Genomic DNA, 72089 nt, shown 5'->3' with positions numbered 1-72089 from the left:
GGTAGACCCCCTATTCTTACCTGGTACTGATGTTTTGTGAATTTCTAATTGTAGTAAAGTTTAGTGTTAAAAACATAAAGTAAAAACAACAGGATGGCCGCTATCGTAAACCGCTTGCAGTTTGTCATAGACTCCTGTGGGATATAGACCAGTTGGGGAATCACTGATCTAGACACTAATGTGGTAACTTAATAAATGAACTTAGAATTAGGCTTGTTATAAATATAATAATTGTGCTTAAATATCTGTAAGATCTAGTTGTTACTATACTCCAATTTATTATTCGATAAAAAAATAAAACGCCGTCATTATGGCGGCTAAATTCTGTCACAGTTACATCCCGCCAAAACTTTACTGTATTTTTACTTTAATTACCTATCTCCTGATAGTTCTATTAAAACAAAATCGTGATAAAACTAATATAAATAAATATATACATAGTATAAAACAGTCGTCGTTGCTGTCTGTTCGCATATTTCTTTTAAATACGCGACGCATTTTAATGCAGTGCTCAGCAATAGATAGATTGATTCAAGAGGAAGGTTTATATGTATAATACATGTACACCCGTGCGATGCCGAGGCGATTAGGTAATTTATTATAAACTAGCTGTTCTCGCGACTTCGTTCGATTTAACTTTATATTTCTGAATTGTTTTCTCTAAAATAAAAGTAGCCTAAGTTACTTCTTATTACAGCAGCTACCTGCCAAAAAAAGTCCCATCAAAATAGGTCCAGTCATTTCATAGATTAGTTGGAACAAACAGACAGACAGGCAGACAGATAAAAATTATAAAAAATGTTATTTTGTTGTATGTACCGTATTTATATTCATATGCATGTAGTAAAAAACGGTTATTTCAATATTACAAAGAGACTTCAATTTTATTTATATGTGTAATAAATATTAAAATTCACAAAATGAACGTTGTGTTAATTTTCACAATTTGTGAATTGTTGTTATGTAATTAAAGTGTGACAGGATTTAGCATCATAATAAGAAATGTTACAATTAGAAGTACATATACTCGTATATACTAGGTGTTACCTGTTGTGGTTTCCAAGAGCGACCGCGTAGAGGTCGACCTAATGTTTCATGTCATTTACAGCGATGGGGATATATTACTCATTACTAAATCCCTCCCCTCGTATGAAGCGGTAGACACGTGTTTGAATTAGTTTTGTAGTGAATTGTAATAGCTATACTATTGTACTACAAACCAATTATTCCTGTAGATAGGATATAAAATAAGATTGTGAATTTACACTGACGGGGAACCAGTGGAAGATGATAAGATGAACGTGAGGTTAGGTCCGTTAGCCCACAATTCGTCAGGAATTTATCATGGGGAACCGCGTGGAGGTCTGACGGCGGGGCACCAGTGGAGGGTGATAAGATGAACATGAGGTCAGTCCGTTAGCCCGTGACAATTCACCAGGAATTTATCGTGGGGAACCGCGTGGAGGTCTGACGGCGGGGACCAGTGGAGGGTGATAAGATGAACATGAGGTCAATTGCTAGGCTATGAGGTCTAGTATATGTTAGGTCGACCTCCTTTAAAAAAAAAAAAAAAATGAGGTTAGGGGGGGGAAAGGTTCCAGACTCATAACCCATTATGTCAGGTGATACCACCATGATAAATTCCTAATTTGTCACGAATTTGCCACCATTATAGGGCTATGTTAGGTCGACCTCCACGCGGTTCCACTCATACCACCCTGACCTCATGCTCGTCTTATCATCCTCCACTGGTGCTACCAGCGTAAACCGTTAGCGCAGGCGGGTGCACCATTCCATTGGTTAGGTTATTCTCGTGACAAAAAAAATAAAATGAGTCGCATATGAGACGAGTCATATTGGAGTCCATTGCTTTTTTTTTCGCCTATGAAATACTTGCAAAGTGTAGCTAATCTTTTTGAACAAAATATAGTTGGTAATCTTAGTTATATTGATGTGAATCCGCTTGAGATGAGTTGCGTATGAGATGAGTCATATTGGAGTGTTGGACAATAGTATAGGTATGAACAAAAATTGATGTTTATAGATATTATACTAGCATATAGCGCGTATATCACTGTAGGCCTGGGAGACGCTCCCGAACATATTATCTCATACATATCAGTAATTGTATTATTATAATGTATGTCAATTGAATGTTGTTCTCAATAAAGTTTTATGGAAAATAATGATGTTTTAATTTATTAGCGCTAATACGGCTGGCAACGGCAGTGATAAAGAATTACAAACAGAAATAACCCGACTCTGGCACTTACAAAAAGTAACAATAGTCCCAATCGTCCTCTCAACTACAGGTGTCATACCGAAACAGATACATCAGTCAATAAATACCCTCAACTTGCCCCCTAATATATACCGCCAACTACAGAAAGCTGTAGTTCTAAACACATGCCGCATTGTCAGAAAATTTCTACAAACAGATTAGGCCAACATTTATATTATAGCACAGATAACATAATATTACATATATAGAATATTCACCTAAAATTAGAACATTGTTGTGTACTTGGCTTAGGCCCGTACATACCAAGATTACCGGCGAAAGTCGAGAAAAAATAATAAAAATAATAATAATAATAAGAGGTGCTGTTAGATTCTGCCCGCATTGTACGCCGGTTTCTCTCCCTGGGGCCCTGAACCCCGGCCGACTGTGCTTCTGCCGGGGGTACGTTGCCATCTCCTCTCCTTAAGAGGGGAGATGAGAATTTTCTTTTAAGTTTAAGAAATAATAATAATAATAATTCTTTATTGGAGGGGGGAATGGGGATTGTTAGTAATATGGACTGATCATCTTATTGCTAGCAATGTACCATGTCAGGTTGACCTCCACGTGGTTCCCCCTGGAAACCATCGTGATAAATTCTTGGTGAATTTGTCACGATGGGCTAACTGCTCTGACTTCACGCTCACCTTATCATCCTCCATTCCATTATCATCCATAAAAAAAAAATTCTTTCTTGGAATTAAAATATATAATATTTTACAAAGTAGGGTAGTGTAACGATAACATACACATTAGTAGACAATACTCAGTCGTGGCCGTCAACGATGTTAGAGTTCCAGTAGTATAACTATAAATTTATATAATAAAAAGCAAAGGCATGCAAAATTACGAGTAAAATAAATAAAATAACTTACCAAACTTGTAGTAATGTTAGTGGCAACGTATATGACACAATAACGACCTCGGTGGTCTACTAGCACACCGCTTTACGTCCGATGGTCGCGGGTTCGATTCCTCGCACGGCACAAACATTTGTATTCATGAGTATGATTGTTTGTATCGGTCTTGGTGTTTTCTATGTATAATATGTATGTATTTACGAAAAAAAAATCTATGTATTTGTATCAGTTGTCTAGTACCCATAACACAAGCTTTAGCTAGCTTAACTTGGATCTAGATGGCGCTGTGTGAATTGTCCTGAGATTATTATTATTATTAATAATAGAAAAACAATATAATAAAAAATATATACAAAAAATTGAAAATGAAAATATATGGTTTAAAAATAGAAACAGCTTTAAAAGAGTTCTGTCACCAACATGCGCGTTGTAGCATATGATAAAACCGTTATCCTATCCGTAGGTTGAAAATGCTGAACCGGTTTAGATAAATAGGTACAAGCATATCCGGCTGCTGGATTATAAATAGGTAGCATATCCGGCTTCTGAAATGAGTATAAAACTTGGTCATTGGGGGCCGTCCGTTAAACACGTGATCTTTTGTTAGCATTTCTTAACCCACTTGTGTCCTCACGTCCACGACCTCACGTTTCACCAAGGGGGAGGCCCTTGGTGAGACGTGAGGTTTAGGAATCCCGCCCATCCCCCAAGATCACGTGTATTTTTAGTGCTCGCAAAGAATCTTATTATTTTTTGACGGCCTCTGTGGTCTAGCGGTTTAGCACACCGCCTTACTTCCGATGGTCGCGGGTTCGATTCCTCGCACGACACAAACATTTGTATTCATGAGTACAATTGTTTGTATCGGTCTGGGTATTTTCTATGTATAATATGTATGTATTTACGAAAAAAAAACATATCTATGTATTTGTATCAGTTGTTTAGTATCCATAACACAAGCTTTAGGTAGTTTAATTTGGGTCTAGATTGCGCTGTGTGAATTGTCCTGAGATTATTTATTTATTTATTTTTTAATATTATCTTTATAATTGTATTTTATTATGAAGTTAAGGATCATGACAGAAAAGTCTAGACTAGGTTGCAGGTTGTTGATTGCCATAATAGGAAAAATATATACACGTGATATCTTACTACACCGCCCCTCCCCATTGTGATATTTTCGTGATTTTTGTCAAACTCCACCCCTTTCAAGTGTCACGTGATTAATGGACAATCCCATATCAGGATTTTGATAGAATTTATCCTCGACAAACATAACATCTCTAGAAGTTAAGATATTTCTAGGATATAGAGGGTCCACAAGTCGATTGCCTTTGCTTTCGGTAGCGTAAACTTTTTTTTTTTTTTTCGAGGGGAAATGTTCAAAACAGTACCGTCCGTCTTTATGAGAGGGTACGGACGGATACTGTGGGACTTGACCCACCAAAAACCCCCCGGTGTTCCTTCGCACCACGAAAATCCGCCGGACGCACGGGAGCATAATATTCGTCCGCACGCCGGCCGCGTTCTCCATGACAGAGCTGCCTCCGAGTGTGGGTTACGGGGACCACTCCGTACCCACCCTCCACGGACCACTCCTCGCCAATGAGCTTTGGATGCCCCCACATCCGCCGCTCTGAGGGTCCAGAAAAGAGTGTTGGGTCCTAGGGCGTAAACCTCGGTAGCGTATCCTACACAAGCTTTGAGTAATAAGATTCTCGAAGAATTGTGGGTAGGTACAAAAATGTGTAGGTCTAATATGAACGAAAGCTACTGTCTGTCTGTCGCGCTTGCACCCTAAAACTACTAAATAGACTTAAATGAAATTTGGTATACAAATATAAATGCGAAAGTTACTCTGTCTGTCTGTCTACCTGTCTATCGTGCTTTCACGCTAAAACTACTGAATCGATTTAAATGAAATTTGGAACAGAGTCTAAGCCAGAGGTTCCCAAACTTTTTTGTGTCGTAGACCTCTTAATATTTTTCGGTTTTGGGTAGACCCCCCATTCTTACCTGGTATTGATTTCTTGTAAATTTCTAACTGTAATAAAGTTTAGTGTTAAAACATAAAATAAAAACAACAATATGGCCGCTGTCGTAGACAACTTGCAGTTTGTCATAGACCCCTGGGAGTCGTGTGTGTATATAGACCCCTGGGAGTCGTGTGTGTATATAGACCCCTGGGAGTCGTGTGTGTATATAGACCCCTGGGAGTCGTGTGTGTATATAGACCCCTGGGAGTGGTGTGTGTATATAGACCCCTGGGAGTGGTGTGTGTATATAGACCCCTGGGAGTAGTGTGTGTATATAGACCCCTGGGAGTCGTGTGTGTATATAGACCCCTGGGAGTCGTGTGTGTATATAGACCCCTGGGAGTCGTGTGTGTATATAGACCCCTGGGAGTCGTATGTGTATATAGACCCCTGGGAGTCGTGTGTGTATATAGACCCCTGGGAGTTGTGTGTGTATATAGACCCCTGGGAGTCGTGTGTGTATATAGACCCCTGGGAGTAGTGTGTGTATATAGACCCCTGGGCGTCGTGTGTGTATATAGAACCCTGGGAGTCGTGTGTGTATATAGACCCCTGGAAGTCGTGTGTGTATATAGACCCCTGGGAGTCGTATGTGTATATAGACCCCTGGGAGTAGTGTGTGTATATAGACCCCTGGGAGTAGTGTGTGTATATAGACCCCTGGGAGTCGTGTGTGTATATAGACCCCTGGGAGTGGTGTGTGTATATAGACCACTTTAGTCTAGACCCTGAGAAAGAATGAGCTACTTTTTAATGCTAAAAAGGGTTGTAAGTTTTTGAAATGGGCGACGAAACGTTGTATGCAAATATTATTGGAGAATATTATTATTAAACAAAACAACACGTATTGGTAGACATTAGTAAAATTGTAATACAAGAAGTAGAGTGACGATCGACGTCAAAATATTATAAACCATTGAGTTTCCATGCTACAACACGGCCCCTTAATCACAATGGTACAATTTTCAAGTTCTAATCGTCACACATATACACTTTATGTACACAAAAACACAACGTTTGTAAGAAACAAATAATAATTGTGCAATTGTTATCAATCAACGCATTAAAACAAAGCATTTTTAAAACTTCTGCGCCAAAATTAATTAAATTTTGGAAACAAACAAATATTGTCATTATTAAAAGTCGTAGCTTGTGTGGACGGACTATCTGCCCCGTTAGAGGCGAAACAAGTGTTGCAATATAGGTATAACCCAATAACGGTCGGAATTGCTCCGACCCATACTCTGTGAATGCTGGTGTTCCACAAGGCTGTGTGCTGTCTGCGACTCTGTTCCTTCTGCATATCAATGACATGTTACAAATCAACAACATTCATTGCTCTGCGGATGACAGTACCGGAGATGCCTTGTACAGCGGCCATGCTAATATGTCGCAGGCAAACGTTATAGAGTACCGGAACAAACTTGTGTCCGAAATCGAAACTTCACTCCATCAAGTTTAGGAAAAGAAAATATTAATAGAAAAGCTGAATAGAAAAAATATTATAATATTTATTGCAAAAATTTCTAAATATCTAATTGACACAAAAAAATACATTCTCACTTTTTAAAATATTGACATAAAAAAGAATTGTACATAAAACCTCAACAGCTTGAAAAATATTTTTTTAGCCGTTGATTAAATATAAATAAATATGACATTGAAAGTTTGTAAAAAATTTGCACCAGAAGGATGATACTTTTTTCTTTGGCTTTTAATATAAAGGCATAAGGAATACCAAGAACGTGACGTCCATCTTACTGCATATATAGGTATATAACTGTTCACCAATTATATGAAACAATAAAACATTTTTTTTCAATATTGACAATTTATTTTCATTCACAAATATAATATGAAAGTGTCAAAACATTTTTTTTAATATTACAACTTTAACAAGCACCAAATGGTGATACTATACGCAACTCAGGTACAGTCGAATGCTGAAGGGTCCTCGAGGTCCCAACGAGACGACTCGCAAGGACACTGGAATTTTAAGTATGGGTCTTAGAGTGTTAGAGGCCTACAATGAGAATCGCTGGCCGTTTTTATCTATATTTAAAACATAGAGTTATTTTTATACCTACAATTGTTTTATTACACTTCTGTCACTGCGCTCTGCTTAAACGTCTACAAAGTTGGGAAACAGTTACCTAGATACATCAAAATAATAATTGCATTTAATAATGTCTAGTAAGACAAATCCAATATTGTGTACTAAGCACTGCCGTCTCTCGGTACTGTGGTCGGATTTCACCAAAGAAACTGATCGCGTTTAGTTCGAACTGAACGCCATTAAAACGTTTAAACGTGTTCAAAGCTTCATTTTGCATTTCACCACTACAAATTTCGCTAAACATGTTTATAAATTCTGAACGTCTGATTTCCTACAGTTAACTCTTTAAACGTATTTACAGCAGCTGTCAGTTGTCAAACAGTCATCAATCAAATTTTTGACAATACAATATCGGGAATAAAAAGAAAATTGCCAGTAGTGTAAAAAAATCCTCAATAAAATATTTTTTACTAGTTTATAGGTATAGGTTGTTTTATATATATTCTAGTCGACGGTACTTATTAAATTTAAAATTTAAAAACTTATCCTAATTATCACATGATTGAATTACAAATATTTCTTAGAATTATTTTATTTAAACTACCTATTGCATCAAATATTATTTTATGAGCGTGTAACACTGTGAACGAATGAAAATATAAACTTCATTTTGGTAAACGCGGTCTATATAACGCTGGTGAATTCCATTTAAAGAAAACGAGATCAACGTCGTGCTTTTTTTGAGTTCACGCTGAACTCCGTTTCCTTGAACGTGTTTACACTACGATTGGTGAAATCCGACCTCCTTAGATTTTCCTATTGTCATTTAGTATATAAGATCAATATTTCTATGTATATATTGTCAGTCTATTATCATCTGTAATATACATCGTCTCAACCAACAACATCGTATTGAAATACCCGCAACACATAATATATCTATGGCCATACCATAAATAAAGTATGACAGGTAACTGTCAAAATAGCGAGCGAAAGAAAAGTCATTTTCAGAAAGTGATACACCGTGCAGATTCATATATCTATAATTAATATTGTTAGTTGATTAAGATTCTATAAATAAACATTCAAATAATACACTGCGCCAATCTGCTACAATAATAACAATATAATAATAATCTCAGGACAATTCACACAGCGCCATCTAGACCCAAGTTAAGCTAGCTAAAGCTTGTGTTATGGGTACTGGGTAACTGACCCATAGATATTTTTTTTTGTAAATACATACATATTATACATAGAAAACACCCAGACCGTAAACAATCATACTCAGAATACAAATGTTTGTGCCGTGCGAGGATTCGAACCCGCGACCATCGGTCGTAAAGCGGTGTGCTAGACCGCTAGACCACCGAGGTCGTCATAATAAACATTTATACAAGCGTCTCGCTTATGTTCATTTATTTTTACTTAGAGTAACCTGTTCACATCCCTATGGGGTTAGTGAATCTACATGGGGTATTTTCTCAAACTAAAAAAAATGTACAGTTCAACATATTACTATGTTTGTAACATTCTCACTATCACTGTGATTCGTTTAAAGATTTTACATATAGGATTTGTGGCCGACTGTACTTGAATTTATATATTTTATAACATAATATTATATACAATAAAAAGTACCATTTTTTTGTTTAAAAAATTATTTATTTAACACATTTAGTTTCATTTGTTCATTTAATTATCTAAATTAAACGTAATCATTGAGATAAAATTTATATATCTTGTTATAGGAATGAGTAACAATTTTAAAACAATATAAAAATAATTAAGAAAATAATTTTATATAACAAAAATAACATGCAAGATAAGAGAGAATACAAATTATTGTAAAACATCCAAATTAAGTTTTTGGCACCCCTCAAATATTTTCGGGTGATTTTTCTGCATCTAACATCATTATATAGTATAAAACAAAGTCGCTGTCGCTGTCTGTCCCTATGTATGCTTAAATCTTTAAAACTACGCAACGGATTTTGAAGCGGTTTTTAATATATAGAGTGATTCTAAGGTCTCTCTATTAAAAAAAACAACTACATAATCTAGTTGTAGTTTTAAAGATTTAAGCATACATAGGGACAGACAGCGACTTTGTTTTATACTATATAATGATGATTTATTAAATTTGTATAAAATTATTAACTGTACAAGAAAACACTATAAATGCATTATGCTATGCCTTTACCCACTAGCTACTCGCCCCGGCTTCGCACGGGTGTACATGTATTATACATATAAACCTTCCTCTTGAATCACTCTATTGCAACAAACTGCATTAAAATCTGTTGCGTAGTTTAAAAGATCTAAGCGAACAGATAGCGGAAACGACTTTATTTTATACTATATATGTAGATTTTTAGAATATTACATCATTCTAATATTTCTATAAATGATGTAATATTATTTAATTCATATCCAATAAAAACAGTTCCATAGAATTTCCAATGTTTTTATAGCCTACAACAAACGAGCATGCGGCTCACATGATGGTAAGTGATTACCGCCGCCCATGAGCACCCGCAACACCAGGGGAATTGCAAGTACGTTGTCGGCCTTTTAAAAAGGAATAAGCTCTTTTCTTGAAGGTTTCAATATCGTATCGGAAATACCATTGCTGGAAGGTGACTCCACAATGTTTTGCGTGGAAAAGTTTCTAGAAAAACGCACTGTGGAGGATCGCCATTCATCCAGATGATTATGATGATTAAAAATATAGCTGCAACATGATTTTATTTTAATAATTTTACTCTCTAATAATCTTATGGATGAAACAATGTCTGAATTCTTCTTTTTAATATTTATATATAGCTGCGCCTGCGACTTCGTCCGCGTAATATGACGATACTTCCATTCTTCTCAATTCTTCTCATTCTTGCAACCCTTTTTTTGCATTAAAATGTAGCTTATATCCTTTGTCAGGGTCTAGACTATCTGTGTATCAAATTTCATTTAAATCGGTTCAGTGGTTTCGGCGTGAAAGCGAGACAGACAGACAGACAGAGTTACTTTCGCATTTATAATATTAAGTAAGGATAAGAAATACGCATTATTCAAATTGTTAAACGGATCAGTTAAATGACACGTAACCTACACGAATAATTTAATAGGAAACTAACTGTACTATAGTAATTTTAAGTAGCTGTGACGTGGTCGAGTGGAATGAGTAGTCATGCTCACTAAAATGTCCAGACATGTGGCGGCGTGGTGAGCCGGGTCATTGGGCTCCCTAAAATACGGTCGAGCGCAGTGATGGCTGGCTCATCCGTTATATTCGTAAACGAGTGCTGCTTGTAGGGACTGGTCTGCTCTTATCACTACGACTGATTTAATCTTATTGCATATTTATATTTGACCCAAAAAAATTAGTGATGGTTGGTAGTTTGTATTCACACGTTTCGACTTGTAAATGTAAACTTACAAGGATTATTTAAAAGAGCAACACACAAGTTTCTTGCTCGTTCTTCTTGTGATGAGACAGCTTTCCGAACGAACGGTAGACAAAAGTAAATTCAAAAGTGCTTAAATTGAGTTTATTTGAATAAATGATTTTCTATTCTATTTCATCCATCCCGCACTAATTCTGTTCCTTACATCGAGATCTGTGGTCCATACATATTCATAAAATATTGCTTTTTATTTATAACTAGCTTTTGCCCGCGGCTTCGCTCGCGTTAATTTATCCTCTTAAGGGTGGAATTCATCAAAATCCTTTCTTAGGAGATGCCTACGTCTTTAGCTTTAGGCATGTAAAGTCTCAGCCCGATGGGTTTGAAATTGACAAAGTTTCATAAAAACTTTCATCCCCGATTTTATACCCTTGGGGTTAGAATTAATCAAAATTCTTTCTTAGCGGATGCCTACGTTATATCATCTACCTGCATGCCAAATTTCAGCCCGATCCGTCCAGTGGTTTGGGCTGTGCGTTGATAGATCACTGTCAGTCACCTTTGAGTTATGTATATTTAGATATTAGTAAGATAAAGGTTTACCTCTCTTGACTTACCTAGTCGAAAGGTAAATACATTTATTTACCACAAAAAATCGTGTTAAGACCCCGTTACCAATTTAAATATTCCTCTATCACTTCAGTAAGTACCAACACAAATTGCCTAATATATTCAAGATTCACTATATAATTAAATTCATAGCAACTATGTTACTATCACAAATCTATATACATATATATAAAATTGGAGTGTCTGTTTGTAATATTGAAATAACCGTTTCTTACTACATGCATATGAATATAAATATAGTGCATACACCAAAATAACATTTTTTACTATTTTCCTATCCACTCGTGTCACAATGTTAGTTATCATACTTCTCCCAAACGGCTTGATAGATTCTAATGAAATTTTATATGCATATTCAGTAGGTCTGAGAATCGGCTACTCTCTATTTTACATACCCCTAAGTGGTAAGGGATATGCACCCCTAAAACCCCTTTTAGTCATTTACGAACATTAGCTTTCTGTATTAATATTTTTTCAAACAAGTGTTCTAGTTTTGTATATGCGAAGACAATATAAATATGCATATTTATTTAAATTGTTAGTTATTCTCGATATTTTACTGTATTGTTTCCCTAATAAAAAAATAATAAAAAGGTACACCTCGATCTTGTACTCACAAAGATGTTTGGAATTTTTGAGTAAACGAGTAAAATCGCTTTCGCTTTACAGATTTTAACAAACTTTTACGAATTGCTATTATGATAATAAGGAATCTGGTATACAGAGAATAAGTTTTAATTTTTCGACATAACATTTTATTATTATTTAGTATTGAAAAATACATACAACCCTAAATTTTCACCCTTCTAGCATCAACCCCAATTTTTTAATAGCGATTTTAATTTATATGACAAAACAATATTTGCGGGGTCAGCTAGTATACTGTTATATATATATATTTCTCTACACACATATAGTAAAATATGTACTACGTTTTCTCTACATTTTTCATAATGCCCTCAATTGTTTATGCCTTGTTGTGATTATTTCATATATGTAATTATTAAATATACAATATACGGTTGTCTATAAGAGATTGCTTTCAGCAATAAGGCCGCCTTTTGATAGGCACATTCTTAAAGTTTTTTTTTTTTATTTTCTAATTAAAATAATATTTCTCCTATAGTAACTATAATTATTATTATACATATAGAAACATATACAATTCACACAGCGCCATCTAGTCCTTAAGTAAATAGAACTTAGACTTAAATACATTGTAAACATACAAAAGCATCCAAACCAATACAATCATGAATATATATACATATATAATATGATTGTATTGCGTGGGAATGAACTCGTGACCATTAGAAGATGAGGCAGTTTATTAAACCACTAGCTACTCGCCCCGTGTACATATATTATACATATAAAACTTCCTCTTGAATCACTCTATCTACTAAAAAAACCGCTTCAAAATTCGTTGCGTAGTTTTAAAAATTTAAGCATACATAGGAACGGACAGACGGCGACAGCGACTTTGTCTTATACTATATAATGATTTACGTATTTTGTAAGCTCTTTTGCACCTTAAAAATTCTTTACATATACTAAATTAACAAGCGTAAAATTAAGTTAAAACAATTTATTTATATAATTTCAAATCATTATTAACAATTTTAAGTATCTAATTGCAGTCTATGCATTAAAACTTACCCCCGAATTAATAGGGGATGACCTTTGAGGCCAAGGGAGGGAGAAGGTCAGCAGAATGTCATACTACCTGATCTTACAGGTACGTCCTTTTTGCGCGGGAAAAACAGCGCGCGCAATCCTGAGTGATTTCATTTAAATATTTTTTTATGAAATAGAAATAGGGGCTGTTCAAGTATTACGTAAGCAAATTTATTACAATTATTTAATTTTTATAATTTAATAATTTAAAAATGAATCTGTATTATTGTAAACATGTACAACATTTATTTGAAAAGAATACGAGCTGAGTTTCTTGTCAGTTCTTCTCATCTCGAAATCATTCCGAACTGACGGTAGATTTGACATATCATAAGAGTCTGTAATAGACCTACATGAATAAAGATATTTTGAATTTGAATTTTTATTATAATTTTATTATAAATTAAAATTTATTTATTTTATTATAATATTAATATGAATCTTATATATGACTCATATATAAGATTATATGAGTATGAGTTGTTTGTATATAAGATTGTGATTATGAGTCATACAAATATCTATATGTATGACACATATGATTACACTTTCTTTTTAAATTATATTTTTTATTTTATAAATATTATTTTTCCAAAGACACGTATAGGTTTTATAAATTATCAATAACTATAATTATATCTTTGCTTCGTAGTCAGATGTCCGCCATTTTGCAATGATAATTAATAATTACAAAATGGCGCTAAAGCACGCACGATTGTTGTACGCAGGACTGCGCTCACTGTTTGCGCGCGCGGTGTTTCTCGTTCTATTTGTGTATATTTACATAAACAGTCTAATGATCTGCTGTCCTTCTCTCTCTAGCTACTTTCTTGATTAGAATGAAAGTGACAAAACACAAGCCACAATGACTTTTTTATGTATACATCAGTTAAGAGTACCTTAGCTATGAATATTTGTATGAGATAGGCTCTGCTATCCTTTTCTCTCTAGCTACTTTCTTGGTTAGAATGAAAGTGACAAAACACAAGTCACAATGTTTTTTTATGAATCAGTCATATATGTACCTTAGCTTTGGATATTTATATGAGATAGGCTCTGCTATCCTCCTCTCTCTAGCTACTTTCTTGATTAGAATGAAAGTGACAAAATAGAAGTCACAATAACTTTTTTATGTATACATCAGTTATGATGATATTTATATGAGATAGGCTGGCTCGCATTTGCAGTCGTTATCGGCATTGCTCTGAAATAATTAAAATTAATTCATATATTACTCATATTTCTATATTTTAATTTTTTTTTTACTAGCTTTATCTCATGGAGTTGAATCATTCTATCTATTGCTTAAAACTGCATTAAAATCTGTTGCGTAATTTAAAAGATAGCGTTTGAATTGAATGGGGGATCGATCTGTGGTGCGACCAGAGGCGCCGGTGTAGAGTGCCTGGTTGATTGCGCTGTACGGTTGAGGACATTGTCTTCGTGCGCGAGGACGGTGTCGTGTTTGTGTAACTTAGTAAGGACCGAAGGAGAAGGATGATATACTCACCATCAGAGCGATCGGTTAATTGCGCTGTACGGTGTAGTTGAGGTCGTCGTCTTTGCGCGCGAGGACGGTGTCGTGTTTGTGTTACTTGGTAAGGGCAGAAGGAGGAGGTCAATATACTCACCATGAGGAAGTGGTGCATGGTGAGCTCCTCCGCGCGCGGCCTGTGGTCGGGGTCGTGTGTGAGGCACGACATGCAGAAGTTCTGTCCCTCGGCCGACAGAGACTCCGGCACCGCGGGCCGCCCGCCCATGCCCACCACGAACATTATCTGATAGTTGCTGTCGCTCTCCGAAAACGGACGCTGTACATTGAATGAATGAATGAATGAATCAATTCTATTAATGATGTAACTATATAACGAAAGAAGAAAGACCGAAAGAAAAAATGTTTATACAGTGCTTTCCAACAACGCTACAATATATAAATACCAAACAAAACAAAAGATTAAATAAAATATATATATAATTAAACTTTATTTATAAACATAAAATAAATTTATATACATATAGCGGGTAGATGGATTTGAAGCCATAATGCGAAAAGAGCTGCATCACTGATGTCTAGAATTCTGGGGAGCTCAAACAGGATCCTAAAAACTGTTGCGAATATATCTGATTGTCTGCTCTAGAGGCATTGGATAACGTTGCATTGTGGACCCAGTGCTTCTGGACGTGGACACATATATATGAATTAAATATATCTACGTATCTGTATATTATATGTTACTAACATAGTTTTATAAGTTTTTTACTAAGACAATATGGATGTAATCCGAATTAAAATTAAAATAAATAAAATATATCAGGTTTATTGTATGTATTTATGTGTATTTTGTTATTATAATTGTATTAAATATTTTTAAGCCGCATTCAAGTATCTCTACACATCCCAAAGGTTGATTAAAAGAGAATTGTAACTGGTAACCGCTACAAACAATCATACTCATGAATACAAATATTTGTGCCGTGTGAGGAATCGAACCAGCGACCATCGAACGTAAAACGGCGTACCCGTTAGACTACCGAGGTCGTCGATAGGTTATTATTATTGTAAGGAAGTACTCATAAAGATGTGAGTGGTAAATAAAGATTATAATTAGGAATAGTATCACTGACCTTCCCGGAGGCCATCTCAGTGACGACGCAGCCGACGGACCAGACGTCTGCGGCTCGCCCGTGCCCCGTGGACTTCATGAACACCTCCGGCGCCATGTACGCTGACATACACAATAATTTATTTATTTATTTATTTAATTACATCGTACTAAGTGAGCTTAACAGTCTCCCAATATGCCCACTTAGGAACATAATATACAAATACACACAATTATAAACACTAATTACACAAGAAAAACAAAAGAGAAAAAAAAACAATAATAATAATAATAGCTAATCTCCATTTAACATACTACCTAAATAATCTACTGCCATCCTACGAAACTCCAGCAAATTACAAGTAAATATGTCTAGATCTGGAAAGCGACTAACTACACCATTGAGTAGACTCAATGCCAGAGAAATAGGAGCCTGTTTGGCCAGCTCTGTTCTTCTCCATGGAATATGAAACAAATTACAAACACAATAGTATAAAAAACAAAATAGTAGCAACAGCAGGACAGACATAATATTTCTATTTACTAACCTATATTATAGACAAAATTTCTTAAAACTACTACATATGAAAACAGATATCTCCAAATAAGGAATATTTCGATAATCACCATCATTACATCATCATTTTACTGTTTATTACTATATATTAAGTATTGTATCATATCATAAATCGTGTCATCATCATCATCATCACAGCCCGGAAGACGTCCACTGCTGGACATAGGCCTCCCCCAAAGATCTCCACGACGATCGGTCCTGCGCTGCTCGCATCCAATGCCTTCCCGCGACCTTGACCAGATCGTCGGTCCACCTTGCTGGAGGCCTTCCCACGCTGCGTCTTCCGGTCCGTGGTCGCCACTGGAGGACTTTACTGCCCCAACGGCCATCTGTCCTACGAGCTATGTGCCCTGCCCATTGCCACTTCAAAGTCGCAATTCTTCGGGCTATGTCGGTCACTCTGGTTCTTCTGCGGATCTCCTCATTTCTGATTCGATCACGCAGAGAAACTCCGAGCATAGCCCTCTCCATTGCCCTCTGAGTGACTCTGAGCTTGTTGATGGGGCCCATAGTTAGCGACCACGTCTCTGTTCCGTAAGTCATCACTGGCAAATAATCGTGTACAACACGGCAATACACCACCCCAGGTCTTGTGCTGAAAAACAGCGTTGCAGCGCTCCAGCCGCTGCAGCATTATGCTGAGCACGGACCTATTCAGTAGATGCTTCGACAGACATACACATGCTCGCACACATACGTAATTAGTGTACTGTTATTTGTTTGTAATTGTTCGCACTATTTGTTATTCTATTTTTTGTTTGTTTAATGTGTGTTTTAGTTTTCTACTGAATAAATATCATTTCGGTTACGAGAAGCTCACGTCTTTTGATAATAAGCCCCTCATTCTTTACATCTGCTTACGCGCCCGTGTTAAAACCATGTCATTTTCCTTGGCTGAAACTATTTGCTGGTACTAGAGAGAGCAAGTGTTATTGGATATTTTTTATTTTAATACTACGATACCGTTATTAGAGTACATAAAATGCACCGTACCCATCACTACGGGTATTTTTTTTTTATAATTGTTTATTTTTTCTTTTATCCATTACGTATATAATGTTTTAGGATTATTAATATATAATTTTCCTGTTTTATTATTTATATACTTTTTCTCTTGATATTTTTATTTTAATTTTAATTGTATTATATAAGTTAATGTATACGTATTTTTTAATTGTAATATTTGCGCGTCCGTACTGGGGGCCCAACTGAAAATCAGCGCTGGAAACTATTTCCAGCATTATGCTGAGTTGTGGCCCACATTGACACCGTTTTTTAATGTCTAAATTATTCTTGTATTTCTTAAGTTATTACTGTAAAAACGAGTTAATAAAATTCTATTCTATTCTATTCTACATAGTATGAATCAAAGTCGCTGTCGCTGTCTGTCCCTATGTATGCTTAAATCTTTACTACGCCACGGATTTTGAAGTCATTTTTTAATAGATAGAGTGATTCAAGAGGAAGGTTTATATATATAACTAGCTTTTGCCCGCGGCTTCGCTCGCGTTAATTTATGGAATTTACCAAAATCCTTAGTTTCTTAGGGACAAAGATGCCATCCCCACGTCAAAATCCAGTTGTTTATATTGTATTTTTTACATGCATGACTTTCTTTCAAATAACTAAATATTTATTGTCTCAGCCTATATAAATTTATAGTTATACTACTGGAACGCTAACATCGTTGACGGCCACGACTGAGTATTGTCTACTAATGTGTATGTTATCGTTACACTACCCTACTTTGTAAAATATTATATATTTTAATTCCAATAAAGAATTATTATTATTAATTAGGTTATTGGAAATTTGACATTTATACCGGTCAATTTAGTCTTTGATATTATTAAAAATTCTGATGCATGTATATATGACACGTACCTTGTGTGCCGATGTAGCCCTGCAGTTCCCCTGGCGCGGTAGTATGGGCACGTATCTTTACAGCGCAGCCAAAGTCGCCAAGCTTCAGGCAGTGGCCCTCATGCGTCAAGAAGATATTTCCACCTGACATATAAGACGCATCTTAATTATCATTGGCCAGAAAAGTTACTTATAAGTGTCGACGTGTCTAGCACAGTTCAGTTCTGTAGTTATGAGAAGAGTTAGTTTAAAGACATGCTTTGAGAATTGTCGATGATCATAATCTTGCTGTCGTGTCGTCGTGTGCACTGATTGACCTCATTTCATGTTTATTTTATCATCCTTCACTGGTGTTAATGTTACATATGAATGTGGATGTATCCATGTATTTATATCAGTTGTCTAGAGGATAACACAAGCTCTGAAAAAGAGATGGATGGACTGTGTGAAAGATGATATGTTATTATTAATCTTGCTGGCGTATCAATACGCTGATTGATGACTGTTTTTTTCATCCTTCACTGGATGTTAATGGAATGGTATCCAATCATCTATTAATCCCATCAATCACAAGTCGTGAAGGTATATATTTTTATTTATTTTATACATAATAGAATGATATAATGAGAGAGAGAAAATCATTTATTCAAATAAACTTAATTTAAGCACTTTGAATAGTCATCTGTGTGCGTTATCTACGTGCGAATGCGTGTATTGAAAACACAAGAAACTTAAGTGTGTTTTATTTTGGTTACAATCCATCTAAGTTTACATTTACACGTCAAACGTGTGAATAATATTTTAACAAGCACTGATAACAAATATAAAAATTATAATAAGATTAAATCAGTGTGCATGCGCATAGCAGACCAGTCTCTGCGTGCCTCGTTTCACGAGTGACGTGAGCCAATCAATGTCTAGTTATATTTTACATGAGAAAGTAGTATGCGTATCTATATTTGTGTGTATGAGAGAAAGTCAGTGAAGGACGTGTTACGTATGAATGTGGATGGTTATAAGCGAGTGTGTGAGATGGATGGACTCTGTAAAAGATGATATGTTGAGAAAGGGAGTAAATAACGAGATGACTGCGAACAGAGATGAATGGAAGAGAAAAACATATTACGCCGACTCCAAATAAATGGGATAAAGAAGAAGCAGATGATATAATGAGAGAGAGAGTAGTGAGTGTATGAAAGTTAGTGCGTATGTGAATCTGTGTGCGTGAGTACGTGCGAATGCGTGTATTGAAATCACAAGGTCTTAAGGGTTTTATTTTGGTTACAGCGCCATCTATTGGCTTTGCACGCAAGCAATAATATTTTAGTGATAACGAATATAATTAAACTCTAACAGTGTGCATGCGCATGTAGCGTGCGTGCGTGCCTGCGTGCATGCGAGTGCGTGCGTGCGTGCCTGCGTGCATGCGAGTGCGTGCGTGCGTGCCTGCGTGCATGCGAGTGCGTGCGTGCGTGCCTGCGTGCATGCGAGTGCGTGCGTGCGTGCCTGCGTGCATGCGAGTGCGTGCGTGCGTGCGTGCACTAACTTTTGATGTCGCGGTGGGCGATGGTCCGCGCGTGCAGCTCTATGACGGCGCTGAGCAGCTGCCGGGTGTAGCGGCGCACGGTCAGCTCGGGCAGCGGACCAGACCCCGCCACCAGCGTCTCCAGCGAGCCCTCCACGCACAGCTCCATGAACAGCAGCATCTCCTCCTGGAGGACGCGGTACACTCGTCTCACTAATCGTTTACGAAATTTCAATAGAAACTGCAAATGTTTTTTGTTTTCCATTCCAAGAACAATATAAATATGTTTAAAATACTCTATTAAAATAAAATATTTCTTAACTTCCTATTGTCATTATTAAAAATAATTAGCATGTATTTTTTACTTAAAGATGTCATCACATCATATAGTAGTACTATACGGAAAGCAGTACGAACTTATCATTTTTACATTACTAGCTACTCGCCCCGGCTTCGCACGGGTGTGCATGAATTAAATACATATAAACCTTCCTCTTGAATCACTCTATCTATTAAAAAACCGCTTCAAAATCCGTTGCGTAATTTTAAAGATTTAAGCATACATAGGGACGGACAGACAGCGACAGCGACTTTGTTTTATATTATCTAATGATATCATGCAGATCGTGTTGTTCACAGGAGACTCATATATCCATATCCGGCTCGAAGGACCGTAAACTGAGTGCGCCGTACTGACCCGGTGCAGCTCGCAGCCGTAGTAGCGCACGAGGTGCGGGTGCACCACGCCCTCCAGCACGCGCAGTTCGTTGGCGGCGCGTTGTATGGCGCGGCGGTCACCTGCTCCGATGCTGAGCTCTTTCATCGCCAGCAGCTGTCCACTCTCCGTGTTCACCACGGTGTACACCTGGCATCATTAATATAGTATCATTTTGGATACATTTTGAAACAAAAACTCTTCGGAGTAAAAATGTTGTCAAAACTGATTGATTCCGCGTAGTATCAATTGTGAAAGTGAATATTTTAGTCGTGAATTTTTTTTGTGACAGTTTAGTGGAAATTTTTTAATCTGTTTTACTGGGCTTAATTTACAATTAGTATTACATTGTAGTGTAGGTATGGGACTCCATATCATCTGTAGGGGTTGTTTCTACATTTATAATGATTAATGATTTTGATAATCTATGGGGATGTTAAAATAAAATATTGTTGAGTACTTATGTTACACACTGATTTCATTATATAGTGATACATAATGAAATTATATATAGTGCGTGAGTAATTTATATGATTATAATTGACGACCTCGGTGGTCTAGTGGTCTAGCACACCGCTTTAGGTCCGATGATCGCAGGATCGATTCCTCGCATGGCACAAACATTTGTATTCATGAGTATGATTGTTTGTATCAGTCTGGCTGTTTTCTATGTATAATATGTATGTATTTACGAAAAAAAAATTCTATGTATTTGTATTAGTTATCTAAGACACTTAACAATAGCTTAACTTGACTTTTTTATATAGCATATGCTGGTGGTCACTCTATTCTCCCAAATTTGAATTTAAATGAAATAGTATTATTGTAAATATGTACAACATTAAAAAAATACGAGCTGAGTTTCTTGTCAGTTCTTCTCATCTCGAAATCATTCCGAACTGACGGTAGATTTGACATATCATAAGAGTCTGTTATAGACCTACATGAATAAAGATATTTTGAATATTGAATTGAATTTGAATTTGTCCTGAGATGATTATTATTATTATAATAGTATGGTGTTTCGTATATAATCTATAAAAAAAGTACCTTCCCGAAGGTCCCAGCGCCGATCTTGAGCCCGCGCTGCCACTTGAAGGTGACGTGCCGGAGCGCGCGCTGCAGCCCCGGCGCGCGCGCCTCCACCACGCGCCCCACCGCGCCGCGCGCGGACAGCCGCGAGCTGCGCGCGCGCTCCACCGCGGACAGTGCGCCGCACACGCGCCGGCTGCGGCACCACACCACACGCGCGCCGGCACAAGTGAGACTTTAAAACACGTTCTAAACGCTATCCATTGCGGCTAGTGCGCCGCACACGCGACGACTGTGCGACCAAACGGTGGAACATGAGATGGCGTTTTAAGTGAGACTTTAGAACACGTTATAAACGCTCTCCATTGCGGCTAATGCGCCGCACACGCGACGACTGTGCGACCGCACTGCGACTGCACTGGTTATTCACCCTATTCTTGGCTACTTGACTGAATGTTTATATGCGATCGCTGACTACAGTACAATCTCTGACAATTAATATTTCAGTGTAAATATGTCTGTCCCTACCATTTATTATCTACAAAACGGTGACGAGATCAAAATTTTGCATAATAATTGTTTTTTTTTAAAGCTAGAGTGGTATGTCTCCCAGGACTGACAGTGCATTGGATTGCTACCTTTTTACATATTTGTGGTAAACAATATAACAAAAAAAAAAGGAAGTTCATAAATGAAATTGCATATATATAGGTATTTGATTCTTCTTTTTTTACACCGCCTGTTAACCGGGAGACCACCACACCCGGCAAACGGGACGTTACGGGGATGGTGCACGAGAACATGACGTCTCTTATGTCTCTCACACCACCGCTACATACAGGTTGATAGAGAGTGATATATCCTTTTCTCTCTAACAACTTTCTTGATTAGAATGAAAGTGACAAAATAGAAGTCACAATGATTTTTTTATTAATAATACATCATGATATTCCATAATTACGTGTTTGCTCCGTAGTCAGACGTCCTCACAAAGTCCACCTTTATACATATGTCCGTTGTTTTACAATTATAACAATTGTTACAAAAATACACAACATTATGCACGATTGAAGGACGTGGTACACGACCTGGAGAGGTGCAGTTTTTTCTTTTTATTTACATTTACGTGTATTCTTTCCCGGGTGACAGCTGCATAGATCGTAAAGACCGTTCTTTTTAAGTGAAATGACTAGAAAAATACTCGCTATCACGCGCAAAAGAGGTATAACAAAAAATTAAAATGCAATCCTTGACGATTGCGCGCTCCTGATTTTGCGTGAAGGAACGTATCGTGTAAAGGCAGGTGAGTAAGATAGAGAAGCGAGAGAAGCGGGAGATGTGAGGAGATTTGAGGAGATGTGAGAAGATGTGAGATGTGAGGAGATTTGAGGAGATGTGAGATGTGGGGAGATGTGAGGAGATTTGAGGAGATGTGAGATGTGAGGAGATTTGAGGTGATGTGAGGAGATGTGGGGAGATGTGAGGAGATTTAAGGAGATGTGAGGAGATGTGAGGAGATGTGAGGAGATTTGAGGAGATGTGAGGAGAAGTGAGGAGATTTGAGATGTGAGATGTGAGGAGATTTGAGGAGATATGAGATGTGGGGAGATGTGAGGAGATTTGAGGAGATGTGAGATGTGAGGAGATTTGAGATGTGAGGAGATGTGAGGAGATTTGAGGAGATGTGAGGAGATGTGAGGAGATTTGAGGAGATGTGAGGAGACATACCTGCGGGTTCGAGTCCCCTGAAGCTGAGGAGTGGCGCGGGCTCCAGCGGCGGCGCGGGCGGCGCCGGCACCCCGCGCGGGCTGCCCGCCGGCGGCTCCGGCTGCACAACACACAACACACAACACACAACACACTTTAAATCAAAACATACTCTATATAATAATACATTACATTACTACTATAAACTTACAGCATTACAAATACAAATAGAAATAATCTTTATTCAAATAAATTCATTACAAACACTTTTGAATAGTCATATTTTGATTCTACCACTCATTCAGAATGCAGATTCATCACAAGAAGAATGAGCAAGAAACTTGTTTGTACATATAAATAAAATTGGAGTGTCTGTTTGTAATATTAAAATAACCGTTTTTCACTACATGCATATGAATATAAATACGGTACATACACCAAAATAACATTTATTACAATTTTTGTCTGTCTGTAAGTACCTGCGGGCGGGGGCGGCGGGCGCGGGGCGCGCGGGGCGGGGCGGGGCGCGCGGGGGCGGGCGCGGGCCGGCTGCCCACCACGTGCGAGATGCACCCGTCCATCAGCGTCTCCAGCTCCTGTTATATACGACACATGTTGATTACCAATGTCCTCAGCCATCTAACAGTTTAGGACGCTTTACTTCCGACAGTTCCGAGTTGTCACATCAGATTCATCACACAGTCGATTTACCACATCGCTTCACTTTAGATGGTCGAGGGTTCGATTCCCCGATCTAAACATTTTTATTTATGAACACGATTGTTTGTATCGGTGCGTATATTTTCTACGCATGTATTTACAATAAAATGTATAAATATGCATATTTATACATTTTTTTTGTAAATGTATGCTGTGCATAAATGTACAAATATGTTGTATACTTATACATTTTTTTTTGTAAATGTATGCTGTGCATAAATATATAAATATGTTACATATTTATACATAATTTTGTAAATGTATGCTGTGCATACAAGTATGTCATACACATGCCACCTTCAGTCCTTGTAACTTGCGTTTAAATAACTCTTATTTCACGCCACGTGTAACTTATTAGCAACGTAGGTAGCATCAGTTGTTTAGTATGCATATGTGTGACAACGTGTGACACACACACTCTTAAAACACATTATATGAGTTATCTAGTTAGTTGGCGCTATGTGAATTGTCCAAGATTATTATAACATGTACAAAGCCAAAAGGTCATATTTAGTCAAATTAATTTGAGTTCTAATCTATTATACATTTATAACTGCATTTACCTTGAATTCCTCCTCGCTGAGATGCTTTGTAATACAAGGGTCGCAAGCCAGAGTCAGGAAATCTAGTCCTTGACTCGCCCATCTGAAATATTAATTCATTTATTCATTACAATATTACAACACCATTACAGTATATCCAAATCGGTGTTGCAACTTAGTATACATACATACATACATACATACAGTATATATATATAAATATATTTTTAAAAATATACCTAGGTCTCAATCCTCGTCCACGGTCACATCTTTGCACCACGAAGTGCATCCAGCACTTGGCGAACTGTATGACGGCGCGCGCCACGGTCGCCGCCCACCGCCGCTGCACACCGTCCGGCGCGTCCGGCCCGTCCGGCCCGTCCGGCCTGTCCGCCGCGTCCGGCTTCTCCGGCCCACGCTCCTCCGCCGGCTCATCGCCGGATAAGAGCCGTTCTATGCTGTTCTATATAAACAATGCAATTGTTAGTTTAACGACAGGCTAACAGCGTAAACCGTTAGCGCAAGCGGGTGCACCATTCCATTATCATACATAAAAAAAAACGACGATTCTACTGGGAATCACGCTCTACTTGCGACATAAAGAAATTCTGTTTTTTTACTTCAAGTACTTACATTTTTTGACAAGATTTCAGACAAGGTTTTTTTAAATTTTCTCGCCACCCGATCTCTTCTCTTATTCGTAATCGTGAAAAAAATCTTTCGATCCCAGATTAGCCCCCAGAAATGTAGTTCCGGGGAGTCGAAATAACAAATTACTTTAAGTTACGAACTTAATTCCGTTAAATATTATAAAATTTACAATACAATAACTAAAGAAAATGTTCACGTCGTAATCGTCCAGCTCTCTCACTTTACTCTTACATCCATTCTCTAGTCATTCGTGTACCAATTCACGCATACAACATTCAGTTAATAATCCTTCCAATCCCACAATAAAACTTACAAGATTCTCCGGATTCAGATTGTCAAACAGACGATCATCAAACACGCTGGCTTCGAATTCATCATTGACGCTCTCAGAACGCGCCAGCTTGTAGCGGCGCGGCGGCGAGTTTAGTAGAGAGCGACGCGAGCACGCAAAAGACGAACGTACACCCGGCGCGTTCACGAAACTGTACAACTCGCGGTGGATCTGAAATTGTTTATTACGCAAATGAGATAGAGTATAGTTAATTTTAAACTTTCGTGTTTAATATACATTATTTAAATTATTAACCGGGTCTTAACACGAATAATTTTATGGCAAATAAAGGTATTTACCTCTCTCGACGTTTCGACTAGGTTGCACTGGCCGTGGTCACGAGCTGACCACGGCTAGTGCAACCTCAAAATTATGCAAAATTATTCGTGTTAAGACCCGGTTAATAATTTAAATAATGAGATAGAGTATAGAATTGAATAACATTTATTACATCACAGATCACAACACAACAATGATGATGCTGTAATTCCATTACTATATTTTAAGCCTTCGAGCCGGATCATGGCTTTTGTAAGCAATCTGCTTGGCGGTAGAGTTATATGTGACAGAGGTATCTATGTAGATGACTCTGTTTTACAATTTGAAAGTTATGATAACGAATGCTGTGTTATAAGCACAAAAAGTATCCCCACAATTTCAATCCCAGACCAAACCAAAGCTAATTCAAGCAAATATATCATAACCATAAATGCATCACACAAAGATCTAGTCCCAAACTAAGTAGAGCTATGGATATTAAACTTTCAAAATCAAATTCAAATTCAAAATATCTTTATTCATGCATGTCTATTAGACTCTTATGATATGTCAAATCTACCGTCAGTTCGGAGTGATTTCGAGATGAGAAGAACTGACAAGAAACTCAGCTCGTATTCTTTTCAAATAAATGTTATACATGTTTACAATAATACAGATGAGTTTTAAAATTAACATTTAGGAGAATTGAGTGTTCAAACTAATATGATAAAATCCATATTCATAATTACAAAAGACCACTTTTTTTTAGTAAAGCTAATGATGGAATGTTGCACCTGTCTGGACAGTCTACACTGGCTGTGTACCAGTGGAGGATGATATGGTAAGCATGATGTCAGATCAGTAAGCCCATCGTGACGAATTCATTATGAATTTCCTAGCAACGTATGGAGGTCGATGGTAACTTACCAGCAAAGCTACTATTATCTTTTACTAATAATCCCGAATTGAAACCCAAACTCGAAATCGCCTTTGAAAATGAAAACTGCAGAGTATGGTTTCGCAAATCAGTATGGAATTAGGAAAGCACATGTCATGTGTTATGTAGAATTTATTGCTTTACTTGTTATATTCTTTGAGTATATCATCCTTACTAAGATTATTAATGCGAAAGTAACTGTCTGTCTGTCTCGCTTTCACGCCAAAACTATTGAACCTATTTAAATGAAATTTGGTACATAGATAGTCTAGACCCTGAGAAAGGCCATACGCTACTTTTGAATGCGAATAAAGGGTTGAAAGGGGAGATGAGACGTAGGGTTCTACGGAAGTATCGTCATTTTTAAAACTAGTATTTTGAAACTTATTTTTTAGGCTGTTCATTAAGTATAAATAAATATGAATAAGTTGTAAAATTGTTACCCTTAAGGGGGTAAAAAATAGGGGATGAAAGTTTGTATAGAAAATCGTCATTTTTGAAACTATACCGCGGAATCTTTTTTCTTTGCCTTTTTATTAGATTATTATATATTTTTTCTGTATTCGGTCAAGGTCACTATAGCACGCGGACGAAGTCGCGGGCACAATAATAAATAAAACAAACCCTCCATCTCCGATTACTTAATTAATAATCACTTATAAGAAACTGCATAGGATATATTTAATAAAATATATGAGAGATGTGATCAAATGTCTCGAAAGTTCTTCGATGATACAAACCTTTCCAGCTACATCCGGCGCCGAGCTAACAATTAACAAAATACCAAGCCACCCAACAAACACAGACCCAAAAACTATAAGCACACGAAGCCCACCGAATACCCCGCGAAGACCAAACGACAGCGGTGCGACAGAGACAGCGATAGTACTCCGTAAATCCAACCTCGTCGTCCATCTGAGTCGCGGGCGGCACGGGCGAGTGCGGCACGAACACTGTGCCGGGGCGCGGGCGGGCGCGGGGCGCGGGGGCGCGGGCCGGCTGCAGCGACGCCGGCCGGGCCCGCGGCCCCGCCCCCGGCCCGGGCCCCGCCCCCGGCCCCGGCCCCGCCCCCGGGCCCCGCGCGAACTTGTACAGCTCGCGGTGCAGCTGCGGACACGTTACATCCACTGACGGTGCTGCGCGTGCTTTCGAACGCCCGTTTGACAGTCAAATTGGTTTGGTTTGAAAAACAGTCAAACCTGAGTGACGATCTGAGTATAACCTTATATTTTTCCTAACTTACTCTCCTAATGATTCATCTCCAGAAGTTTCTGGCATGGAGTCTATATTTACGCATAAAATATATTTTTTGATGGCAACTATCTATGAAAGTCGAGGTCTTCCGTGTTTCATTTGTTCAGGATTGACTTTTAATTCTTTTCTAAGTCATGTGGTCTTGTTATAACGTGACATAACCGTACCAACGTAATCTAGACTCATCTAGATTATCCTGAATAGGTTTTAGTATAATCTATTGATTTTTTTTAACTATTCTAACACAACTGCTCTTTACAGCTTCAACGGACGATAGGGGGCGAGTGCAGATGGCACTCCAAATCAAGGAAGGACTTACGGAGCGGCTGAAGGCCAACTCCTGCCGAAGGGATGCAAATATTCGGGTCTCTTAAAATCTCACCCAGGTTTGACTGTACCAATAATTTGTCTATTTCTCTCATATCATAGTCAATATAGATGTACCAATACGCACAATTCATACTGTCAAAACGGACTGTTCACCATATAGGTACAGTAAAGCTGTGCTGTGCAACTCGTACAGAAGTTGTGAAAAGAAATTGACCACAATAAGTGCAGTGTATACGATACAACCATATCACTACAAATACAGAACTCGTTTAAACAGTACAGAACTAGAAGAATACGTAAAAACTAATTGTTGATCACATGTGAATAGTACCTGGTCGACCGAGTTACGTTCGGGGGTTTTATCATTATTTAAGTTTTCAGACAGGGTATTTTGATAATAATAATAATAAAAACTCTTTATTGCGCATAAAAAAGAAAAAAAAAGAAAGAAAGAAAAATATGTGAACAAAAGGCGGACTTATCGCTCAAAGCGATCTCTTACAGACAACCTGGGAGATAGAAGTATTGGGTGAGGGAAAGGTAGGTAGCGCACTAAAAAAGAGAGTTAAATATTATATGAATACTAAATACATACATACAAATACTAAAGGTGTATACATATCTAATTAATGGTTTACATATACGTTTTGAAACGTATTTTTGGTGCTCATTAGCTGCCTTTACACGTATGCTCTTTCAGGGGCTAATAGACAGATAAATAGATAAATTCTTTATTCACAATTACAGACACATAACCTACATGAGATACAGAAAAAACACGAATTAATAAAAGAAACGTAGGTGAGTTTATGTGCCGCGAAAATGAAAAGGTAGCCAACTCAGCAGAATGCTACAGATAACGATCTGTTTATGTACCGACTTACTTGTAATATAATAAGGTTTTTTTATGTTCAGTGCAATGCATCTCTAATTACTATAATTGGCTAAGATTAGTAAAATTGTAAATCTAAATATATATAACTCAAAGGTGACTGACGTAGTGATCTATCAACGCACAGCCCAAACCACTGGACGGATCGGGCTGAAATTTGGCATGCAGGTAGATGTTATGACGTAGGCATCCGCTAAGAAACGATTTTGTTTAATTCTACCCCCAAGGGGATAAAATAGGGGATGAAAGTTTGTATGAAACTTTGTCTATTTTAAACCGATCGGGCTGAGACTTTGCATGCATAAAGCTACTATGACTTAGACATCTCCTAAGAAAGGATTTTGATCCACCCCTAAGGGGATAAACTTACGAGCGAAGCCTCGTATTCTTTTCAACCTAATATTATCATCATTACAGAGTTACTGATAATTTATAAATCCTATACGTGTCTTTGGAAAATAAAATCTGTGGAATAAAAAATACAATGTTAAAAATGAAATGACTTGAAACGTACACGTACTAATACGCACGTTAGACTGATAACAAAAATTGTTAAATGCAGTCACTCAGGTTATCGCCCACTGGCTCTCTCCCGCTAAATACAATAACGCAGTAAAGAGTAAAAGTTGCAATCACAAAAAATATTTAAATGCACTCCCACACAATTGCCTGCGTTATATTCTCCGTGCTAAATCGCGCGCGCTCCTGATCGCGTGTGAAATAACGTAATGTGTAAAGGCTCCGTGCTAAATCGCGCGTGAACTAACGTATCGTGTAAAGGCAGCGCGTTAAATTGCGCGCTCCTAATCGCCCGTAAATGAAAGTATCGTGTAAAGGCCCCACCTTATCGCGTTCGCTCCTGATCGCTCGTGAATGAACGTATCGTGTAAAGACCCCATGCTAAATCGCGCGCATTCCTGAGAGTGTGAAATAACGTATCGTGTAAAGGCCCCGCGTTAAATCGCGCGCTCCTAATCGCACGTAAATGAAAGTATCGTGTAAAGGCCCCACCTTATCGTGCTCGCTCCTGATCGCTCGTGAATGAACGTATCGTGTAAAGACCCCATGCTAAATCGCGCGCATTCCTGAGAGTGTGAAATAACGTATCGTGTAAAGGCCCCGCGTTAAATCGCGCGCTCCTAATCGCACGTAAATGAAAGTATCGTGTAAAGGCCCCACCTTATCGTGCTCGCTCCTGATCGCGCGTGAAAGGACGTGTCGTGTAAAGGTATTAGTGAAGTAGAGCGTGCTAACCTCGAACCCGAGCTTGAACATCTGCAGCAGCATCTCCCGCACGCGCGCCACGAGCCCCTCGTGCAGCTCTGCGGTGCGTTCCTCGTCCACGGATCTGCTCTTCTCCAGCACCATGTCCGTGTGCCGCACTATGAACTCACGGATGGACATCAGCTTTTCCTGTAACCATATGTTACGTATGTTTTTTTAGGGGCGATAATGGAATGGTGTGCTCGCCTGCGCTAACGGAATACGCTGGCGGGGCACCAGTGGAAGATGATCAGATGAATATGAGGAATTCACCAGGACTTTAAGATGATGGTTTACAGGAGGAACCGCGTGGGGGTCAACTTGTCAAGGTACATTGCAATGGGATTACTAAAAGAACTTGCAAAATTACTAACAATAACAGGCAGGGTTATTTATTTATTTATTTATTTATTCTTTTGCACACAAAAATGTATGCCTGATGGCATTCTCTACCAGTCAACAGTAGCGTTGATCAGAGATAATAAGGCGGTGCACTTTAATAATTAATTGAAAGAAAAAAAGAAAAACAAAAATTATAACAAATAGATACAGAAAAATAATACATATATATACAGATGCAAATATATAAAAATACTAATATACCAATACAAAATATATAAGTTTATGGATTACATATAAATAAAATATAAATTTAAACTACATATAATAAATATTCATATAACCTCATGGAGTTTATATAATCTCATATCTCAATAGAAGTTTGGTTGAATACTATTAAATAGGTTATTGTTAGTAATTTGCAAGTTTTTGTCAGGTATGTTAGTAGGGGCAGTATGTTGTGTATATAAAAAGAATATTGAGATAGTGACAGTTTGTCGATCTCGGTGGTGTAGCGGTTTAGTACACCGCCATACTTCCGTGGTCGCGGGTTCGATACCTCGCACGGCGCAAACATTTGTATTCATGAGTTGATTGTATCTGTCTGGATATTCTCTACGTATAATATGTATCTACGAAAAAAATATATGACTATGTATTTGTATAATATCATTTATCTAGTACCCATGACACAAGCTTTAGCTAGCTTAATTTGGGTCTAGATGGCGGTGTGAATTGTCCTAAGATTAATAATAATAATCTCAGGACAATTCACACAGCGCCATCTAGACTCAAGTTAAGCTAGCGATAGCTTGTGTTATGGGTACTAGATAGCTGATATATATACATAGATATCTTTTTTTTTGAAAATACATACATACTATATATAGAAAACAGCCAGACCGATACAAACAATCATACTCATGAATACAAATGTTTGTGCCGTGCGAGGAATCGAACCCGCGACCATCGGTCGTAAAGCGGTGTGCAAACCGCTAGACCACCGAGGTCGTCTTCCTCACCGACTATTATTATTATTATAGTTTACAAAAATTACCAAGATAAAGTTGATTTATTTTTGTTTTGGTTAATGATAGCAGTAAAGTGGCAGGTAAGGCATTACAAGAATAAGCGAGACAGAGATACTATCTTGCTTAATTTTTTTTTAATGGTTATTGCATTAACCACGACATTTTAGTCCACTGGTTTGACAGCACATGAGCGTGATATGACGCTCGTGACGGTGTTCATGTACATAGGCGATGGCTTTCAGCTCGATTGAGATTCAGATTACGAAATGATCGTATATCTATCTAAATATATATAACTCAAAGGTGACTGACATAGTGATCTATCAATGCACAGCCCAAACCACTGGACGGATCGGGCTGAAATTTGGCATACAGGTAGATGTTATGACGTAGGCATCCGCTAAGAAAGGATTTTGATTAATTCTACCCTCAAGGGGATAAAATTGGGGATGAAAGTTTGTATGAAATTTTGTCAATTTTAAACCGATCGGGCTGAGATTTTGCACGCATAAAGCTACTATGACGTAGGCATCCCCATAGAAAGGATTTTCCATATTCCACCCTTAAGGGGATAAATTACCGCGAGCGAAGCCGCGAGCAAAAGCTAGTATCAAAATAATTGTAGCGAGGTCGTGTGAGTAGAAGCAAAAGTTCTATGCGTCCGGTGTGGGGAGTAAAAGCATACGTACAAAGATCCGGTCCCTCTCCCTCGGGAAGGGCGCGGCTCGCGCGAGGCGGAGTGCGAGTGCGCGCGCGGCCTGCACGGCCTGCAGCAGCGCGTCTCGCTCGCTCGCGTACGTGGCTTGAGTCTCCCGGCACAGCGCGTACACCGCCTCGCGGACCGGCACGCTCGCACTGAGGACACGCACACGCACCGTTATACCACAGTATAATTGGCAAACAGATAGAAATTGTGTATTGTAACGTTCGCTGGCGTACGTGGGACGCATCTCCCGGCACAGCGCGTACACCGCCTCGCGGACCGGCACGCTCGCACTGAGGACACGCACACGCACCGTTATACCAGAGCATAATTGGCAAACAGATAGAAATTGTGTATTGTAACGTTCGCTGGCGTACGTGGGACGCATCTCCCGGCACAGTGCTTTCTTGATATATGATAGCGTAGCGGCTTTTGTATTGATTGCCGCATGCATCCTTATGTAAAGTGCGAATACTGTAACTACCATATAGTAATTTTTGTAGCTGTGACGTGGTCGTGTGGAATGAGTAGTCATGCTCACTAAAATGTCCAGACATGTGGCGGCGTGGTGGGCCGGGTCAATGGGCTCCCTAAAATATGGTCGAACGCAGTGATGGCTGGCTCATCCGTCATACTCGTGAACGAGTGCTGCTTGTAGGGACTGGTCTGCTCTTATCACTACGACTGATTTAATCTTATTGCATGATTATATTTGACCCAAAAAATTTGTGCTTGTTGGTAGTTTGTATTCACACGTTTCGACTTGTAAATGTAAACTTACAAGGATTATTTAAAAGAGCAACACACAAGTTTCTTGCTCGTTCTTCTTGTGATGAGACAGCTTTCCGAACGAGTGGTAGATAAAAAACAAATTGTTATGACTATTCAAAAGTGCTTAAATTAAGTTTATTTGAATAAATGATTTTCTATTCTATTCTATTCTAGTGCGTACACGGTCAAGCAGACGAGCACGCTCGCACTGAGGACACGCACACGGACACGTATATTCACCGAATATTTGGTGGACAGTCGTTACATAAAAAAATTACTAACAGTAGCAATCTGCCAATCAGGCAGATTATAGTAAACGTATTGATCGTTTATTCCAGGAATAAAAATTCCTATTTTCCGAGTGTAGTGGAGCGTAAGATGGCGAATGAATAGTGACTTCTACAGTTTTGATTGAAGTTTTCTAAGAGTCCTTATGGATCACCGGGTAGGGGCCTCGAGCATATGCTCTTTACCCGGGTATACTGCTGAAGTGAACCACCCCAGGGTCGTTCATTTTCACCAGGCAGTGAGACCGGCTACAATTGTGTAGCCAGCTGAAGGAATAGTGGGTCTAATAAAATTATAGTCTCTTGCCAGACCGGCTAGTACCGCCGCCCTGTCGCGAATGACGTATTTCCACGATGATGAGACAAAAAGATACATACAAGCAGCCCGTGAACAGAATTGACGGGTCATAAACATGTTCAAAATCCAAACAATTTAGTAATGGGATGATTCTTTATTAAATTTCAGCATTCTTGAATATCCACACTTATTTTTCTGTCAGTTAAAAAATATTAACCCCTCCGATCGATCCCCCGTCCAATTCAAACGGGGATCGATATTACGACGGCCTGAGCTGAGGTTCGAACCCCTAGTGGTGCCCTCAGACTAAAGTCGTATCCGTCAGGCAGGAGTTGGCCTTCAGCCGCTCCATAAGACCTTCCTTGGCTTGGAGTGCCATCTGCACTCGCCCCCTAACGTCCGGTGAAGCTGTAAAGGACAGCTGCGGCCAACAGCATTAGAGTAGTCCGAAAAAAAAACTTATTTTTTTATATACAGCACATTTATTACAAAAAGAACTAGCATGAAACTTGCGTGTTGCTCTTTTAAATAAATGTTGTTCAGCATTACATATTTATGATTTTATGTGAATACAAACTGTTTAATGCAAAGTTTGATAAAAATAAAAAAATATAGTAACTACTTGAGTAACAAAACAAATCAGTCATAGTTATCAGAACAGACCTATCCCTACAAACAATTGAATATAATAATTAATCTATACATATAAATAAAATTGGAGTGTCTGTGTGTAATATTGAAATAACCGTTTTTTACTACATGCATATGAATAAAAATACGGTACATACATCAGAATAACTATTTTTACAATTTTTGTCTGTCTGTCTGTTTGTTCCGGCTAATCTCTGAAAAGGCTGGACTAATTTCGACGAGACTTTTATTGGCAGGTAGCTGATGTAATAAGGAGTAACTTAGGCTACTTTTATTTTAGAAATACAAAGTTAAATTCCACGCGGACGAAGACGCGGGTACAGCTAGTAGCAAATATAAAAAGAAGACTATACTTACATTTTAGATTTATAATCGATGTGATTCATGGTCTCCTTCATATTTGAGAACTTGGAACGGAACTGCTGCAACACCCGGTCCAGCTGGTTACACGTGATATTGCTGTTAAAGAAACAGGATATCACTAATACAGATATATCCGTAATCATAAACTAGATTAACACAAAACCAGGCAGTGTACGTACGTGTGTGCGGCGGGTGCGAGGCGGGGGGGCAGTGTACGTACGTGTGTGCGGCGGGTGCGAGGCGGGGGGGCAGTGTACGTACGTGTGTGCGGCGGGTGCGAGGCGGGGGGGCAGTGTACGTACGTGTGTGCGGCGGGTGCGAGGCGGGCGGCGCAGTGTACGTACGAGTGTGCGGCGGGTGCGAGGCGGGGGGGCAGTGTACGTACGTGTGTGCGGCGGGTGCGAGGCGGGGGGGCAGTGTACGTACGTGTGTGCGGCGGGTGCGAGGCGGGGGGGCAGTGTACGTACGTGTGTGCGGCGGGTGCGAGGCGGGGGGGCAGTGTACGTACGTGTGTGCGGCGGGTGCGAGGCGGGGGGGCAGTGTACGTACGTGTGTGCGGCGGGTGCGAGGCGGGGGGCGCAGTGTACGTACGTGTGTGCGGCGGGTGCGAGGCGGGGGGGAAGTGAACGTACGTGTGTGCGGCGGGTGCGAGGCGTGTGTGTGCGGCGGGTGCGAGGCGGGGGGGCAGTGTACGTACGTGTGTGCGGCGGGTGCGAGGCGGGGGGGCAGGGTACGTACGTGTGTGCGGCGGGTGCGAGGCGGGGGGGCAGTGTACGTACGTGTGTGCGGCGGGTGCGAGGCGGGGGGGCAGTGTACGTACGTGTGTGCGGCGGGTGCGAGGCGGGGGGCCAGTGTACGTACGTGTGTGCGGCGGGTGCGAGGCGGGGGGGCAGTGTACGTACGTGTGTGCGGCGGGTGCGAGGCGGGGGGGCAGTGTACGTACGTGTGTGCGGCGGGTGCGAGGCGGGGGGGCAGTGTACGTACGTGTGTGCGGCGGGTGCGAGGCGGGGGGGCAGTGTACGTACGTGTGTGCGGCGGGTGCGAGGCGGGGGGGCAGTGTACGTACGTGTGTGCGGCGGGTGCGAGGCGGGGGGGCAGTGTACGTACGTGTGTGCGGCGGGTGCGAGGCGGGGGGGCAGTGTACGTACGTGTGTGCGGCGGGTGCGAGGCGGGGGGGCAGTGTACGTACGTGTGTGCGGCGGGTGCGAGGCGGGGGGGCAGTGTACGTACGTGTGTGCGGCGGGTGCGAGGCGGGGGGGCAGTGTACGTACGTGTGTGCGGCGGGTGCGAGGCGGGGGGGCAGTGTACGTACGTGTGTGCGGCGGGTGCGAGGCGGGGGGGCAGTGTACGTACGTGTGTGCGGCGGGTGCGAGGCGGGGGGGCACGTGTGTGTGCGGCGGGTGCGAGGCGGGGGGCAGTGTACGTACGTGTGTGCGGCGGGTGCGAGGCGGGGGGGCAGTGTACGTACGTGTGTGCGGCGGGTGCGAGGCGGGGGGGCAGTGTACGTACGTGTGTGCGGCGGGTGCGAGGCGGGGGGGCAGTGTACGTACGTGTGTGCGGCGGGTGCGAGGCGGGCGGCGCAGTGTACGTACGAGTGTGCGGCGGGTGCGAGGCGGGGGGGCAGTGTACGTACGTGTGTGCGGCGGGTGCGAGGCGGGGGGGCAGTGTACGTACGTGTGTGCGGCGGGTGCGAGGCGGGGGGGCAGTGTACGTACGTGTGTGCGGCGGGTGCGAGGCGGGGGGGCAGTGTACGTACGTGTGTGCGGCGGGTGCGAGGCGGGCGGCGCAGTGTACGTACGTGTGTGCGGCGGGTGCGAGGCGGGGGGGCAGTGTACGTACGTGTGTGCGGCGGGTGCGAGGCGGGGGGGCAGTGTACGTACGTGTGTGCGGCGGGTGCGAGGCGGGGGGGCAGTGTACGTACGTGTGTGCGGCGGGTGCGAGGCGGGCGGCGCAGTGTACGTACGTGTGTGCGGCGGGTGCGAGGCGGGGGGGCAGTGTACGTACGTGTGTGCGGCGGGTGCGAGGCGGGGGGGCAGTGTACGTACGTGTGTGCGGCGGGTGCGAGGCGGGGGGGCAGTGTACGTACGTGTGTGCGGCGGGTGCGAGGCGGGGGGGCAGTGTACGTACGTGTGTGCGGCGGGTGCGAGGCGGGGGGGCAGTGTACGTACGTGTGTGCGGCGGGTGCGAGGCGGGGGGGCAGTGTACGTACGTGTGTGCGGCGGGTGCGAGGCGGGGGGGCAGTGTACGTACGTGTGTGCGGCGGGTGCGAGGCGGGGGGGCAGTGTACGTACGTGTGTGCGGCGGGTGCGAGGCGGGGGGGCAGTGTACGTACGTGTGTGCGGCGGGTGCGAGGCGGGGGGGCAGTGTACGTACGTGTGTGCGGCGGGTGCGAGGAGGGCGGCGCAGTGTACGCGGCGTGCGAGCTGCGCCATGAAGTCCCACTCGGCCTGGAGCTGCGCGCGTGTTAGCTGCATCGTCTCCGACATCGTCGTCAGGTACGACAGGTATTGCTGCCAGAACCACACACGTTTTATTAAATGTCCGTATGTTCACACTCACTATGAGACCTGCATTGGTATTCTGTAAACGTTTTATCAACTCATTTTATTCATCGCTTTACTTAAGCCAGTCGTATCCATTTGCAAATATAAAGTTCCTACTGAGCTATCGAGTTTGTATATATTACTAAAAAAATCACTAGTGCCTGTTTACCTCTATCCAGCTCTCGAGCGTGTGACACTGTAGTCGCTATCGAGGTTTACAGAATACCAATAAACAATCTCACTGTGGTTTCCTCTTTCGAATTCGTAAGTGATGCTCATAGAATAGCTCTACAGGTGGTGCCGAGTCGATTATGCTGAGACCTCTGGATGGTCCCATAAGTCTGCTTTGTCAGTTTCTTCTAGTTCATTCAACGTATATAGGAGCCGGTAACCATTTACCATCAGGTGAGTTATCGGCTAATATTTCTTTGTTATTGGAATAATAAATAATTTACTAAAATTCGTTATCATATTAGTTACAAAAAAATGCTTCTGAAAATGAACATCTGTACAAACAAAATAATATAACAGTGGTACTCAATAGATACCGGATTATTTTCGATTAATTTACGTTAAGCATTAAGAATTTTCTTTAAGACATAAATTTGTACGTTTGTAATAAAACGAACACGCATTATACGCGGCGCCAACGTCGCGGGCACGTACCCGCATGACCTCCTCGACGGTGGCGTCGTAGGTGCGCACCAGCAGCAGCAGGTCCGCGCGGGCGGCGCCGCACGCCCCCACGGGGCTCGCCCCGCCCCCCGCTCCCTCCGCTCCCCCTGCTGCCCCCGCTGCCCCCGCTCCCCCCGCGCCCCCCGCGCGCCCCGCCAGCGCCACGCGCACGTTACGCACGAAGTCTGCGCGCGCCTCCGTCGCTATATCCAGCCCCTCCTTCAGCTCGTGGATTAGCTGAGTACAACAAAGCAAATGGTTAATCTAAGTAAATCAGTTCTTTGAGCCCACGTCTTCAGGTCAAGTCATTTCATTGATCTACTTACGTCCGTTTAGAGCTTAGATAGACACAAGCCGGGCAAATTGGAAAAGAACTCGTAGAAATAAAAAGTGATTTTATTTTGGCACTGTTCATCGCGCCTCTATCTACATAACTATCTTAATTACCATTAGAAATAGAAATATAAATAATCTTTATTCAAATAAACTCATTACAAGCACTTTTGAATAGTCATATTTTGATTTTACCACTCATTCGGAATGCAGTTTCATAACAAGAAGAATGAGCAAGAAACTTGTGTGTTGCTCTTATAATGATAGAATGAATAGATGTTTTTTTATATAATAATTACAGTATAACAAGTAAGAGGCATGCGATAATCAACATAGAAATCGTTACGCACTCAGTAATTACCATTAATCATCTTCTACATCTTCTACCATTCCTTTAGGACCGTTGTTGTTGGTATAGTTGCGGGTGAATGATACTGTGTTATTGATCGAGACGATGTATATTACAAATGATAATAAACTGACAATATGTACATAGAAATAATGATCTTATATACTAAATAACAATAGGAAAATGTAAGGTGGGGTGACACAGTTTAGACACAGCAGTGCTTAGTACACAATATTGGATTTGTCTTACTAGACATTATTAAATGCAATTATTATTTTGATGTATCTAGGTGACTGTGTCCCATAGTTATGATTATTGTTTTTGTTATTATTATTATAATTAATCCTACGAATTACATGGCTATACCAAGACCGATGTTTACTCTTGGCCTGTCCGATACCAGCACTAATTTCATACTTCCTCTAATAGCACTAATATCGTTCTTTGTCTTGTCCATTCTTGTCGTACCACACATCCATCTCAACATTATCACCTCAATGGCCTGCAGTTGTCTTGTTACATTGATAATGTGAATAAAATATTCTATAAGCGAAATAATTTATATCAAATATGACTTTCGCATTACAAATAAATATAAGAAAAATCAGGATATTCATTATTGAACATACAATGAAAATACTTGCGTTTATTTTATATTTAATATTAAAACCTGGTTACCTGTTTGATAGTGAGACAAGAGGGCTTCTCAGGCCGGTCCTCCAGTCTCATAGTGAGGTAATCGTGGACGGCCTCCAGGCAAATGCTGCTCAGAAGTAAAAAGTAGTTGCGGTAAGACGGCAGTCGCATCGCTAGGCACTCCTCCGACCAGCAACCATATCTAAAACAGCGGGTAATGTGAGTTGGAGAATTATTTGAAAACGATTTGAGGGTACAAGTGTAATGTTTGTTACTGTATACATGGAATGCAAATTAAGGCTGGATTTCACCAATCGTAGTATAAACACGTTCAAGGAAACGGAGTTCAGCGTAGACTCGAAAAAAGAATGAAGTTGATCTCGTTTTACTTTAAATGGAATTCACCAGCGTTATATAGATCGCGTTTACCAAAATGAAGTTTATATTTTCATTCGTTCACATTGTTACACGCTCATAAAATAATATTTGATGCAATGGGTAATTTATTTACATAAAATAATTCTAAAAAATATTTGTAATTCAATCATGTGATAATTAGGATAAGTTTTTAAATTTAATAAGTACCGTCAACTACATATTATAAAACAACAACCTTTACCCATAAACTAGTAAAACATTATTTTATTGAGATTTTTTTTACACTACTGGCAATTTTCTTTTTATTCCCGATATTGTATTGTCAAAAATTTGATTCATGACTGTTTGACAACTGACAGCTGCTGTAAATACGTTTAAAGAGTTAACAGTAGGAAATCAGACGTTCAGAATTTATAAACGCGTTTAGCGAAATTTGTAGTGAAATGCAAAATGAAGCTTTGAACACGTTTAAACGTTTTAATGGCGTTCAGTTCGAACTAAACGCGATCAGTTTCTTCGGTGAAATCGAGCCGGTCTGAAACTGGTCAGTCGCGAACAGCCCGTACCCACTATTCATTGCGAAAATAGTGATGAGGTAATTGATATCGACTGTAAGTTGCTGAATATTTGACTTTCAGGTATTGTAATGCCCAGGGACATAAGCTAGTACTTTTATTAAGTCATGGTCGTAGACCACTGGTGCACGAGCATCGTATATTATTTCGCAACATTAATATTTCATTTTACACTAGCTTTTGCCCGCGGCTTAGCTCGCGTTAATTTATCCTCTTAAGGGTGGAATTCATCAAAATTCTTTCTTAGGGGTTGCCTACGTCATAGTAGCTTTATGCATGTAAAGTCTCAGCCCGATCGGTTTGAAATTGACAAAGTTTCATACAAACTTTAATTCCCTATTTTATCCCCTTGGGGTTAGAATTAATCAAAATCCTTTCTTAGCGGATGCCTACGTCATAACATCTACCTGCATGCCAAATTTCAGCCCGATCCGTGCAGTGGTTTGGGCTGTACGTTGATAGATCACAATGTCAATGACCTTTGAGTTATATATATTTAGATTGGTGAAATCCCACCTCAATCAAATTCTATCAGTATCATATATAAGTTTTACCTATCAGAATTGTAGGGTAGTTTAATAATTAGTATTAAGATGGTAGATGGTATTTGGTTTCTTTTTCAAAAAACAGTTAACAACCGACCGTGTTGTTTCACTGACGCTGCAAGAATCTTCATACAACGTACAACGTTACAACCCGAACAACTGGGTTACCACTATCTACGAGTATATATATACCTGTGCAGTTCATTGACCATGGCCTCTTTGTCTCCGGCTGCATCGGTCTCCTCTTCGTGCTTGCTCTCGTCGAACACACCAGTTGGGGCATCTTCACCGTCTAGATGCGTTTCTGATGCCTACACGATTGTTAAATGAAAAAGTATTGTTTTATCACTACTACCTGTACTAGCGACTTCGTCCGCGTGGAATTTAACTTTATTTTTCTAAAATAAAAGTAGCCTAAGTTACTCCTTATTACATCAGCTACCTGCCAATAAAAGTCCCGTAAAATCGGTCCAGCCAATTCAGAGATCAGCCGGAACAAACAGACAGACAAAAATTGTAAAAAAATATTATTTTGGTGTATGTACCGTATTTATATTCATATGCATGTAGTAAAAAACGGTTATTTCAATATTACACACAGACACTCCAATTTTATTTATATGTATAGATTATTTTACAAATATTATAAACGGGAAAGTTTGTGAGTCTGCATGTATGTTTGTTACACTTTCACATCAAAACTACTGAACGGATTTTGATGAAACTTTACGGTAATATTGCTTATACATCAGAATAACATATAGGCTATAAATTACACGCGGGTACAGTTAGTCTACAGTAATTTTATTACTACGAACTATATAAAAAGATAGACTAGTGAATTTTTACTAACGTTATGATCAGGTTTCTCCAGCGTGAGGTAGACCTTCGCTAACACGTGCTTGCGCAGTTTGTCCATGAACGACATGCAGCGCCGGACGCTCTGCGTCTTCAGCATCTCATGGTGGTAGGCCCTGCAGACGTATGGTCGTTGTAATTTCATTCTTCACTCTATTAACTACGTGCCCCCGGTGCGGGGGGCGGGGGGCGGGGGGCGGGGGGGCACGCACCTGTAGGGCGACACCTGGCAGCGGCCGAGCAGCCGCAGCCGCGCCAGCTCGGCCAGCTCGCCCGGGGAGCACGCCGCGCTCGCGGACGTGCCCCCGGTGCGGGGGGGCGGGGGGCGGGGGCGGGGGGGCACGCACCTGTAGGGCGACACCTGGCAGCGGCCGAGCAGCCGCAGCCGCGCCAGCTCGGCCAGCTCGCCCGGGGAGCACGCCGCGCTCGCGGACGTGCCCCCGGTGCGGGGGGCGGGGGGGGGGGGGCGGGGGGCACGCACCTGTAGGGCGACACCTGGCAGCGGCCGAGCAGCCGCAGCCGCGCCAGCTCGGCCAGCTCGCCCGGGGAGCACGCCGCGCTCGCGGACGTGCCCCCGGGGCGGGGGGCGCGGGGCGGGGGGCGGGGCGGCACGCACCGGGAGGGCGACACCTGGCAGCGGCCGAGCAGCCGCAGCCGCGCCAGCTCGGCCAGCTCGCCCGGGGAGCACGCCGCGCTCGCGGACGTGCCCCCGGTGCGGGGGGCGGGGGGCGGGGGGGGGGGGGCACGCACCTGTAGGGCGACACCTGGCAGCGGCCGAGCAGCCGCAGCCGCGCCAGCTCGGCCAGCTCGCCCGGGGAGCACGCCGCGCTCGCGGACGTGCCCCCGGTGCGGGGGGCGGGGGGCGGGGGGCGGGGGGGCACGCACCTGTAGGGCGACACCTGGCAGCGGCCGAGCAGCCGCAGCCGCGCCAGCTCGGCCAGCTCGCCCGGGGAGCACGCCGCGCTCGCGGACGTGCCCCCGGTGCGGGGGGCGGGGGGCGGGGGGCGGGGGGGCACGCACCTGTAGGGCGACACCTGGCAGCGGCCGAGCAGCCGCAGCCGCGCCAGCTCGGCCAGCTCGCCCGGGGAGCACGCCGCGCTCGCGGACGCGTAGCCGCTCTCGGACGAAGCCGCCGAAGGTGGCCCCGCCTGTCCAGATATCACCAACTCTGGCGTTATCTGCCCATTCGATTCTGATTGCAAACAAATATGACAATAATTAATCTATATTATCTACTATAAATAAATTTGTATCTCAAATTTGGAAATAGACCTTCCCACATGCCTTCCACTTTCCACATCCATCCACTTCCGGCCACCTTCTTAATGTCACCGGTTATTAAATCATAACACACGAGCATACCAGTAGTAAGTTTTCGTCTCATTATGATTTCATTACAATTAAAGGTAAAAATCGTACCCAGTATTGTGCCTTGTGAAAGACATGGGTCTTTCACAAGGCACAATACTGGGCACAGTTCACTGCAGTCACTGGTAGACATGGGTCTACCAGTGACTGCAGTGAACTGATGATGACGATGAAAGATTATAATATTGTGATCAATTGCGGTTTTTCGAGGGAACCACAAGTTGGAGACCTATGATCAGTGACTCCGACAAACAAGACATAATGCGAGTAGCCGGCGAACGGAGCGGACGAGTCATGCAGATAATTCAAAAATAATTTATTCATGTAGGATTTTATCCGCTTAAGAACATCAATTTTTTTATATTATAATTTTATCCCTACCGTCCAGTTCAGCATATAGATCCAAATCAGAAGAACTGGCAAGAAACTCAATTACTTTTTTTTTAATGCACGTTTATTTACCAAGTATATTTATATAGGTGTCGATGTCTAACATTAAATGAAAATCCCGTGCATGAACAACTATTGCCATGCACGCTCGTCATTCAAGTAATCGTTTAATGAGTGGCTTTGCTTAGTAAATATGATAGTAATTATGATTTCGATGTAAAATTTGTTAACTGGGCATTACAAACTTACCGGAGTACCAATCAATTCCTCTATCAACTTCGTCCTCACTAAACGGTGCAATCTTCTCCATACTTCCACCTTGACTCTCCACTGAACCCTGTTTCGTATCAGCTTCTTCGCTTGGCTCTTCGTGGGCATGACTTTCAGTCTCTTGACTCTCATTTCTTTGGCACTCAGGTGTTTCTACGTTTAATTCTTTCGCTTCTTCTCCAGCTTCTTCCTTAATAACTTCAGATTGCGTGCTAGAATCACTATTACTTGAATCTGTGGGGTTGTCGCTCAAATTGAAGCGGACTTGACTCGGCTTGTGGCTGTCTGATGTTCGCCTGTAATACAAATATGCTTATTAAATTTCTTTTTAATTATGAAATGTAGATATATAATTCACTATCTGTACCCGCGACTTCGTCCGCGTAAAAGTGACTTTGACCAAATAATGAAAAAATATTTAATGACCTAACCCAATAAAAACCAAATGAAAAAGTTTCATCGTTTCATTTTCAAAAATGACGATACTTCCATACATAACTCTTTCAACCCCTTCTATCGCATTCAAAAGTAGCCTATGTCCTTTCTCAGGGTCTAGACTATTTGTGTACCAAATTTCATTTCAATCGGTTTAGTAGTTTTGGCGTGAAAGCGAGACAGACAGACATACAGAGTTACTTTCGCATTTAAAATATTAGTAAGGAAGTAAGGGAAGTAAGGAAGTAAGGGAGGTGCTTGGCTGGCTACGTTAGTAGTCTGGCTCTACACGCACAACGGTCCAAATGAGAGGCTAATTGCGGAGACTGGAGTCCAATTTACATTACATTACCGGCAGAAAAATATGCGACTATTACCATATTAAACTCAAACTGACATGACATATCGAGCCGGACTATCGAATGTTAAAAATTAAGCGTAAGTAGTAGAATGTAACCAGTACCTGGTGTCTGGACAGCTGGAGTGCCTGGCGGTCATGCTGCGCAGCATACGGCGCACCGACGCCACCTTCAGATGCATGTGCAGCGCCACGTTGTACCACAGGCACATCGCCTGCACACACCATCCATTCACACATATGTATTGTAAAAAATATGGTCAAGCGCAATGATGGCTGGCTCATACGTCATACTCGTGAACGAGTGCTGCTTGTAGGGACTGGTCTGCTCTTATCACTACGACTGACTGAATCTTATTGTGTATTTATATTTGACCCTAATAAATTAGTGCTGGTTGGTAGTTTGCATTCACACATTTCGACTTGAAAAATGTAAACTTACAACGAATATTTAAAAGAGCAACACACAAGTTTCTTGTTCGTTCTCCTTATGATGAGATAGCTTTCCGAATAAGCGGTAGATTAAAAAAAATACTATTCAAAAATGCCTAAATTAAGCTTATTTGAATAAAGGATTTTCTATTCTATTATATTGCTTAAGTGACAAACATGCATAACAATAGCCCGGGATTTTTATTTAATACTAGCAGATCCGGCCATGCGTTAAATTGAGATGTAGCTATCCTATCTTTCAAGTTGGATCAAATTGCACACAATGTGCAAATCAAATTTGCAATCGGTTCAGTAGTTTACGAGTCTATCGCGGACAAACAACGTGACACGTTTTTATATATAAAGATTAGGCATAGGTTAAGTATATAATGTATATTCTTGCCAATTCTTCTTTATTGAATCCTTATTATGAATTAGACGGTAGGAAGAAATATTATTACAAGAATTAGAAGAAATTGGCTCAGACCGTTGTAATCTCGATACCCGTTTGAATTGGACGTAGATTGATCGGAGGGATCGAACCCACGACAATCGTAAACTAATCGTAGTATAATATATATGTCGCCGTAGCTACATTATAACCCACAAAATAAAAATAAGGAGATGAATGACGCATCTGCTGTTGATTTACCATATTGATTATCAACATTAATAGAAACTGAATCACATTCATTACATCTTTAATATAAGGACGATAGATGGAGCTACCATGCGGCTTAATATCAACGCATAATCGCTTCAATTAATGCCGCTAGATGGCGTCATTATCAGTCCTTTTTAATAACTTATGTTTGTTATTTAAAATTACTAAATATAGTAAAAACTAAATTAAATATTAAAATTTATTATGAATTAAGCAATTGTTATGTGAATTGTAAATAAATTTATCTATGTCGAGCGAATGTCGGATGTTGCGTAACGTCCGCCATTTGCGTGCGGATTTCCTTCACAATAATTAAAACTTTGATAAAATCTTGTAACCATTTTAAAAAGAAAATAATGCAATCATCTTGATTTAAATTTAAATACCAAAAAGTTATTTTTAACAATAATGTAACGTTCAATTATTTTGCATTTAAGTTGTTAACTAAAATCAACATGAAAAACATCCGGATGATTCGGTTAATAGTGTAAGTCAAATTTATTAATATTACAAGTTTATGGCTTTATTTAATTGCTAATATTATTAGAATAACTAGACGGTAATTTAAGTAATTATGCCGCTTTATTATTGTTTAATTATAAGCCTTAGGCAAAAATGGTATTTTACTTCCGGCACTGTGGCGATCGACACCTTCCGACTTGAGCGCGCGTTCAAGTTGGAGGGAACACGATTTGACCACATGGCTGGTCTTGTGAATAAGATTCATTCTGTGTTCGGTGCTCGAGCGGCGTGGAAGTAAGTTGAAAACTCTTGTTACTTTAGTAGGATCAATTTGTAATTATAATCACATTAGAAAAGTATTGTGTTATAAAATAAAATGAAAGATAGACTATAATCATATTTAGAGATTATTATTATAATAATAAACTAATCTAATTTCGCTTGTTCTTTTATTATTTTAATGTAATGTTAAACTACTACCACTAGTAGAACCGATGATCCTATTATAGGTCAACGGTTCTGCAGCTTTTTAAAAAGTATTCCTACTTTCCTACTCCGACATATATAATATATTGTCGAAAAATCTGATATTTTAAAAATATTAAAAGAAGGTAGTTTCATTTTTACTCGGTATCGTTAAACTAGTTGCGTATAACCCCCACTCATATCTTCTCTGTATAAAAGGGAGGGTTTTTGTAAGCCACGGCATTCGGTGTTTGAGCACAGGATGTGCTGGTTCTTGGTTGTATTTTAAAATGTTAAAGTGAATTGTGTTAGAGACATAGTTAAATTAATGTTATATAGTTGTTATTTTATTATAATACATACTTTTACTAGTACATAGAGTTGATTTATCTTACAATAGGTAATAATAGGGTACTCTGAAGAAGGGCGAGCACAATAGATCTACGCAGTGCTGTACGTCCAAGCTCCTAACAATAGCCCAAATACCCCAATAATAGTACCTTGAGCCTGTTCTTGAAGAGTTGCGTGGCGATGAGGGGGTGGTGGAGGGTCATGGCCTTGCTGGAGGGGTACAGCGAGAGCGCGTTGTAGAATGAATCGAGCAGATACCCCAATAATAGTACCTTGAGCCTGTTCTTGAAGAGTTGCGTGGCGATGAGGGGGTGGTGGAGGGTCATGGCCTTGCTGGAGGGGTACAGCGAGAGCGCGTTGTAGAATGAATCGAGCAGATACCCCAATAATAGTACCTTGAGCCTGTTCTTGAAGAGTTGCGTGGCGATGAGGGGGTGGTGGAGGGTCATGGCCTTGCTGGAGGGGTACAGCGAGAGCGCGTTGTAGAATGAATCGAGCAGCGTGCCCAGCTCGCGCATTGCACGCGCTATAGCTTGCGTGCACGCAACGCAGTTGAACGACACGCAGCCCCATCCACTTGACTCTGCAATAATGTAATTTTTTTTATAGCATTACGAGTTTGGATGCTATAGTCTGTTTTTTAATCCCGGAGATTATTGACAGATGTATATGTCAAATTTTTAAATAATGTGATATCGCGATACCGATATTTTAAATAGGAAACTTTTAGTTTAACATATTAATTTTAAAGATCTAAATGACGTTTTCACAATATAATTTTAAAATTTACGTACATATACTGTTTACATTACTGTCATCGTACTCGTATAATGCAGCATAAAAATACATTATTGGCATAAACATATAAATAGTAATTTTTACAGTATTAAAAGTTACAAACCAACATTTTTTTTCCTACAAACAGAAAAACATTTTAAATAGTTGTTTGTATTATGATATATGACACTTTAAAAAGGTCATTTGTTTTATAAAAACTGGCTGTTTAGATTTTATTAACTTTTAACTACAAATAAATATGACGTTCAAAGTTTCTAAAACTTTTACCCTTAAGGTCATCACTGTTACCATTTGTTTTTGTGGGTTACCATTCGAGTATCTCTGCACTCCCTAAGGTTGGCTGGCAGAGAATGCTATTAGTATTAAGCCCGCCTATTGTACAAAATCAATAAAGTTTTAAATAAATAAATAAGGGGGTAATCTTGTAAAAATTACCAAGTAACGGCCAATTTTTTTAACGTTACCATCGTTGTATTCTGTGGTGGCGCCGTTTTGAGTATTGTTATCATCATGAGCAGGATCTGCGGTGAGATCTTCTTTGGAACCCTCAAAGCATAGTGGTCTCGAGTGATACTTGCATGCATCCGTGTTCACGAATCTGGAAATGTATAAATGTTACATCTTCCGGTTTTCGAGTAGTGGGGGCACAAGATGGCGGTCTATGAACAGTGACTTGGACAAAAAATGCAAACTAGAATAGAAAAGAGAATAGAAAATCATTTATTCAAATAAACTTACATTGAAGCACTTTTGAATAGTCATAACATTTTTTTTTTAATCTATCGCTCATTCGGAATGCTATCTCATCACAAGAAGAACAAGCAAGAAACTTGTGTGTTGCTCTTTTAAATAATTTATTCTTACTTACAATTTAAGTTTAAGTGTGTGAATACAAACCACCGATTAGCACTAATCAATGAAATAATAATAGAAAAAACATTCAATACACAACAATTAATAAGAGAAAATAAGTCATAGTGATTAGAGCAGACCAGTCCACACAAGCAGCACCCGTTCACGAGTATGACGGATGAGCCAGCCACCACTGCGCTCGACCATATTTTAGGGAGCCCAATGACTAAAATTAAATACTAGCTGACCCGTGCGACTTCGTCTGAATCACACTTATCATTATATATCGCCCAATTTACATAATATCTTTTTAAATTATAGCCTACTAGCTGTGCCCGCGATTTCATCTGTGTGAAATTTATAGCCTATTCAAAATTCAAATTCAATTCAAAATATCTTTATTCATGTAGGTCTATTACAGACTCTTATGATATGTCAAATCTACCGTCAGTTCGGAATGATTTCGAGATGAGAAGAACTGACAAGAAACTCAGCTCGTATTCTTCATCATTACAGAATATAAAACAAAGTCGAAGATTTAAGCATACATAGGAACAGACAGCAACTGTCTGTTCCTATGTATGCTTAAATCTTCAAAACTATGCAACGGATTTTGAAGCGGTTTTTTTAAATAGATAGAGTGATTCAAGAGGAATGTTTGTATGTATAATGCTACGTTTACATTCAGCTGCTTCCCCTGCCACTCGCGCTGCCGGAAATATTGCCGGGCGACAACTGAGCGAGAGGGCTGAATGTAAAAACACGCTGCCACTCGCGCTGCCAGTCCTTTGACTCGCGCACGGAAAACCGACAATCGAGGGAGCGCCGGGCAGCGCGAGTGGCAGCGCCAATGGCATGGGAAGTGTTTCCACTCGTGTTTACACTCTCCCGCTGCTCACTTCCCTGCTCACTAGGGCTAAGTGTAAATTGGGCATAATACATGTACACCCGTGCGAAGCCGGGATGGGTAGATAGTTTCAAATAAATGTTATACATGTTTACAATACTTCTGATCAAGATATTGCAATTTCAAGACAAACAGACAATTTCTCTCTACAGTTACCTGTAATCGATGATGTTCTGCACGATGATAGGCACCACGTTCCGCTGCGAGCACAGGAACTCGTCCTGCTCTGCCAACGAGCGGCCGGCTATGGTCGCCTGGAGCTCCAACCAGATCAGATCCTTCAGTTCATTCTGCCACACCTGCTCCTCTCGACTTATCTGTTGAGTAAGTACTTGTGTTATCTTATTTATTTCAGGCAACTAGACCCATACCATAAATACCTTATTGTAATGAATATGTACAAAATTTCATGACGATCGGTTCAGGTTAAGGTTAATTCTTAATGAATGAAATTAAGATGCCCACCTTCGTGAAGGAGGACTACTGGCCGAAGGGTGTGGTGTACTGAATGGATTTCGATGAAACTTTACAATAATATAGCTTATACATCAGAATAACATATAGGTTATAAATGTCACACGAGTGAAACAGCGGGCACAGCTAGTATACTATATTTATTCGACCACTCATTCGGAACGTAAATTTCATTCAATGTTTCAAAGTTCATTCATTTCAGGCAACTAGGATTGTTCAAAATCTACCCTGTACCATCGTAAGCACAGATTATTATATTAGAGTCCGTTAGTTTCTGTTCCCGCGTCTTTCCTTCCCCTCCCTTACCTAGTACTGAACTGACTGTACGGCGGCCATGACGCGCGCGCATCGTGTTGTAAATTAAAATAAATTAGAACTGTGAAACCTACTGTGAAACTAGAAAGCTAGCGAAGATATCTTCGAGACCCTGAAGCCCAAGAAATCCGCAGAACCATACAGGTACGTGACTGACGCTTCCACTCATTTTTCACTATATATATACACATAGTACATATATAACCAAAATGTTAGGGAATTACATTTTGGTAGCAGAGTAGTTTCCCAAACAAGGATTGAAATAAATTAATAAATAAATAAAAATAAAAAACTCACCGTCCGCCTGCAGCCTTTCTCGATGTTCCCCATGTTGATTAGCATGCAGAATGTTTTGTGAAAGTTGACGCGGTTCGCCGGAAGTTCCTCCTTTCCGTCCCTCACCCTCTGCTCCACCAGATCCTCGTCTTTCAGACCCTCAGGGCATTTCAGACGAGAGGTCAGCGACATGAAACGATTACATGACTCCACCTGAAAGAGATTGGAGGTGACTTTAACGGCCGCAGTGGTCGTGATGGGATGTTACCAGCGAGGGCACGAGTAATCTAATTGAGAGCCTATTGCTATTAACATTAGGTCGGATATAGATTACCAGCATGGACACGAGCAATCTAATGTTGAGCCTATTGCTATTAACAGTAGGTTGGAAATAGCTTACTATCCTAGACACGAGCAATTTAGTTGAGAGTCTATTCCTATTGATACTAGGATAGAAGTAGATTACAAGTGTGGACACGAGCAATCGAATTGAGACCCTATTCCTAACAACAGTAGGTCATAAATAGACTACAAGCATGGACACGAGCAATCTAATTTAGAGTCTCTATTAACATTAGGTCGTAAACAGGTTATAGTGTGGACACGAGCAGTCAAATTGAGAGCCTATTGCTATTAACAGTAGGTCGGAAACAAGTTACAGCGTGGACACGAGCAATCTAATTGAGAGCCTATTCCTTTTAACAGTAGGTCGGAAATAGTTTACAAGTGTGGACACGAGCAATCTAATTGATACCTTATTCCTGTTAACAGTAGGTCGGAAATAGGTCACCAGCATGGACACGAGCAATCTAATTGAGCACTTGTTGCTATTAACAGTAGGTCGGAAACAGGTTACAAGCATGGACATGAGCAATCTAATTGATACTTTATTCCTATTAACGGTAGGTCGGAAATACTTTAGGACACGGCGCAACACACGCTGGAAATATGTCCAGCGTTTGAGAGTGAGCGCGGTGTCCTCACACGAATAGTGGGGGACGATCTCTCGCTGCCGAATTTAGTTCGGAGGATGATCAGTAGCGAGAGATCGTGGCTGGCGGTGAGCTCCTTCTGCGAGGAAGTTATCTCGCGGAAGGAGGCGGCGGAAAGGGAGCGGGAGTCAGATCGTCCCGCTTCCCTCCGCCGCAGAAGAGCCAGGCCTAGAGGTGGGGGCGTATTCAACTCCGCCCCCCTCTATCCCCCACTGGGGCCGGGGTGACTGCCTTGAGGGAGGCAGTCCCCCCAATCCAAAGGCCCCGGAGGTGTGCGCGTGTACCCACACGCCTCCACAATGCAGTAGGGCGAAATAGGTCGCCCTAACCACAAAACGAGATGAGGCCTGCCCTACAACATCTACAGAGCGGGCCGTCGCCGTCGGAGCTGGGGTAGAATGCACTTGCGAATCCCCTGGCTCCGGCATAGGCGCTCGTAGGTACACCGTGTGGTTTTTTAGTGGGTACAAGTCCCACACACCACCTCGCCATCCCTCCGGCGGGGTGACGGTCTTTTGAAGATTTTTCCACACGTTAAAAAAAAAAAAAGGTCGGAAATACTTTGGAACGCGACGTTACCAGCGTGGGCGTGGGCACGAGCGATCTAATCGAGGCCCTATTCTTATAGACAGTAGATCGAAAATGGTTTGAACGGGATGTTACCAGTGTGTGCACAAGCAATCTAATTGAGACCCTATTCCAATTAAAATTAGGTCGGAAATAAGTTACCAGCGTGGGCACGACGGTGGTGGGGTTCGGTGAAGGCAGCGAGTCAGCGCGGTGCTCCCTCTGACCCTGGTCCTGCTTCCAGTCACGGGCCCTCGCCCTCACCAATTTTAAATTGCTGCGTCTCTTCAAACGGTCTGAAATTGAATTCAATAAACGAACTAGAAAGAAAGAAAGAAAAATATATTTATTTGGCGCATACAAAACAATCATACAACATTTTACAAAAATTATAACAAATTATTTTAAAAATACAGCTGCGACCAAATTTTTGTTCGACTCAGCTTTGTGTCTGGGCTGTAATGCCCAAACGCTGATTTTCAACTCAATTTTTTATCTTTATTTCGCAATTCGCATAGAAAGCCTAATCGTGCTACATGAATAAATATTGTTTTAATTTGAATTAGAAGTTTTCATCTGATGAGCCACATGATGGAAATTCACAACGTTGGCTTATGTACATATATATAATCAATATTTAGAATAGGACAGAAGAGAAGAGAAGAGAAGAGGAGAGAAGGGAAGGGAAGGGAAGGGAAGGGAAGGGAAGGGAAGGGAAGGGAAGGGAAGGGAAGGGAAGGGAAGGGAAGGGAAGGGAAGGGAAGGGAAGGGAAGGGAAGGGAAGGGAAGGGAAGGGAAGGGAAGGGAAGGGAAGGGAAGGGAAGGGAAGGGAAGGGAAGGGAAGGGAAGGGAAGGGAAGGGAAGGGAAGGGAAGGGAAGGGAAGGGAAGAGAAGAGAAGAGAAGAGAAGAGAACAGCATAGAGTAGAATAATAACATACTGATGTCACATGACGATGAAATGTCCGTACTGCTATTCATGTACATAGGCAACAGTTACCGTTTACCATCAGGCGGACAGCATATCTACCATTCAAATTACATAAAAAATGGTCTAATTACCTAGTGGTGGTGACTGTCCGTAATTGCCGTCATCGTCCACCACTGGCCTTCTTGTCTTTGGTGACTTCTGAGCGTTCACGTGGGACTCCAATACATTCCTGTGAAAATAACATCATTATTATAATCATTCGACGGTAAAAACAAAAATATGTGCAAAGTGGCAAACAGTGACTCATTACTTGAACAACTTACACTTATACTAATAGAGCAAGAGCCCACGACGGCCAGACATACGTCATTTTAGTAAACGTCAAAGTTCTTGTATGTTTGTCCCCAACAGAGGTAAGAACGATCCCCAAACATGAAACCTGGATCGTGGTTCCTTTGGCAGGTACCAGGTAACAAAGGTGTAAAAAAATTCATATCAAATTCGTTATTTTAAGAAACTCCATATTTTCATATATTGTTCGTAGCATTATTATAACTTGCGCTGCTCATTGCCAGACACTTAGTGTGGTTCCAACCCCCCGCCGGACCCCCCTAAACTATACTATTTTATAAATAAATTTACGTCATTTCAATAAAGCTGAACTTTATTATTGAGAGAGCTATTAAACTGAGTTTCCTAAATTGCCAGACAGTTTTCTTGGTTCCTCATCCTACCAGACTCATTGAAACCTACAAAGCTGCAAGGAAAATATTTTATGACACGTTTGAATTTTTTTCTTGGCAAATTGAATAAATTCACGACTAAACTTACCTCTCTGTTTAGTGGTTATTTTGTCTCGATGTTCTGTACTGCTCTAACTGTACGTGTGTATTCTCCTTTATTTATAAAAACTAAAACCTTGTCAACTATCGCAGAATATTGTCACTTATTATATTATTATCTACGTTGATTCGTATCTGATAAGATAATCTGTGAATCCTATTTACATATTGATGTCGCTATTTATAAAAAGAATCATCAATCGTCACGCCATTACTATCAGAAGTAGACAGAGAGATCTAACTGGTTCAGTTCTTACAAAAATTCAAAATATCTTCATTCATGTAGGTCTATTACAGACTCTTATGATATGTCAAATATACCGTCAGTTCGGTATGATTTCGAGATGAGAAGAACTGACACGAAACTCATCTCGTATTCTTTTTAAATACATGTTATAAAAATAATTATAATGTTAGTTTTACCTAAGTGCCGTTTGACGAAAGATAGTAATTTATTTTATGGAAATTATAAATTCTAACGGATTTTGATAAATCATTAGTTCTTTATTCCAATAATTTTAAATGATAATAATATTTTTGTAGAAAATATCTAACGAAAGTTAGTAATTCGTTTACGGTTTTACAACAAACTGACAGAGTCCGTACTCTATTTGCCAGAAAAAAAAATCAAATGTGTCATAAAATATTTTCTTTGTAAAAAAGCTTATTATAAAACTGAAGAATTTATAAATGACAATAATGTTTTTGTAGAAAATATCTAACTTAAAATTCATAGCGCTGACAATGTTATCTGATTGAACAGAGATTAAGTTCGTAGCGGTTTCTATGTTGAATGTCGCATGCCTAATCATTGTTGTTAATTAAATATAAGTAAATCAATATTTATCTAAAAGAGGAACACACAAGTTTCTTGCTCATTCTTCTTGTGATGAGCCTGCATTCCGAATGAGCGGTAGAATCAAGTCAGCTAGCTAAAGCTTGTATTACGTGTACTAGGCAACTGACAGAAATATATAGTTATTTCTTTCGTAAATACATAGAAAACACCCAGGCCGATACAAACAATCATACTCACGAATACAAATGTTTGTGCCGTGCGAGGAATTGAACCCGCGACCATCGGACGTAAAGCGGTGTGCTAGACCGCTAGGCCACCGAGGTCGTCCTTGCACGGCACAAACATTTGTATTAATGAGTATGATTGTTTCAGTCTGTGTGTTTTCTATGTATAATATGTATGTATTTACGAAAATGTATTTTATGGGACACAGTCACCTAGATACATCAAAATAATAATTGCATTTAATAATGTCTAGTAAGACAAATCCAATATTGTGTACTAAGCACTGCCGTGTCTAAACTGTGTCACCCCACCTTACATTTTCCTATTTTTATTTAGTATATAGGATCATTATTTCTATGTACATATTGTCAGTTTATCATCATCTGTAATATACATCGTCTCGACCAACAACATCGTATCATTCACTCGCAACATATTTGTATCAGTTATCCATAACACAACCTTTAGTTAGCTTAACTTGGGACTAGATGGCGCTGTGTGAATTGTAAAAAAAAATTGTTCAGGTTTTTTTATTTACTAACTCTACCCGTCACTTCGACCGCATGGAATTTAACATTATTTTTCTAAAATAAAATATTTTTTAAAAATAAAAGTAGCCTAAGTTACTCCTTATTACATCAGCTACCTGCCTAAAAAAGTCCCGTCAAAATCGGTCCATACATTTCAGAGATTAGCCGTAACAAACAGACAAACAGACAAAAATTGTATAAAATGTTATTTTGGTGTATGTACCGTAGTTATATTCATATGCATGTAGTAAAAAACGGTTATTTCAATATTACAAACAAACTCCAATTTTATTTATACGTATAAATGTATAGATAATCTTACGAATATATATTAATTATTACTTATTATATTCAAAGTAAGGGCATTGATACTGCAATCGATTTCATTGCTATTTATAAAACTGCCACCCGCCCCTAGTGGTCAAAAATCAATTGTTAAAAATAACCTTACGTGGCGGTCGAGTGGTGCTGGCGCCAGTACAATGACTACAATCACAGATAACATCGCTTTTGATGGAGTGTACAGATTATACTCTACTATTATAATATTTTTATAGCATAGAGGACAAACAGAAATGAAAATGTTGCGATGGTCTGGTAGAGTCACAAGACGTCTTTTTCAAAGTCTAAATCTAATTTAGTAAAGTTTAAAGAATACTGCAGGCCATGCTAACATTAAAACTTACCAAGACAAAATATATATAACCTATATAACATATTCTATCACATCCATACCTCTTGAAGGATCGAATCAGGGACGTAGATACCACCAATACAACCACATATTGTACCATCCGGAACACCCACCACTAATTCCCACTGGGACGTGAATAAACCAGCACAACCATAAATATGCCCAGACAACGGCCGAAGCATACATCGTTGATCATCATATACTAATTGTCAGTAGTCTATATTAATATATTTTCTCCGTTTACCTAGTCCTTTTTCTTATTACTACAACAGTTTTAAAGTAGCTCCAATAACAGAAAAACTCTCAGATGGTATTACCAGAATGGTATCAGATGGTATTATCAGAGAAAGCCGTCTCAGATGGTATTACCATGTAATGCGGAGAGACGAGGAATATGCGGTAAGAAAGCTTTATAACTATCCGAACATAAAAGAGGTAGATACGTCCTCCAGCTACCTGGTGGACCAGTATGGCATATCTCATCGAGAGGGAAGAATTGCCTGACCCGACAACCTAGGACAGATTGTCCTGGCAGATCAGATCAGATTTAGAACAGACATAGATTTAGAAACACGTTCTAATAGGGAGGTAAGGGATGGTTAATAATGTAGGCTCTCGACTCAATTGCAACCAATGTAACTCATCACTCATCGTGATAAATTCCAAGTGAATTTATCACGATGGGCTAACTGACCTAAGACACTTATATAGTGATAATGAGCATGAGGTTAGCCTCATGCTCATCTTCTCATCCTTCACTGGTGCCGTCACTGGTGCCGTCACAGCTTAAACCGCCAGTGCAGACGGGTGCATCATTCCGTAATTTTCCATAATTTTCCATAAATATCACCTTTTAATAAAGAATTTACTGCAGGTCTAGATAGAAGACTAAACGTAATAGGCCGACCTGAAAAAAGGTACCTAAAATCTATTTTTGAACATAAATTTACCTGCGTTTTTCCTTGTCCCTGATCCTAGATCGTGGGGGCGTGGTGCCGAGGAGATCCGCCTCGGATCCATCCCCGCCGTCAGCGAGTAGGAACCCGGACGAGTGGCGAGGGTGTCTCATCACCACGTCGCTGGTATCACTGTAAATGAACAGAGGGTTACTTAATTACCTTCTGTAATTTCTTCGCCTTTAACTGAAACATAACTTGGTAATTAGGTAGAGAGAGGTATACTCGCAGGCGATTTTTTACAAACTTTACCTTGCTGGCTACCATATTACGCTATGCCAATAATATTTTTGTAACTTACAGCACTTAGTACCAAAGCATTGAGAGAACTAGATCACCAAGGCGGTCGCCATTATAATTCAGTTTTTTTTTATAAATACATTGAACCTTGCGGTCATAGCTGAAAATCACTATTTTGCTCCGTGAGTGAATCTCCACACAGACCTATGACCCATTTTGTATTGTTGTGGTGCATACATACAGGGTTACTCATATTGTATCGTATTGGTCTAAATATTCCGTAATATAATACCCCCTTGTAATTGAACTTATATGTATGTACTTTTAGTTACAAATAAAAATTCTTATCTATCTACCTATCTTAGTACTCCGGAATGGCAATAGTTCTGTGTCTAATTTTTTTTACTTTATATCGCGACTTTGTATCTGTAACATTCCAAATTCAATTTGCTGCTAGATATAAATTCCAGACATACAAAACCCATTGTAGTCCAATATTTGCTTTATTATCTTTGATTTATAAACAAATACCTACTATTTTTATCGAATTAGGTATTACATAATGTATTTATATTCTTTTGTTTAATTTCGCTACCATTAATTAGCATGTGTGAGACCACAGTTCAGCGCGGAAAACTGACCACCGCTACTGAAAGCGTTACGACTTTCTCTATTGATGATCAAATTCCGACTATTATTGAATCTACACCCATATTGCGACACGTGTTTCGCCTCTGAACGAGGCATCATCAGGCATTGAATATAGTTCAGATATAGCTTGGAAGATAGCTTGGAAATCTCCTTTGTTAACCGGGGAGCGAAGAAAAAACTTAAAACTTGGATAGCATGCCAATCAAACTTAGGCAAAATATCTTATTGTAATAGGATAACACGCAGCGTGGGAAGGCCTCCAGCAAGGTGGACCGACGATCTGGTCAAGATCGCTGGAAGGCATTGGATGCGAGCAGCGCAGGACCGATCGTAGTGGAAATCTTTGGGGGAGGCCTATGTCCAGCAGTGGACGTCTTCCGGGCTGCGACGATGATAGGATAAGTAGGTAAGTAGGATAATACACAAGAGTTTAAAAATCCCGGTGCAATAACAACTAGTACTAACGGACGCCTTTACGGTGGACGTTAAACAACCAACAATAGTGTTCCTAAGTAGGGTTGATGTCAGGCAGGCGGCCGGCCGAAAAACACTTATGCCAAAAATCTATGCACTATGTAAGTCATACTGCGCCGACCCCAAATAATGGAATAAAGGCAAGGCAATAGAATAGAATAGAAAATCATTTATTCTAATAAATTTACATTGAAGCACTTTTGAATAGTCATCACATTTTTTTTAATTTTGCCAATAATATTTTTGTAACTTACAGCACTTAGTACCAAAGCACCGAGAGAACTAGATCACCAAGGCTGTCGCCATTATAATTCAGTTTTTTTTTCTTCTATCTATCGCTCATTCGGAAAACTGTCTCATCTCAAGAAGAACGAGAAAGAAACTTGCGTGTTGCTCTTTTAAATAATTTTATTGTAACTTTACATTATAAGTTGAAGTGTATGAATACAAACTAGCAATTAGCACTAATTGAATTAAATACTCGAATAGAAAAAATATTAAATATTAACCAACTGGTTAAACAATTAAATAAGAGGAAATCGGTCGTAGTGATTAGAGCAGACCAGTCCCTACAAGCAGCACCCGTTCACGAGTACGATGGATGAGCCAGACATCACTGCGCTCGACCATATTTTAGGGAGCCCAATGACCCGACCCACCACGCCGCCACATTTCTGGACATTTTAGTGAGCATGACTACTCAAGACACTAGACCACGTCATAGCTACTTATCGCTTGTAGCAATTGTGTACTTACTTATAGCAATAATGGCTTGGAAGCCTGGTGTTGACAGTTCACCGACTAGACTACGACGTACGAATCTTAATGTATATAAATATTATCGTATTTCAATGTTTCCTACATTATATTTATCGTTGCATAATTTCCATAATCTTTAGATAAAAATAGACTTATTGATGTCATATGTTTAGTACCTACCAACAAACAAGTTATCAGGGCTTATTTGGTCAAATATTTTGATTAAATCAACAAATTTCTAATCAAAGGTCAGAATTGCGGGACAATACAATGTTGTCGATGGAAACTATAGACACGCGGTAGCGTGTCAAGCCGAGTTTCAAGTAAGATAACTGGCGAGCAGCACCGTATGTATATTTACACGAACCATTTGGAGCCACTTTTGACCCCCTCATAACTCAAAAACTCTTTCACATAAACCTGTCAAATTTGGTTCAAATTTGGTTGAGACTTGCGAGATAAATATGTGTTCCAAATTTCATAAACATATCTCAAACGGTTATTTAGATATTAACGTCCAAATATCGTCATATACGAAATATACTGTAGCCTTCGCAAGTTCTAAACATGTTACTTGTCGGTTCCTATTTTATTATTAGTAGTAACTAGCAATCGAAAGTAATAATTGGTATATGAGAACTGGCCAAGTCAGACCTTAGGCTACAGTATATTATCCTAAGTTATAAGAAGAAATAATATTTTATATTGTTATAAAAACATAGGAATAGGCGAAGTAATCGGTATAATGGCGTAGTATATGCCTTGTGATAACCTTCTGATAACATTACTTAAATCTTTTGAGAATAAATGTGTGAGAAAATTTGTCAGTCCTGCAGGGGCCCCCTGAGAATGAGGGCCCTGGGCACGGGCCCCGTGTGCCCTTGTGGTAAAGATGGTATTGTATATGATTGTGTATGTATTATGTATAGCTAATCTAGTAAACACACTATCCTATAACATTTTCTAAGATTGCAGGAAGTAAACTCTTATTAGATATAAGCTCACCCTTAGACATTACATTTATTGTATGATTGTTTGTTTGTTCCTATTGTTGTACTGGCTAATAAGAAATGTATTTTATATTCCAAATTGGTATTTAAATTTATGGTTTCAATTGTATGTTGCAGATTAATTAGATTTAGACTCTGAGTTTACGAACATTGACGAGTTGATTCTGAATTTGAATTTCGGCATTTTGTTACGCACAATTTTACACTCCAAATACCTAACTACTTACTGAGTAAACGGCCAAACCTTCCAATTATCAGGCAGTCAAGGTTACCGAATTACAGGGCATTGTGTGTTTTAAACTATTCAACATTTTGTATACAAATGCCAACATCTACTGACCACAGACAATTTTAAAATAGATTTCGTTATAATACTAGCTGACCAGACGGACCGTCTTAGCTATAAATATTACAGAACACATTAAAGAAAATGCAATGATCTTACTAAATGTTCTAAATTCCGCGGAACTTTCTTAGTTTTGCTTTCACAAGAAACTGCTCCTGATAATAACGAACACAACCAAAAACGATTTAGCGAAATCGGTCGTCGAATCGCATCGCAGTTCATGCGCGTGAAATTTGTAGCCTGATGTATAAGTTATATTGTTCTAAAATTTATACTTTATTGTACACACATACATAGGTGTTGTATGTTTTAGTATATTTGTATATATAGGTAAAAGGAATAAAGACTTGGTATACATACAAATATATATATTTGGACAGTATTGACAACAGAATTGAAGGGTAACAAACAAGAATCTTTTTTTTTTTTATAACACAGGGGACAAACGAGCATGCGGCTCACCTAATGGTAAGCGATTACCGACGCCCATGAGCACCCGCAATACCAGGGGAATTGCAAGTACGTTGTCGGCCTTTTAAAAAGGAATAAGCACTTTTCTTGAAGATTTCAATATCGTATCGGTTCGGAAATACCATTGCTGGAAGGTGATCTTTTCTTTTTTTTATAACACAGGGGACAAACAAGCATGCGGCTCACCTGATGGTAAGTGATTACCGCCGCCCATGAGCACCCGCAACACCAGGGGAATTGCAAGTACGATGTCGGCCATTTAAAAAGGAATAAGCTCTTTTCTTAAATGTTTCAATATCATATCGGATCGGAAATACCATTGCTGGAAGGTGATCAACAATAAAAGGTCTACAGAAGTTACAACATGTATACTAGCAACTCGTCCCGGCTTCGCATTACAAATCTTTGAATTTCCCGGCTTGTTCTATACTATAACACGCATGTATTAGACATCCCCTCCGATCAACCCCCGTCCAATTCAAACGGGGACCGATATTACGACGGACTGAGCTGAGGTTCGAACCCATAGCGGTGCCCTCAGACTAGTCGTATCTGTCAGGCGGGAGTTGGCCTTCAGCCACTCCATAAGTCCTTCCTTTGGTTTGGAGAGTCATCTGCACTCGCCGGTGCAGACGATCGTATATCGTCCAGTGAAGCTGTAAAGGCCAGCTGCGGCCAGTATTAGAGTAGTTCGAAAATACATATAAAGCTTCCTCTGGAATCACTCTATCTATTACTGAAAACTACATTAAAATCCGTTGCGCAATTTAAAAGATATAAGTGGCGGCTGCTTTGTTTTATCTAGAGAGATAAAATAATCAATTACGGCCATCTCTTTTAGAACTAGATAAGCACGTGTCATTTAAAACGAGAGGAAAATAATCTGCAACAGTTAGTATATAAATATTACATCATTTCTATACATATTGCGTGCACCCAACTGGAGACAAAACTAATCATAAATAACATTGTGCCTCTGTCTGTATGACTTGAATTATTCTCTTCAAATTACCGACAACGTATGCGAAGTTGCGGGATCAGCTTGTATTTAAATTTATTAGATATCTACACATATACTTAAATAAAATTGAAATGTTGAAATAACAGATTTTTACTACATGCATATGAATATAAATACGGTACATACACCAAAATAACATTTATTACAATTTTTGTCTGTCTGTCTGTTTGTTCCGGCTAATCTCTGAAATGGCTGGACCGATTTTGATCGGACTTTTATTGGCTGGTAGCTGATGTAATAAGGAGTAACTGAGGCTACTTTTATTTTAGAAAAATAAAGTTAAATTCCACGCGGACAAAGTAGCGGGTACATCCAGTCATACATAAAAACAAAACACAGCCCTAATTTACATCCTTCTACTATTAAACTCTATTTTTAGTGATATTGATTTATACAGCGAAATAACGTTTGCGGATCATGTATCATTAGATACTATAAAACAAAGTCGCTGTCGCTGTCTGTCCCTAACCCTGTGTACCTATGCTTAAATCTTTAAAACTACGCAACGGATTTTGTAGCGGTCTTTTTTAAAAGATTTAACAGACAGACAGACAAAAATTGACATATTAATATATATTAATATCAGTTGTCTAGTACACATAACACAAACTTTAGCTAGCTTAACTTGTGTCTAGATCGCACTGTGTGAAGAGTGATTCAAGAGGAAGGTTTATATGTATAATACATGTACACCCGAGCGAAGCCGGGGCGAATAGCTAGTAATCTATAATTTAGGACAATGAACTCCTGACTCTTCTGTGTTCTGTGGTCTGACCGACTTATTCACGTCCATTTTAGTTGTAGCAAGCAGATATTATTATTATCAATACATAAAAACTGTTTATTAAATATCTATTACATATATACTTATATTAATATATTGACGGACTCGGTGGTATAGTGGTTTAGCACACCGCTTTACTTCCGATGGTTGCGAGTTCGATTCCTCGCACGGTACAAACATTTGTATTCATGAGTATGATTGTTTGTATCGATCTGGGTGTTTTCTATATGTATAATATGTATTTATTTATAACAAAAAAAGAATATATATATAGATGAATTGCTGTTCGTTACTCTCAATAAAATTCGAGAATGGCTGAATCGATTTAGTTAATTGTAATAAGTCTTGAAATATTCGTGGAAGTGAAAGTAAACGGTGATAAAATATGAAGAAATTGCATGTAGAATACTAAAAACAACAATTATATATTCCCATACAAACGGCTGATACCTGTCGAACAGGGTGCGTCCAGAAATTGATTGTGTAACTACAACTTCAAAAAACCTTTGACATATTTCATTCATACTACTATCTGTACTCGCGATTTCGTGCGCGCCACCTACCATTAAAAATCCCATCAAAATCGGTTCAGCTATTTCAGAGATTAACCGGAACAAACAGACAGACAAAACTGTGAAAAATGTTATATTGGTGTATGTACCGTATTTATATTCATATGCATGTAGTAAAAAACCAATATTTCAATATTACAAACAGACACTCCAATTTTATATATATATATAGAATATAGATATATATATATATATATATAACAACTCTATTCTAAATTTACCCTAATATGATTACAGTATAGTGTTACGGTATCCTCATAAAGCATATTATCTGTTATCAATGAGAGGGACATGTTACGAGTCAATAATAAGTAGATACTGTGATTGGCATTACTGATAGTGTTGAGTGGTCCACTAATAATGTAACAGGCTTCAGTTATCTGCATTTAACAATACATTTTCGTACAATTGCCATGATTACTGAAACTGTCTGCAGTTATGGTGAAACTGCATAAAAACTTGGTATAAATAATCTAAATATATATATAACTCAAAGGTGACTGACATAGTGATCTATCAACGCACAGCCCAAACCACTAGACGGATCGGGCTGAAATTTGGCATGCAGGTAGACGTTATGACGTAGGCATCCGCTAAGAAAGGATTTTGATAAATTCCACCCCTAAGAGAATAACATAGGTGATGAAAGTTTGAACGAAATTACTGTAAAGCCGCAAAAACTATACCTAACAATAATACTTCTTAACGCGAGCGAAGCCGCGGGCAAAAATTAGTAATAACATATATTAGAGAGAGTTCAAGAGAGTGTTATTATAATAATATAATAACACTGTCTTGAACAGTGATTTTACACCTTTACTTCTCTTTGACAATATCAAAAACTCTTTCAAAATCTCTTGAACTTGAACAGTGATTCTTTATTTCTCTTTGACAAGCTATATTCTTATTTATAGCAGGAACCAAAATTTAAGATTAAGCTTCAGTTATATACATTTAACAATACATTTCATCCAATTGCCATGATTGCTGAAACTGTTCGCAGTTATAGTGAAACAGCATAGAAACATCCTCAAAAACTAGTATTAAAGCTACACTCTCTTGAACAGTGTCTTTATTTCTCTTTGATAAGCTATATTTTTATTGATTGCAGGAACCAAAATTTAAGATTAAACTTCAGTTATCTACATTTAACAATACATTTTCGTACAATTGCCATGATTACTGAAACTGTCTGCAGTTATGATGAAACTGCATCATGAACAGTGATTTTACATCTTTACTTCTGTTTGACTATATATATCAAAATCTCGTTGCTATATCCTTGTTGGTAGCAAGAACCAAAATTTAAAATTAAGCTTCAGTTATCTGCATAAAAACTTCTACAAAAACTATTATAAAAACTACACTCTCTTCATTAGTCCTTCCACATCTTTATTTCTCCCTGACAATCTATATCCTTGTTAATAGCAGGAACTAAAATTTCAGATAAAAGAACCTATGTATAACAGAACTATACATAGGATCTGTTATCTCAAATCTATAGTTTATTTACAACATTATTTTTTTGATGTAAGTACCATAAGTCTGTAATAGACCTACATGAATGAAGATATTTTGTTATGGTTTATTTTAAAAAAGTAATATATCAACAGCCTGTTGTTTTCAACAGACTGTGTGGTTTTTATTAAGATAAAAAATTTTACTCTACTGGTGACATTTGATCAATTCAATCACACAATATTTTCACCTCAAAATACTCAAAATACTCTACTTTAAAATCGACTACTTCTACTTTAAATACTCTACTCTAAAATCGATTCTGACAGTTGTGAAAAATTAAGAAACTGATACATTTTATTTTATATAATGTTTGTTCTATTAATTTCTTTAAATTCAATACTCACAATACAAACGGTAACGGTACATTTAGCAGACTTAACACCATCCATTATTCTCTAGTTAATTATATAAATATATTTATCTATACATATAAATAAAATCGGAGTGTCTGTTTGTGGTATTGATGTAACGGGTTCTTACTACATGCATATAAAAAAATATAAATATGGTACATACACCAAAATGATATTTACAATTTTTATCAGTCTGTCTGTGTCTGTGTCTGTATATTTTAGAAAAATAAAGTTAAATTCCACGCGAACGAAGTAGCAGGTACAGCTAGTATATAAATACAAACCAACATAATATAATAATGGTTTATTTATTTTATATTATATTAATATAATAATAATTAATCAAAATCCTTAATTAAAATGTGATGGATTACATTTTTTCTTTCCACATATCTATAATTAACATTGCTTGAATTTAATTAGGATTTAAAACACATTATATATTAGTTTGAAATTTCATATCATTGGTGGACCAAAATTCAGCTATGGGAACCATTAATGATCCATATACCACTTAATTAGTGGAAACCGCTACTGTAAGATATGTGTGCCTACTGAAATAACTCCTCGAACCACAAAGAAGAGTGGGAATGATGTAGGGAGAAAGAAGGAGTTATATTGCTAACTAGCTGTTCCCGCGTTCGTCAGCATGGAATTAACTCTATTTTTCTAAAACAAAAGTACCCTAAGTTACTCCTTATTACATCAGCTACCTGCCAAAAAAAGTCCTGTCAAACTCGGTCCAGCCATTTCAGAGATTAGGCGGAACAAACAGAGAGGCAGACAAAAATTTTAAAAAATGTTGTTTTGGTGTGTGTACCGTATTTATATTCATATGCATGTAGTAAAAAACGGTTATTTCAATATTACACACAGACACACCAATTTTATTTACATTCATAGATCATAGAACTATAGATAATTAGTTCCAAAAGTACAAATAATTAATAAATTCAGATTCTGTATATACTTAAATAACAAAAGATAATTTATTGCAATACTATAGACAAAATCTAAATTACTTTTCATTATGAATAATTTCCTGCCAATGATGCTGATCAACTTTATACAATATTTTAAAAAATATAATTCAATTCTATCCAATGAATTAATATGTTGGTGGATGCTATATGGTTGCTGTTGACTCCTCAAGGAATTGGTATAAATATATGTGTAATTAAACTAAATAGGTAGGTGATGATAGCTCAGTCATCACAGTTGATTTGTACTGTCACCTCTCTACAAAAGAATAATTCCATTCCATTTCTTATACCTCTGTATACATTTCCCTAACTTGATAAAAGCAAAAAAAAAAGAAAAAAAAAGTCGCGAGCATAGCATGTCGTAAAATAAGTCGACTATAAGAAACTCAATATAACAGGAAAAATGTCTTTAATGTCTATGTCTAATAAATTAAAAAAAACTTGTGTCGCGGTTTTTTATAGTTTGTGAGCTTATGAGCTTGGGTTTTACGTCCAAATTCCAAAAGAAAAATACACAGACGCCGTCTGTGACCTTTGACTTACGTCCTTCAAAAATACGCGCTACCAACTATGTTTACAGATGTAAATACTATTTATTTCATAAGTAATCTATAATATTACACTTACAAATCGTCATCAGAACTTTGGCTGTTGTAGTTGACAGGGAATCCCAAACTCTTCTTCCAGTCTTGGTCCATAGTGACCGTTATCAGAGACACTGCAGTAAATTCCTTCGTGATAAACCTACTACATCAACACAAAACACTGTAACCACAACACATCATCACCAACGAACTTCGAAGATCGATCTCACTGTTTGCATCTTACAGGCATTTCGGACATTACGTGTTATAAACATTAAACAATACTAAAACTTGACATTTTAAAAAATAAGTAGACCCGACAAATGCATGATAATGACCAAGGAATTCTGAGGGGAATGAGGAAGTGAGGAGATGAGAGGAAGTGGGAGGCGAGGACGATAATTTTATGAATGGAATGAAATTTGAATGAATGATTGACAAGTGATGTCAGTTGAAGGACAATAAAGAATTGACAGATGAATGACAACACGGCCGATTATTTCTACCGATAGAGGTCGCTATTGTGTTATAATGCATGTATAATAATAATTATATTTGTCAATTTTTATGGAAGAGAATAACACCTCAAATAAATAGGATAAGGAAGAAGCAAATAATGAGTTACAGGAGTGAAAATAATATATTTAAAATGTAATTCATTACAATTTTAATATGACGATAATTGGATAAAGGAATGAAACTACGTTGTTTAAAAATAATTTATAGCTCTTATATTTATTTATTGGGACACCAGTGAAGGATTATAAGAGAATGAATTCACTAGGAATTAGCCAGGAAAATTTTTAGGCGGGACCGCATGGAGGTCAACGAGACAAAGTACCTACTAAAACCTAAAGACTCCATTGCTAGCAACTAACTATAATCGCTTCACCCATGTCATATAGGTTATATATAAAATATATAGATGATAAAAATTGAAATCATGAGTACATATTACTTAAGAAAAACAATTTTAAAATAAGACATTCGGCTGTTCATCCAGTAAAGAACAGAGGTGAAAAATGCTTCGAATCATTTTGATTGTAACCAGTCATCCAGCGCCAGTATTGCTGTTGGGGATCCACCTCCATATTCCAGTGCCGTAGGGAGTCATAAACATCGTAGCTCTTATATCTTTTACTCGATGATACGCTTATTATAATAATAGTTAAAATTATAAATAAAATCTTCATGATCTGGAAAAAAGTAATTACAATCTGTAAATTCATTAAAGATGAGGGCATTAATAAAGGGGAACCGGTGCCTCATTGCTAGCTATGTACCATATTAGGACTGTTTTGAACGCCACTGTTATTTTTTCCTACAAATTGAAAGAAAGAAAGAAAGAAAATTGTATATTTGCTACACTGAAAATAATTTTTAAAATTAAATTTACATTTTATATTAATAATTAGAGTACCAAATTGCCTATAGATACACCTGTAGCGTGGTGCTATCCTCATGACTGTAGCGTTATATATGTTGTGATGAGGTGGCGTTACATAATATATTATTTATTGTAGTATGTAGGTAGTGAGTGCACCGGAAAAATGATTGCACTATTACTTGTTAGACATTATTAAGTTTATTGGTAATGTGCTACATGGTTTATTAAGAACGCGTTCATACGACATGGAGTCGGGACGTAGACTGATTTTACACCTAACTTAAATTTATGTTAGTGGGGACGTAAACTAACGGAAGGGTCTCAAGTTTCGACAGAAATAATAATAATAATAATAATCTCAGGACAATTCACACAGAGCCATCTAAACCCAAGTTAAGCTAGCTAGAGCTTGTGTTATGGGTACTATATAACTGATACATATACATAGATATTTTTTTTTTGTAAATACATACATATTATACATAGAAAACACCCAGACCGATACAAACAATCATACTCATGAATACAAGTGTTTGTGCCGTGCGAGGAATCGAACCCGCGACCATCGGTCGTAAAGCGGTGTGCTTGACCGCTAGACCACCGAGGCCGTCAAAATATTACAAGTGTAAGCACACACTTACCATTTCAAAACTTTGTCGTGAAGGCATTTATGTTTATGTAAGCATTTTGCTTATAGACAATTCAGAATGTAGGTACATTTGCTCAGATTGAGCGACTAAACCATTCTGTGGCCATTCAAGTTCAGTGTGATTTTATATACATACCGATTAGTACCAATACATCGGATGCAATCACTACCACTTTTTTTTTAAACGTTGGAATATTAATACATTTTTTTACTTGTGTATGCCAGTAAGCAGGTAACGTAAATACATTAAGGACAAAACAATTTTTTTACTAAATCACTACATAGTATAAAAGAAAGTCGTGATCGCTGTCTGTCCGTTCCTGTGATCCTTCGTCGTCCTTAAATCTTTAAAACTACGCAACGGATTTTGAAGCGGTTTCTTTTTAATAGATAGAGTGATTCTGGAGGAAGGTTTATATGTAAAATACATGTACACCCGTGCGAAGCAGGGGTAGGTAGCTAGTATGTAATAATAAATGTTGGGTGATGGGTTTCTCTTCTGCCCCTCGGTACCAACCCTTCCGGAATGGGGGCAGTGGCATTTAGAACATTTGGTTTGAACAATTTACTGTTCGTAAATCTAATACTTTATCGACAAACGTTAGATATGATAGTTTGTATTTTTCTTGTTCCATCATGCTTATCCTATTAATAGGAATAGAAACTACATATAGAATCATCATATCAGGCAACGCCGGGAGATAGAACTAGTAAGCTCTGTCTTTAAAGATTATGATACACTGATTTAAAAACATAAAAGATGTACCCGTTGTGTTTCTTACTAGATTTTAGAAGACCTTTTAGCCTAGAGATGCAAGTAACTAGCCCAACTGGACAGTACAGTTATGTAAAAAAGATATGTCTTACATTATAACAATGTATTTTTATTCATTTGTATTTAATACCATTATTTTTTAATTAATTTAAAAAAAACATTAAAAAAAACTATTAAGATCCTGAACGGGAGAAAGATAAAAGAAAAACTCAATTGTTAATAAAATGTATTAAATATTAAAAAAAAAAATTTTAGTATAAAATAACAACTTATAAAACATTAACGTGCTGTTCTGCTCTTTTTGGAAAATCTAATTTTATTCTTCAAGTCACTCAACTGTATTCCTTCACTGTCGTCTTCTTTTTCAATGCTATCATGAAAACGATTATTCTTCTTACCGATTTCTAGCCAATCTTTAGCTTTTTCCTTCTTTATTTTCTTCTGGTAGACGACATATCCATCTTTAGTTACGTACGACACGACAGGAGTTAACACTTGCCTCTTTTTCCCTCTGTGCATGGCTCCACGTTTAGTAGTCCGGAAATCAAAATCGTTTGAAGAATCATTTGAATCGCTGTCCTCTGAAGAGGAGTCATACTCCAATCTCTTACGACCCAGTCTCCTTTTCCTATGGACCTTCATGTGTCTTTTCTTATCAGCTAGTTTGGAATAGTATGGCATCACGACGACAGGCAATTTCCGGTGTGGCATTGCTGGAATAGATGGTGGTATTGGCATCATTGGTACAGGACCCATCTGCCCCATAGACACAGGTCCCATTGGTCCCATTGGTGGCATTGGGCCACCTATATCTGTTCCTTGTGGTCCAGGGTATGGGAACGGAGCAGGTGGAAATTGTGATAGTACATTTAGGCAAAAATGTAACACTACTAACGTGTGTAATATTAAATGAGGATTGGACATCTGAAAGTAACATAATAACATTATTATAAACATAAAAATAATAGAGTAGAATTAGCATAGATAGATGAGAAGACTGACCATAGTCCTGCATTGGTGCCAACCAATGTAGAGACATAAAATTATGAAGTCTTTATGAAGGAATACTTATTGAGTGACAGTAGTAGCTCCTTATACAACTGGAGCCTGAAATGTTACTTCCCATTCCAATAAATGTTTATTTATACAAATACAAATAAATATATAAGTTTTAATTTAATTTGGGAGACAATTACAGCATGACTCAGATACGTTTTATTTTATTTTTTATCTTTTTTCCGGACTACTCTAATGCCTACAGCTTTACAGCTTTACAGAACGATGGACGGCGAGTGCAGATGGCACTCCAAACCTGTGAAAGAACTTATGAAGCGGCTGAAAGAACTCCCGCCTGACGGACACGACTTTAGCCTGAGGGCACCGCTAGGGGTTTGAACAAACTCGGAATCTCGGCAGATACGTTTTATCTGCATGTGTATAGTATAACAGTGTATAATTGATACCAATAGGGACTGTATAGCCGTTAAAAAAATGAAAGAAAGGTTTTTATTCAGTGCAATAGAAATAGAAATAAATAGCATATACTACTAACTTAAATAAAATATGTATATATATAATGGAAATATAGAAGAAACAAACAAATTTTACATATATACTGAAATGGTTACACTTATGGATTCTGCTATGCGACAATGCCTGTGTTTGTATGTTTGTAGAGACACCAATATAAAAAGCGTAAAATGTAGTATGTAGTACAACAAAATTTTAAATTAATACCTTGCATTAATTTCTAATACTAAACATGTTAACTGCAACAATATTCTTAGAGAATGACTCTCAAAATTGGTTGCCTGATGATATTATATAGCTACCCGTGTATGCTTAACAATGGACTAGTATATAACCATTCACCTAATTAGGTACTTCATTTCGTAACGCAAAATGTAAAAAGTTTGATGGTGTTAAATATTACAAAGCATATTTTATTGAAATATTATAGAAAGTGAATGGACGCCCTAAGAAAGGATGGACGGATTGTGTGAAAGATGATATGAATAAAAGAATAGAATAGAATAGAAAATCATTTATTCAAATAAACTTAATTTAAGCACTTTTGAATAGTCAATCTACCGCTCGTTTGGAAAGCTGTCTCATCACAAGAAGAACGAGCAAGAAACTTGTGTGTTGCTCTTTTAAATAATCCGTGTAAGTTTACATTACAAGTCGAAACGTGTGAATACAAACTACCAACCAGCACTAATTTATTAAGGTCAAATATAAATATACAATAAGATTAAATCAGTCGTATTGATAAGAGCAGACCAGTCTCTACAAGCAGCATTCACGAGTGTGACGGATGAGCCAGCCATCACTGCGCTCGACCATATTTTAGGGAGCCCAAAGACCCGGCCCAATACGCCGCCACATGTCTGGACATTTTAGTGAGCATGACTACTCATTTCAAAAGAAGGGTATGCTCAGATATGACATGATAGAGAGTAGTGGAAGAGAATGACATACTGCACCAAATAATGAGATAAAGGCAAGGCAATAATGATGATGATTACACTAATAGAAATAATTGTATCAATAGATACATCATTTAACACATGTATATAATATTGAAACAATGAAATTCAATGTAGTAACGTATAGAGATTACATAAAACTGGCATTGTAGTGAACGATATACGTACGGGCTATTGTATTTAGAAGCAC

The 72089-nt window shown here is 39.1% G+C and overlaps 2 protein-coding genes across 2 annotated transcripts in view; both read right to left on the bottom strand.

Moving 5' to 3' along the window:
* Positions 1 to 13487: 13487 nt before the first annotated feature.
* On the bottom strand, positions 13488 to 66951 carry LOC131848650 (uncharacterized). The gene is made up of 33 exons (XM_059198571.1): positions 66643 to 66951; positions 56825 to 56962; positions 52916 to 53013; positions 52018 to 52175; positions 50318 to 50509; positions 49388 to 49548; positions 47937 to 48070; positions 46824 to 47257; positions 44406 to 44515; positions 43487 to 43803; positions 42183 to 42671; positions 41692 to 42109; positions 41475 to 41595; positions 40814 to 40932; positions 39166 to 39325; positions 37797 to 38042; positions 36961 to 37097; positions 34582 to 34683; positions 32204 to 32369; positions 30136 to 30294; positions 25193 to 25381; positions 24468 to 24691; positions 24250 to 24331; positions 23446 to 23562; positions 22984 to 23081; positions 21996 to 21998; positions 21278 to 21455; positions 20210 to 20377; positions 19534 to 19699; positions 18009 to 18131; positions 15570 to 15670; positions 14576 to 14755; positions 13488 to 14148 (listed from the first exon to the last, which is right to left on the bottom strand). Exons 1-33 carry the CDS (start codon positions 66711 to 66713, stop codon positions 14101 to 14103), a joined length of 5607 nt encoding a protein of 1868 aa, XP_059054554.1. The 5' UTR covers positions 66714 to 66951; the 3' UTR covers positions 13488 to 14100.
* A 2738-nt stretch (positions 66952 to 69689) lies between these two features.
* The window catches only part of LOC131848647 (uncharacterized), a 2468-nt gene continuing 68 nt past the window's right edge, over positions 69690 to 72089 (bottom strand). Inside the window, exon 2 of the mRNA XM_059198570.1 lies at positions 69690 to 70334. Within this exon, the coding sequence (XP_059054553.1) occupies positions 69690 to 70334 (645 nt within the window). The remainder of the gene's footprint in view (positions 70335 to 72089) is intronic.

This window comes from Achroia grisella, unplaced genomic scaffold (genome assembly GCF_030625045.1).
Source record: "Achroia grisella isolate CSIRO2021 unplaced genomic scaffold, CSIRO_AGI_Agris_v1 utg567, whole genome shotgun sequence".
Classification (NCBI taxonomy): Eukaryota; Metazoa; Arthropoda; class Insecta; order Lepidoptera; family Pyralidae; genus Achroia; species Achroia grisella.
This window is presented reverse-complemented; position numbering and strand designations above follow the sequence as displayed.

Excerpts from the sequence above, each read along its gene's own strand:
- LOC131848650 (XM_059198571.1), bottom strand. The coding sequence starts at position 66,713 with ATGGACCAAGACTGGAAGAAGAGTTTGGGATTCCCTGTCAACTACAAC. Across the intron at positions 39,326-40,813 it reads ATGGTCAATGAACTGCACAG|ATATGGTTGCTGGTCGGAGG; the intron begins GTATATATATAC and ends CCGCTGTTTTAG. Across the intron at positions 32,370-34,581 it reads ATCGATTATAAATCTAAAAT|TGCGAGCGTGCCGGTCCGCG; the intron begins GTAAGTATAGTC and ends GCGTGTCCTCAG.